Source organism: Oryx dammah, unplaced genomic scaffold, assembly GCF_014754425.2.
Source record: "Oryx dammah isolate SB20612 unplaced genomic scaffold, SCBI_Odam_1.1 HiC_scaffold_9, whole genome shotgun sequence".
Lineage (NCBI taxonomy): Eukaryota > Metazoa > Chordata > Mammalia > Artiodactyla > Bovidae > Oryx > Oryx dammah.
In genome coordinates, this window is record NW_024070193.1 from 25,593,161 (window position 1) to 25,665,249 (window position 72,089).

The following is a 72,089-nucleotide window of genomic DNA, read 5'->3' on the forward strand; positions in this document are numbered from 1 at the left end:
CCATCCTGTTTGCATCACATTGTGTTGTTGATATATTCTTGAGGAAATGGGTATCTTTGTGTTCTTACTTTTGCAGTCTAGTGGCAGTTAACCATTATATCTCTATAGATATATCTCTGTACCTCTAAGATAGATTCTAAGGAGTATTCAATTACTCACTTTAGTTGTTGTTCAATTTAAATCATTCTGGGAAAAAAGTTTTACAATTTTCCCATGCACAAAAATCACCTAATAAGCTTATTAACCTGGGGACTGTGGATCCCTCTGCCATAAAATCTGATTCTTCACTTCTTAGCTGGGCTCCAGGAATCTGCATTTTTAGCTAGTAGCCTAATGATTTCTGATGCATATGGTCAATGTAAAATTCTGGTTTATAAATATTTCTGAATTGGAGTCCTGGATGCCGAGTCCTGGTCTGGTGGGCTGCTACTGCCCTGCTCATTGCACCAGTCTCTATGTCCTCTAAATACCAAAATCATGGACCAAATACATCAGTGAGGGAGCCACTCAAGTTCATTTGGACTATGTTTCTGTAAGGATGCCTGTATAGAGAAATAAAAATGTGCTCAATTTCAGGCCAGATCAGTCTGAGTCAATACTGATGAGCAACTCCACCAGCAAGAAGATCTCCCCGGGACTTCCCTGGTCGTCCAGTGGCTGAGACTCTGCATTCCCAATGTAGAGGGCCTGAGTTTGATCCCAGGTCATGGAGCTGGATTCCACATGCTACAATTAAGAGCCGCCACAGATCTAGCACAGCCAAATAAATATATATATTTTTTTTTTTAGAAAGGATCTCCCTCTTGAAATTGATCCACTGACTCTTTGGATCCATTCCAGTATTTTGGAAACACATGATGTTATCCACATGCACAGCTCTGATTGTGTGAATCCTGCTATGGGCAGGCAAGAGATAATATTCCATTTGATTCACACAATGCTAGAAGGCAAAGGACACTATCACCTTTTAATGATAAGGTCATTGAGCCTCAGTGACATTTTGTGACTTTCTTAGTCACAGAATTAGGAAAGGGCTGAGCCAGGAGTCAAAGTCTGATTTGTCTGCTTCCAAAGCTATTGCTTACTTCCTGTTTGTCAGACTGTCTGTTTCTTTAGCTACACTTTTCACACAATAATCCCCCAGGGGCTGGCACAGCTAGGGATGCTGAGAGCCCTTCAAAACATCCATTCACTGCACTCCTGTTCCAAGTGGTGCATATAACCATTTATATAACCATTTATCTCCAGCTGTAGAGTACATCCATACCAACAGAATGCCTGGAAACCCAAGGAAGTGATCTGGCTCTCTCCCTAAAGGAACTTTTAACTAGCTTGACTTTTCCCTTAACTGGTGCTCTGGAGTCAATGCATACCTCCATGGAGTAAGAGAATCATGGACACATAGTTTCAAGTTGTTACAATAACTTAATCGAATCATAACAGAGTATTTTTGCAGTTGTTTGGGAAGACAAGAAATTGAATGGATGGCACTTATTTAGTTAACAGTCTAAAGCTCTCAGAGCACAAAGCAGTTTTTTTTCCTTCAGAAGGGTTATTATTTTAGCGGTAGCAGGAAAGAATAGGTTAACTAAGTTAAGATATATCCATAAAAGAAGACATTTATGCTGAATATTTTCAGTCTACTTACTACAGCTAGGGCAAAAAATGATCACAGCACATATACTGCCTGCCTCTCAGAACTGATTGTATACTTGATGAAGCAGAATGATCTAGATCTATACATTCTATCAGTGATTCAAAAAATGTTGTAAAAATGCAATATGTGATTTTCAGAGAGTATATAAAAAATTAAAATGCTAAATAAAGTATGTGTGTATATCAGTGATTTTGTCAGAGGGTTGTACACAGTGTTATTCATAGCAGTTATCTTTGCAGACTAGGAATGAGTTTGGGTTGGGATGGAGGAATGGATGGGAATGGTGGACTTAATAATACATTTTTTGTGGCAGGGAGACAACTGCCTACCCTCAAATCCCTTCTTCAGTCAAAAAAAAAAAAAAAAAAAAAAACCCAGAATCTTTCCTAGACTCCTAGTGGCTCAGCGTAGGCATGTGACCAAGTTTTGGGCAAGCTGTTGACTAGAAGTAGTTGTGTAGGACACCTACGAAGCCTTGTTAAAAGGGAGGGAACTAGCCCTTTTGTCTATATTCCTCCCTGCTGCCTGGAATGTGGATTCATGGTATGGCTCCAACAGCCATCTTGGACCATGAGGACACCTTGAGCGTAGAAGCCACAAGCAGGAGGATACCAGGATGAAAGAACATGAGTCTGCTCCATTCAAACCCACTACTCCTCTGCTGTCTACTATGGGAGCCATGAGCCATGTGTGAATGTCTTAGTAGATTAATCAAAATTACATACAATTTAAAAAAATTCAGTTCCTCAGCCCAAGTAGCTACACTTCAAACACTCAATAATGGCCCAGTGCTGGCCAGTGGCTATCACATTGGGCAACACGGATTTTCATCACAGCAGAAAGTTTTGTTGGCTAGTGCTGCTCTACTGCTTGTTTCCAGACTCTAGAGAATAAATCCCCCCAAATTTATGTCTTTTTTACCTGTATTTCAACATACCCTATTCATGTTTTTTACAAGAACATGTATCAATTTTATGATATAAAATGAATGGAATTTTAAATATACAATTGGACATCAACATGGATTAAAACAGACAAAGATATACTATAAATAATCTGGTTTGATTATTTAAAAATAGAAAAACATTGTATCAAAAATAGATTTTAAAAAACACTAGGTACACGAGAGGTCTGGAAAACTATAAACTTTTAGATTTGTTTCTTTGTTCTGAACTAAAAGGCTGGGCACCCAAAGTTTACACAACCTTCACTTTGAGTTGACAAAGACCACACACCAGGTAGGCACACACATTTCTACAGAGTTGTTGTCTACACACCGAGCCATGAAGCATATTAAGAATTTTCTGAGAGATAACAGTTAACATTCATGGGAGACACTTTTATAAGGATAAGATATGGTCTGGTGCCCTTTAGCTATTCATCAAACTCTCTGCTGTTTGCATTTTGAAAATATACACTGCCATTACATTTTAAATACACTGCCTTATATTGTGCTCTCTTTGAACCTGCAGCAAAATTATGATTCCATTGTGTATTTTTAAAGATTAAATATTTCTCATATTTTTGCACTACAGCAAGCAAACTGAAGGCTTTTAGCATTCCAGGTCATGTAGATGATTTCAACAAGGTTGTTTATTCTTCGCTCAACATGTGCGGGATTCAGGAGAATCATTTGCATTCTTACAAGAAGGTGCCACCCAGGTAATCTTTGGCAAATGATTGTCAGTGCATATTCTGATCTGCCTGGAAAATATGGTATATAACACCCAGGCCAAGGGAACAAAGGGCAGAGAAAGCAAGATTCTGTGGGGGATGTCTATCACAAAGCAGAATAACCTTAACCTTTCTATCAATGGGGTACCAAATGTACTAAGTCCCAAAGCCCCTCACCTGGTACTCTGCCAGCACAAACCAAGGACATGGATCTTCTCCCCACCCCCCTTCATGTGTGTGTGTTTACGTATGTGTTTTTTATCCTGTAGGTCATAATGATATGACATATATGCTGTTTGTGCACATTTTAATTTTCTAATTCCACTGAAAATCTCAGAGGCTTCTTCAGATGAGAACTGAAAGCCAGGCAAGTATATTCTTGGTGGGCAATTGGTGCTGTTACAGAATCCCTTTTTCACCTTACTAGGAAAGAAGTAGTTTCAAAGGTGGGCATTCTCTGATCGCCATGTCCTTTTTACCTTTGTCTGAGGGACGAAGGGATGAAGGGATGAAAGCAAAGAGTGAAGCTGGCTGAGGGGCATGACTGGGAGAGACGGTTCCAGACACCACTCCTCATACTGACAGCATTTCTGAGTGTTGTATATTTCCTTCTAGTTCCCTCAGCACAAGTGATTTTTAGCGTACACATTAGGATGATGGGCTACTGTTCATTCAACAGAAAACCAAGTGTGACATCCAAAGAATATTAATGAACCACTTAAATTTTTACTGAAGTCTCTTGAAATGTCACAAAAAGGGGATTACATTCCCAACCCACAAAAACTTTGGACAGTCCTCTTTCCCCTCTTTGTCCCACTGTCTCTGAAGTACTGCCAACTCTTGCAGCATCCCCCAGAACCCCACGCTTTACAAACTACCGTGAGCCTGGGTCTTCTCTGAGATCTGTCCCTCAGCTTTCATGAGGGTCTTAGTCTTTTTCTAACATAAATATTTCTAGATTTCCTGGCTATCTTTCAATTCTCCTTTTGCTATTATTAGCAATAACACAACCGAAGGCCTTAGAGGGTGAGCAGGCAAATAGAAAAGCTCCCTGGGAAGTGGTGGGAAGGGGAGAGCCTGAGGAACTCACCTGCTGATTTTGATATTTTTGGATCTTGATTACAAAAACTCTGAAGACCCTTCTAACCCATTCCCTTTTCTTCCAGCCTCCTTGTCCCCTTAACTTTAGCTGATCTTCAATTTCACTAGTTCTTTTACAACCCCACTTGGCACTTGTTCCCTCTTTCTCTCCCAGATCCCTCTACTATGTGACCTTGAGCTAGTCATTCCCATGCTAAATGCTTGGTCCCCTCTCCTACGCTGCTGGTGGGAATGTAAGTTGGTACAGCCACTAAAGAAAACAGTGTAGAGGTTCTTCAGAAAACTAAAAATAGAACTACCACATGATCCAGCAATATCCACTTCTGTGCATATACCTGGACAAAACTCTAATTCAAAGATACACACACTCCTAAGTTCATAGCAGCACTATTCACAATATCCAAGACATGGAAACTGTCCACTGACAAATGAGTGGAAAAAGAAGATGTCTCATACACACACAATGGAATACTACTCAGCCAGAAAAAGAATGGAATAATGCTATTTGCAGCTATGTGGATGCAACTGGAGATTATCATGCTAAGTAACTTCAGAATGTACTGGTTGGATCTCCTTGCAGTCCAAGGGACTCTCAAGAGTCTTCTCCAAGACCACAGTTCAAAAGCATCAATTCTTCAGCGCTCAGCCTTCTTCACAGTCCAGCTCTCACATCCATACATGACTACTGGAAAAACCATAGCCTTGACTAGACGGACCTTTGTTGGCTAAGTAATGTTTCTGCTTTTCAACATGCTATCTAGGTTGGTCATAACTTTTCTTCCAAGGAGTAAGCGTCTTTTAATTTCATGGCTGCAGTCACCATCTGCAGTGATTTTGGAGCCCCAAAAAATACTGCAAGGGGATCTAACCAGTCCATTCTGAAGGAGATCAGCCCTGGGATTTCTTTGGAAGGAATGATGCTAAAGCTGAAACTCCAGTACTTTGGCCACCTTATGCGAAGAGTTGACTCATTGGAGAAGACTCTGATGCTGGGAGGGATTGGGGGCAGGAGGAGAAGGGGACGACCGAGGATGAGATGGCTGGATGGCATCACTGACTCGATGGATGTGAGTCTGAGTGAACTCTGGGTGTTGGTGATGACAGGGAGGCCTGGCGTGCTGCGATTCATGGGGTTGCAAAGAGTTGGACACAACTGAGCGACTGAAGTCAGAAAGAGAAAGAAAAATACCATATAACTTTAATGTGGAATCAAAAATATGGCACAAAAGAACCTATCTACAAAACAGAAACAGACTCACAGACATAGACAGCAGATGTACAGGTGCCAAGGGGGAGTTGGTGGAGGTGGAAGAGTCCGGGAGCTTGCGATTAGCATGTAAAAAATTATATATAGGATGAATAAACAACAAGGTCTACTATGCAGCACAGTGAACTATATTCAATGTCCTGTGGTAAACCAGAATGGAAAAGAATATGTAAAAAAAGGAATATCTCTATGTGTATAACTGGGTCTTGTTCTGATGGGTGGGGCCATGCTAAGTAAACCTTTAATCTTTAAGTTTCCCCCTCAGTCAGTCTCTCCCATCAGGAAGCTTCTTATCAGAGGGCCGACAGACTGAAAATCACAGTCACAGAAAACTAACCAATCTAATTACATGGACCACAGCCTTGCCTAATTCATGCCATGTAGGGCCACCCAAGACGGACGGGTCACAGTGGAGAGTTCTGACAAAACGTGGTCCACAGGAGAAGGGAATGGCAAACTGCTTTAGTATTCCTGCCTTGAGAATCCCATGAACAGTATGAAAAGGCAAAAAGATAGGACACTGAAAGATGAACTCCCCAGGTCAGTAGGTGCCCAAAATGCTACTGGAGATCAGTGGAGAACTAACTCCAGAAATGAAGAGACGGAGCCAAAGCAAAACCAACACTCACTTGTGGATGTGACTGGTGATGGAAGTAAAGTCTGCTGTAAAGAGCAATATTGCATAGGAACCTGGAATGTTAGGTCCATGAATCAAGACAAATTGAAAGTGGTGAAACAGGAGATGCCAAGAGTGAACATTGACATTTTAGGAATCAGCGAACTAAAATGGACAGGAATGGGTGAATTTAACTCAGATGACAATATATCTACTAGTTTGGGCAAGAATCCCTTAGAAGAAATGGTGTAGCCATCACGGTCAACAAAAGAGTCTGAAATACAGTACTTGGATGCAATCTCAAAAATGACAGAATGATCTCTGTTCCTTTCCAAGGCAAACCATTCAATATCACGGTAATCCAAGTCTATGCCCTGAGCAGTAATGCTGAAGAAGTGTAAGTTGAATGGTTCTATGAAGACCTCAAGATATTCTAGAACTAACACCCAAAAAAGATGCCCTTTTCATTATAGGGGACTGGCATGCAAAAGTAGAAAGTCAAGAAATACTTAGAGTAACAGGCAAATTTGGCCTTGGAATACAGAATGAAGCAGGGCAAAGGCTAATAGAATTTTGCCAAGAGAATGCACTGGTCATAGAAAACACACTCTTCCAACAATACAAGAGAAGACTCTACACATGGACATCACCAGATGGTCAATACTGAAATCAGATTGATTATATTCTTTGCAGCCAAAGATGGAGAAGTTCTATATAGTCAGCAAAAACAAGACTGGGAGATGGCTGGCTCAGATCATGAACTCCTTATTGCCAAATTCAGACTTAAATTGCAGAAAATAGGGAAAACACTAGACCGTTTAGGTGTGACCTAAATCAAATCCCTAACGATCATCCAGTGGAAGTGACAAATAGATTCAAGGGATTAGATCTGATAGACAGAGTGCCTGAAGAACTATGGACAGAAGTTCGTGCCATTGTATAGGAGACAGGGATAAAGACCATCTCCAAGAAAAATAAATGCAAAAAGGCAAAATGGTTATCTGAGGAGGCCTTATAAATAGTTATGAAAAGAAAAGAAGTGAAAGGGAAAGGAGAAAAGGAAAGATATACCCACTTGAATGCAGAGTTCAAAAGAATAGCAAGGAGAGATAAGAAAGACTTCCTCAGCGATCAATGCAAAGAAATAGAGGGAAACAACAGAATGGGAAAGACTAGAGATCTCTCTTCAAGAAAATTAGAGATACCAAGGGAACATTTCATGCAAAGATGGGCACAATAAAGGACAGAAATGCTATGGACCTAACAGAAGCAGAATATATTAAGAAGAGGTGGCAAGAATACACAGAACAACTGTACAAAAAAAACATCTTCATGACCCAGATAATCACAATGGTGTGATCACTGACCTAGGGCCAGACATCCTGGAAGGTGAAGTCAAGTGGGCCTTAGGAAGCATCACTTCGAACAAAGCTAGTGGAGGTGATAGAATTCTAGTTGAGCTATTTCAAATCCTAAAAGATGATGCTGTGAAAGTGCTGCACTCAATATGCCAGCAAATTTGGAAAACTCAGCAGTGGCCACAGGACTGGAAAAGGTCAGTTTTCATTCCAATCCCAAAGAAAGGCAATGCCAAAGAATGCTCAAACTATCGCACAATTGTACTCATCTCATATGCTAGTAAAGTAATACTCAAAATTCTCCAAGCCAGGCTTCAACAGTACATAAACCATGAACATCCATATGTTCAAGCTGGTTTTAGAAAAGGCAGAGGAACCAAAGATCAAATTGCCAACAACTGCTGGATCATCAGAAAAGCAAGAGAATTCCAGAAAAACATCTACTTCTGCCTTATTGACCATGCCAACGCCTTTGACTGTAGATCATAACAAACTGTGGAAATTCTGAAAGAGATGGGAATACCAGACCACCTGACCTGCCTCCTGAGAAATCCGTATGCAGGTCTGTAAGCAACAGTTAGAATTGGACATGGAACAACAGACTGGTTCCAAATCAGGAAAGGAGTACATCAAGGCTGTATTTTGTCATCCTGCTTATTTAACTTATATGCAGAATACATCATGAGAAATGCCAGATTGGATGAAGCACAAGCTGGAATCAAGATTTCCAGGAGAAATATCAATAACCTCAGATATGCAGATGACACCACCCTTACGGCAGAAAGCGAAGAACTAAAGAGCCTCTTAATGAAAGTGAAAGAAGAGAGTGAAAAAGGTGGCTTAAAGTTCAACATTCAGAAAACTAAGATCATGGCATCTGGTCCCATCACTTCATGGCAAATAGATGGGGAAACAGTGGAAACATGAGAGACTATTTTTGAGGCGCCAAAATCACTGCAGATGGTGACCGCAGCCATGCAATTAAAAGATGCTTGCACCTTCGAAGAAAAGCTATGACCAACCTAGACAGAGACTTTACTTTGCCATCAAAGGTCCATCTAGTCAAAGCTATGGTTTTTCCAGTAGTCATGTATGGATGTGAGAGTTGGACTATAAAGAAAGCTGAGTACTGAAGAACTGATGCTTTTGAACTGTGGATTGGAGAAAACTCTTGAGAGTCCCTTGGACTTCAAGGAGATCCAACCAGTCAATCCTAAAGGAAATAAGTCCTGAATATTCACTTGAAGGACTGAGGCTGAAACTCCAATACTTTGGCCACCTGATTCAAAGAACTGACTCATTTGAAAAAACCATCATGCTGGGAAAGATTGATGGCGGGAAGAGAATGGGATAACAGAGGATGAGATGGTTGGATGGTATCACTGACTCAATGGACATGAGTTTGAGTAAACTCGGGAGCTGGTGATGGACAGGGAGGCCTGGAGTGCTGTTGTCCATGGGGTCACAAAGATTCGGACATGACTGAGCGACTGAACTGAACTGAATTGAACTGATGTGTATACCTGAGTCACTATGCTATACAGCAGAGACTGGCACAACATTGTGAATCAACTACACTTCAGTAAAAAAACACGAAAACTAAACCATTGGTTCCCTCAGCTGAGACAAGGGACCTGTTCTGGAAGCTCTCTCACAGCGTGTATATTCTGAGGTTGAAGATTCAGGTCGTGCTGCTTAAGAAAAACACATCTGACTTGATTAAAAGTGAGCACGTGAGCACAGGTTACCCTTTTACCTTTAAGCTATTTTTTAATCACACAAATGACAGATGAGTATTTATTCCTGTACAAAATCAAAACAGAATTAAGACTCAAATGGTTCCTACCTCTACCCAAACCCTATCACCTCCATGCTCTAGGATAAAAGAAACACAAACAGACACACAAACACACACACAACCCCAAATTTTATTCACTTCATTTCTTTAGTGGTTTGATCTGTCCTTTTCCTGGTGGTTTCCTGCTTTTATACACATACAAATATCCAAAGAAACTGTATAGTATTGTTTTGTGAGGTTTTAAAAAATGAACACATGCTGTTTCTGTACATTTTAATTTTCATACTCTATTGAATGTCAGAAGCTCATCAAAATGATAGTTGAAAGCTGGGCAACTGTATTCTTGGTAAGCACTTTGGTGCTGCTATGAATTTAATTATAAAAGTTTAAATGGAATACTGTGTTTAGTGCCTTTCACTTGTTTTTGTCCTTAATATCAGCTGCCACAGAAAAACCATAGATCATTCTTTGTAACAGCTGTATAGTATTCCCTGTAATAATAATAATTACAATTTATTGACTGTTGACAGTTTGCCAAGAACTGTTCTTACTTAATCCTTAAGAAACTTCATGAAATAAGCAGCCAAGACTGTTCCCACTTCATAAACAAGAAATCTTGGAACCAACATAAAAATGTCATGCTTTATTTCAGCTGCTGCTAGATGTTTATGATGTTTCCAATTCCCTACTATAACAAACATGCTACCAAATCTCCTTGTCCAGGTGTAGGTAGGATGAATAGGAGCAGGCAAGAGCTGAGGGGGAAGGTATGTGCATTTTTAGGTTTAAGACATACTCCAACCTGTGATGGGATATGAAATGGGGAGTGTGCTGGCAGGGTGGCCAGAAAGGGGGTGGCTGCAGGGACAACCCAGATTCCAAATTCATCCACTTTTCAATTGTTCCTAAGAACAATCCTGGGTAGAAGAAGGTATTTGTCACTATTTCTCCTAAGTCCCCTAAGCCCCAGGGCATCATCTCACTTCTCTTCTTTCTCTCCAGCCCTGAGGACCTTCCACCCACCCAGCCGGTGCATCTGGGCACCAGCTGTGCCAGCTTTGTTAGGCTTAGGAGAGATGTCAAGCCCTTCAGTATTTACTTTATCCCAAGAACATTAAGGAAGGTAGACAGGCCTCCATCCCTGTGTACCATTTATACAGATGTCAGGCTGGGGATGTGGGTTCATTTTTCATTCTTTAATCCACAGGTATGAATTAAACCATAACTTGCCTCGCTGACACCATGGCATCAATATTTTCTCAGACTGGAACATGGTCTCCCTGTTCTTGCCCACTCTTTAAAAATAAACTTAACATATGGCGTTTGTCTTACGGCAAAGGAATGCAATGTGTTTTTCTTGACGTGACTCAATTCAAACACTCAGGAAAACTGATATTTCAGAGGAGGTTTGCAGTTGGAGGGAATATGCTTGCTACCTTCCCCATTAAACAGGGTAATTCCTGGAACACAAGATGTCCCAAGTTTCTCAGATAACTGAGTACCTTAAATCATCATACATGTCATGTAGACCCTAAAGTAGTGCTGTAGACTCCATGTGACGTCTTAAAATAGTCAGAAACTAACAGGTAAAATGCATCCAGTTTGAGAACAACCCTGATGATGTTTATACAATTTTCTCAATGACCATACAATGCCTAACCAATCATCAGACTCACCCCAAAGTCACAACACACAGCACACAGTAAAAGCTGGCAGGCAGAGACGACATTAAAATACAACAGAACAATGATTTTTAAAAGTGACTGAACAATCATATTGGGCACAATGCTTAATTGCTACTAGAGCCTTTCTGGGTCTTTGAATCAGTTTCTCTGAGCTCCCTGCTCCTTTCTCCTCACTGAAAAGCATATGTGCTATATACGGTATATGCATGTGATACTGATTGAAGGCTTACATAAAGAAAAAGCAAAATTATTTTGATAATTTAAAATGCTTTTTATCATCTTCAGAAAGGGTAACACCATAATGTAAGCCAGTACTTCATGGGCCCTGTCTTGAGCAGTATCACACTGAAAGAAACTAGAAGTTTAAATCAACCTAATGTTAACTCACATCTCTTGAGAAACCTTAAAGAAGATTTACTTCCTAAGTGAAAGCAGCATTTCCTCACAGATGCTAACTCTCTCACAACTTCAAGCTGGCTCATAATTTCCTTCTTCCTAACACACACTCTCTACTTTCTCCCCAGACTCTTCTTTGATATTCTCAAGTGGTAGCTCAGTCTTTTCTGCCCTCACTCTTTGCTCTTCCAAGTGAGTTTTTCTTTGTTTGTTTTCCCCTCTCTAGAAGTGGCTCTCAGAGCTCTCAAAGACAAATCCTCAGTGAGTCTTTCTTCCTGTTGATTAGCTTATGGTTTCTTCACTTTCATACTAATGACACTTGGGTCCATACAATTCTTCGTTGCGGGGCTGTCTTGTGCATTGAAGGATGTTTGTCAGCATCCCTGGCCTCCACCCACTCGACGCCAGTAGCACTGCCCCTTAGCTGTGAAACCAAAAATGTCTTCAGACACTGCTCAATATCTCCTGGGTGGTAAAAAGCAATCTCAGTTAAGAAAGAGTGGATTACTCCAATCTATGTATTAAAAGCCCTGGGAGATTGGGGAGGAGTGGCTTTGCCAGAGCACTGGCTAATGCCAGAGCTTTTCATGGTGGGAGGGGAAGGGAAATAAAACAAAAATATATTTAATAATGTGTGTATTATAGTACATGATCTGACACTGTGGCCAGGAAATGAAAATGACTCAAATATGAGTTAAAATCACAAGTTCTCAGTCATCAAGACAGTATGGTACTGGCACAAAGACAGAAATACAGGTCAATGGAACAAAACAGAAAGCCCAGAGATAAATCCACTCACCTATGGTCACCTTATCTTCGACAGAGGAGGCAAGAATATACAATGGAGAAAAGACAATCTCTTTAACAAGTGGTGCTGGGAAAACTGGTCAACACTTGTAAAAAAATGAAACTAGAACACTTTCTAACACCATACACAAAAATAAACTCAAAATGGATTAAAGATCTAAACATAAGGCCAGAAACTATAAAACTCCTAGAGGAAGACACAGGCAAAACACTCTCTGACATAAATCACAGCAGGATCCTCTATGACCCACCTCCCAGAATATTGGAAATAAAAGCAAAAATAAACAAATGGGACCTAATTAAAATTAAAAGCTTTTGCACAACAAAGGAAACTATAAGCAAGGTGAAAAGATAGCCTTCAGAATGGGAGAAAATAATAGCAAATGAAGCAACTGACAAACAACTAATCTCAAAAATATACAAACAACTCCTGCAGCTTAATTCCAGAAAAATAAATGACCCAATCAAAAAATGGGCCAAAGAACTAAATAGACATTTCTCCAAAGAAGACATACAGATGGCTAACAAACACATGAAAAGATGCTCAACATCACTCATTATCAGAGAAATGCAAATCAAAACCACAATGAGGTACCATTTCATGCCAGTCAGAATGGCTGCTATCCAAAAGTCTACAAGCAATAAATGCTGGAGAGGGTGTGGAGAAAAGGGAACCCTCTTACACTGTTGGTGGGAATGCAAACTAGTACAGCCACTATGGAGACCAATGTGGAGATTCCTTAAAAAACTGGAAATAGAACTGCCTTATGACCCAGCAATCCCACTGCTGGGCATATACACCGAGGAAACCAGAACTTAAAGAGACACGTGTACCCCAATGTTCATCGCAGCACTGTTTATAATAGCTAGGACATGGAAGCAACCTAGATGTCCATCAGCAGATGAATGGATAAGAAAGCTGTGGTACATATACACAATGGAGTATTACTCAGCCATTAGAAAGAATATATTTGAATCAGTTCTAATGAGGTGGATGAAACCGGAGCCTATTATACAGAGTGAGGTAAGCCAGAAAGAAAAACACCAATACAGTACTGCTGCTGCTGCTAAGTCACTTCAGTTGTGTCCTACTCTGTGTGACCCCATAGACGGCAGCCCACCAGGCTCCCCCGTCCCTGGTACACTAATGCATATATATGGAATTTAGAAAGATGGTAACGATAACCCTGTATGCGAGACAGCAAAAGAGACACAGATGTATAGAAATCTTTTGGACTCTGTGGGAGAGAGTGAGGGTGGAATGGTTTGGGAGAATGGCATTGAAACATGTATATTATCCTATGTGAAAAGGATCGCCAGTCCAGGTTCGATGTATGAGACAGGGTGCTCAGGGCTGGTGCACTGGGATGACCCAGAGGGATGGGATGGGGAGGGAGGTGGGAGAGGGGTTCAGGATGGGGAACACATGTACACCCATGGCATATTCATGTCAATGTATGGCAAAACCAATACAATATTGTAAAGTAATTAGCATCCAAAAAGTAAATAAATAAATTTAAAAAAAAAAACAGCCCTGGAAGGACAGATTACCTGGTCAGTCACGCCCAGTGTGTTAAAGCATCAGCTATAGCACCGTCTTTTCAAACTATGGCATGCAAGTCAAATCCAGTCAGCCATTTGTTTTTGTAAGGTCTGCAGGCTTAGAATGCTCTTTATATCTTTTGTGATTTTTTTTTAAACCAAAAGAGTATTTAGTAACATGTGAAAATTATATGAAATTCAAATGTAAACATTCATAAATAAAGTTTTATTGGAGTAAAAAAAAAAATCAAGTGTTCTGAGCTCCGTGTGAGAAAAGCATGTGAAGCTAACCTAGGGTTATCACCTGGTCCTATAAAACAACCAGGGACCTTGGGTTCAGGTCTGAGAGCTGCCAATGAGTAGGTGTGGGCTGGTCTTGGGCATGAGTACTTGAAAAGGCACATTAGGTGTTTCTGATGTGCACCTCTGTTTAAGAACTTCACTTCTAAGGACTCAATAAATGGAGGCAGCTACGGTGCAAAGCATGTTAGAATGCAGGATCTCTATCAGGTGGATCACTAAATGACCTTGACAAAGGCACCTCACCCTCTGGGACTCATTCTTCTCATCATCTAAACAAGGGTGTTGGACCAAATCAGTGTTTCTTCAAGTGTGGTTCAGGATCACCTTGGCTGTTGGTCAAAATGAAGGTACTAAACTTCAATGAACATTGAAACTGGAACTGCTCAAGGTGAGGACCTAGAGATCTATATTTTTAAAATGCACCCTAAATTGTTCCTATAAGGCACTTAGAGATCACTTATAGGTATCAGATCGTATAAGCTTTGTTGTCATTATACTTACCTATGATGTAAAGTGTTATGTCCACGAGACAGATGCAGGAACTAAGAGTCACAGTGATTAAATGATTCTTTCAAGGCATAGTAACTGTGGGGAGCCAAGTACCAATCCAAGCAGAACTCCAGCTGCTGCAATGGATACTCTGTCTCTCTTGAACACTGATGTTTCACAACCTCTGGATCCTAACAATTTCTAAGGATCCTGATACCTTGCAAATTTAGACTAATTAAAATTCTTTCCAATGACCTGTCTCTACTGTAAGCACTGATAGATTAATGAAAAGGCAATTGGTGGGGGGTGGGGGGAGGATGAAGAGGATTCACTAACATAAACATGAGAAGAATGTGGATTCTAAATATGCACAGTTTTTCTTATTAACCACCTTTCTCCAGGCCATCATGGCTAATTCATTGCCATATTTCATTATAGAAACTAACTGAAAAGTTATGAGCAAATACTTTTCAGTCAGAGGTTGCAGTTATTTTCAACTTCAATACTTATTAATGTTTCTGACTTAATGCTGATGGATGGTGAAATTCCAAGAAGTCACATGGAGACTGGTTCACAGTTTTATACTCACGCCCATCCTCTCTCCCAGATAGACCATTTCAAACAGCTTTATTGGAGAGTCCAGCAGAGGCATTTGTTTTGATTTCCCTCATTAATGTTTTCTCCTTTTAGGATAAATCACAGAGAATGCATACCAGGCTGAACATTTGCAAGCAGAATCCACAAAATAAAGTCAAACTCAGGAATAATTTGGTTATATCTATTCATCATGTCTAGTATTACTGACAATATTCAGACAATGTAATTCCTATTACACCTGCTTTCAGAAAAAAACCTAGTCAGTAACCCTAAATTAAATTAACATTTTTAGTGTATATAATTTGTAGTTCAGAATGAGCTATAATTATCATTTAGGGAAACCATATGGAAAACATTACCAGCCTTTACTAAGTCTTGGGTTTTAACAGTGATCCATGACTCAGAATGCTTTATCCAAACAGGTTGTAAATTCTAAGACAAGCAAGATGCATTTCAGTCATTTTTATATTAATTCCAAATGAAGAATTCATTGTCTTTTCAAATTATAATAAACTGGAGAGCAATTTCCCGCTAAGCAAATCAAGGAAATTGAAAAATTACTTCTCTGGGAGCTGTTTTCTATATCCTTTTTCTTTTTTAAAGGCTCTTTAAAAGACCTACTTTTATTATTCTTGATGTGTATAGTAATAGGCATTTGCATTGCCACAACAATTTTCTTCCCCTTCTTTAAACTGGAATGTACACTCTGAATAATGTTTAATGTTCAATGTAATTTCATTCTGGGGGGAGTCTGGAGCCTGCAATGAGAGCTCACATTTAAGAACCTCAATTAATATGTAGAAAATGAGCTTCCCAAGCTACTGCCCTTCTCTCTCAATGATGCACTTTACTTCTTGGGGAACCACAGAACTGGTAGTGTCACAGCGAGGCCAAGGATTCACCAAAGCTGTGCCTTGTGGGCACTCAGGTGTCCTTGAAATTCTTGGGATTGTTAAAAATGAATCTGAGATTTAGAATCTTGTACATAATAATCCCTCAAAATAGAAAGGAAATGGTAACAAACAAAGGACACTACTGAAAATCAAAACGGAGAGAAGAAAGAAAATACAAGAAACAGTGTTGTTGCATAGAAGACAACCGAAAGCAAATAAAACAACTCTTAAAAATGAGGTTTGCTTTGCCTTTTGAAAATCTATTCCTGCCCCTGCTCTCCTCCACCCTCTGTACCTGCTCTGTATAGAAACATGGGAAGATTCTCTGATGAGAAGAGAAGGGGGCGTGTCTACAGCCTGATAGTTTTTGCTCACCCAGCAGAACATTTTGATTTACTCAAGATAGATGTGATCTCTGTTTAGGTTATCTGGACCCAGAACTCTCTGTGCAAGGCCTATTTTAGATGAACACTGACACGGATTCTTCTGACTTTGTTTCATAGGGTTTTGAAAATGAGTCAGGAGCTTTCCATCCTACAGCCTGCAGTTTCTGCACAGAGACTGGTTGGTGAGTCAGGACCAACCAGAGCGCTCTTACTCTAAAGAAGAGTTTGTTCAGGAGCTGGTGGGGGTGGTGTCTCATGTGGTAGGAGGAACTTATCAAATTTTAAAGATCTCTTCTGAAGGTTTCGTGTGGCTTCTCTGAAGGCTGGCCTGTTGGCAGGATTTGGGCTTGGGTTAGTCACTGAATACTGGGATTTTTTTAAAACTTGTTGGTTCCCAACTCAGCACAAATCAAGAACAGGATATCAAACTACTGAATGACTCTTGTCCTGTTTCTGTAGTATAAAATACTCTTATTTCATTTTGTTTTTATACCGTGGAGTCGGATAAAGAAGGGAGAAAACTAAGAATAATTTTTATACAGTAAAGAAGTGATAGTCACCATGTGAAAAAATTTCCTCATTGTTTCATCATTCACATCAATTCTCCCAATACTTGTGCCAATACATACAGAGACACAGACTTTGTAGGTGTAATGGTCAAAGTCACCTCAATCCTCTCCATTTGTGCCAATACAAATACAGACACAAACTTTGTAGATGTAATGGTCAAAGTCACCAACATATCAAGGGCACCTAAGTCCAAAGCCAAGTCACAAACTGTCTTAAAGATCAGTTGAAGAACAATATTGTCTCCCAAACTCAATTCCAGAAGGAAGCCAAAGAGAGTTGGCCTCAGCTAAGCACAAATATGGCCTCATGCTAGCAGAGGCTCCCCGGTAGGATTCTATGCAGTTTGGAGAAAGATCATGAAAAAGTTCATTGTAGATCTTTATCAAGCACAAAGAAGAAGATATCGTTTCCTAATCTTTTTCTTTTCCTTTCTTGCCTCCTTTCCTTCCTCCCTTTCTCTTTTTCTATTCTTCCACATATTAAGCACAGTTTATTTATAGTACAAATTTAGAATCACTGGAAAAATGTTTAACATTTTCCTCTTGATGATTCTCAGAATAGAGATTCATCCAAAGATTCCACCCTATTTCTTCTCTGTCTATATATAAAGTAGATCGGTGCCTGTTACATAGCAAGTATTAGAAATATATTTATTATTTTAATGATTACTGTGAAAAATAAATGAGATGATGTATGCAAATCCTTTGGCTAAATGCCAGCCATATAGAATGTGTTCAGTAAAGGGTAATGGATACAGATACACACAGTTTCAAATTATATAATAAAAATATAAACATATTATTATTATTGTTTTCGCTTGGCAAGCTTCAACTTACCCCTAAAACCCCAACCTAAGTTCAACCTTCTCATCACTTCAAAATAGACCTGATTATTCTATCTTCTACAGCACTCAGGTGCTTACATATTAGGAACTTACTCTATTGTATTATAGTGAGTTGTCACTGGTGTGTCCCCTTTGCTAGATCATGTGGTCCTTGAAGACAAGGATTCCACCATTCTCAGCATCAGACTTCTACAGCTCACAGCGCAGTGTCTGGCCACGTGGCAGGTGCTCACTGACATCTGTTAAACTCAACAACAGTACTGGCTAGAGACAAAGGGAATGTTCCCCTCTTCATGCCCAAATGAAGATGGGAATGTAGAGAATGTTTTTCTTCGCAAAAAGAAATCTCAGGGGCTTACATGAAAATAGGTTCAGTGCTTACAGAAACGAGTGCCAAAAGCAATGCATAAGCAACTCAGCCTGGTGCAGCCCCAGTGCTAGAAACTATCCCAGCCTCTTTCTTTGCCTCGGCAGCTGCAACACAGATGGGGATGAGTGTGTCTCAGTCACGTTGCCACTGGGCTGGGGAGAAGGGGCCAGATTCCAAAAGGAAAAGAATATTTTTTCCCATATGTTCATTTGAAAATACAACTTTCTTTAAAGATCACGGTGCCTGTATCAACATGATTCCATGTGAGTTTGGTGCTCATGGGGTGGAGGCAGAAGGAAGAGTCTCCTGAATGCTGAGATGATCTCCACATCCCCTCACGGCAGCTGTGAGGCTGCCATGGAAGCCATCTTGCCTAAAGATGTCCTTTCATCTTCCCCAAGGTCTTACATTTTCTTCAACCCACAGAGTGACGTGATGGGGACAACTGTAGTCAGAGTGGCGGGAAGCATCTGAGCAGAGAGCTGTGAGCCAGAAATGTCCATTTATGGGGCTGAGTCTGCAAAAGTGCAATAGCTTGGCCCCACATGACTGCTACACAGGCAAAATTCTGAGCAGCTGTGTGTGGTACCCCCTACGCCTACTGCCTCCCAGGCTGAGAGAATGGTCTTCATCTCTACTGCCTGCTTGGCTGCAAGAAAATTCTCCAAGTCAGCTGGCTGATGTTACCCACATCTTCATGAGTTCCATCCCTAGTCCACAAAACAAAGGGCAGCTTTTCTTCTTTCTCTGAGTAATGAACTAGGTGATGCATTCACTCAACATCAACAGGGGTGACCATCAGGCCAATAGGTTCAAATAATTATTGACAGGGCACAGGAAGAGGAATTCTGTCTATTCTCCTGCTGAATTGGTTAAGATGAGGGTCTCTGGTCCACTGGCAGCCTCTGAAGGTGATTAATACCAAGTATGGATTTTAGAAGAAGAATTTAGTACCAGTGGAAACCATTTTTTTACAAACTGTTCAAACAGCCAACAATGATCTGACACGTCTCAGGGAAATAACTTGTTTACACTGAGTTTTTCCTTATAAAAATGGGTGGGTTGTTTACTAGATTTTAATGGTATTTGTCTAATATCACCATAGCCTTAATTGCCTCCAGGTATTGGGCGTCTACACACATGGTTCCAGTCAAGAAAAAATTCTGTATGATAACCATGTTCTTATGCCTCCCATTCCCTGAATAGTTCAGCAAAAAGCATCTAAGCTTGGCAGTCCATCTCCACGCTTTCTGGATGGCCATTTACTCTAGCACTGTGAAGATGTTTCAGGCACTGTGAAAAATGTCTATGTTTCCCTTGGGAAGCTGATAGTGAGGGCAGAGGAAATTCAAGATAGTTGGTAAGAAGAATGTGTTGTCTTGACCTCTAAACACAAACTCTGCTAATATCACAAGGGGAAAGAGGAAGATAGAAAATGGTCCATGGATAGAGGAGTTTGGGAACCTACTCTAACCTCTCGGTTGGCCTCAAACTATAATGGGTTTGTGACCACTGCAGATTACTGTGTCCCTGAGAAGTTCTGATTTGTGTCCTTTGCAGTCTTTATATTGAAGCATCTTTTAGGACAAATATATTCATGGGCAGTAAGAATCATCTTTTATAGAAACTGCAATGATAAAATAGGATGTTACCATGCCTTTGTTTTGTTTCTGTGTCTTATCAAAAAGCCTTTTTCAGATGCTCTGCATCAACAATCATCAGGAAAATGCAAATCAAAACCACTGTGAGCTATCATCTCACACTTGTCAGAATGGTTATCATCAGAAAGAAAACAAACAACAAATGTTGGTGAGGATGCAGAGAAAAGGGAACCCTGGTACACTGTTGGTGGGAACGTAAATTGGTGTAGACACTGTAGAAAACAGTATGGAGATTTCACAAAAAGCTAACAATAGAGTTACCATATGATCCAGCAATTCCACTCCTGGCTATATATCCAGAAACCCCCCAAAACACTAATTTGAAAAGATACGTGCAACCCAGTGTTCACAACAGCATTAGATAGGGAAGTAACCTAAATGCCCATTAACAGGCAAATGTACAAAGAGAGGTGGTGTACATATATAAAATGGAATATGACTGAGCCATAAAAAAGAATGGAATTTTTGTCAGCTGCATCAACATGGATGGACTTGAAGGGTATTATGTTGAAGTGAAAAAAGTCAGAAAGAGAAAGACAAATACTGTATGGTATCACTTAGATGTGGAATCTAAAAAAATGCAATCAACTAGTGAATATAACAAAAAGGAATCAGACTCACAGGTAAAGAGAACAAACTGGTACCAGTCACCAGTGGGGAGCAAGTGGGGAGGCAAGAAAGGGGTAGAAGGTATAAACTACTGAGTGTTAAGATAGGCTCAAGGGTGTATTGTACAACATGGGGAATAGAGCTAATAGTTTTTACCAACTGTAAATGGAAAGTAATCTTTGAAAATTGTACATATTAAAACTCTCTTTACCAAGGATATAGAGGTGGGTAGGAAGGAGTAAGACAGCTGGAAAGAGAGAGAGGAGAGAGGGACAATAAAAAGGAGAGGGAAACTGGAGGTGGTGAGAAGGAACAAAAATGCCACATTTACTCAAATGTATTACACGGTAATCTTGCCAGAGCAAAATACTGTAGCCACAAGGATGGTCCTTTTCCAAAAACACAGCCAAGAACCTAGGGGAATTAGATATAATTTTCCCAGCGGACACATGGTCTAGTTTCTGTCCCTGTAAGAATAGCTCATAATGTGGCTTCTCATTCTCTCACTAGAAATTTTAACCTTCAAAGACTACTTCACTTGAATTATATATTTATGCCAATGTGTGTCCTTAAGCTCAGTGAAATTTTGCATCAGTCTCCAATTACAGAACCTAGTTTGCTAATGGAGAAAATATAGGGTGGGAAAGTTGAGAGAATGTTTCTTTTAGGGGATTCCAGAAAAACAGTGTCCTGAGCATATTGTAAACCATCCCTAGCACTGTCTCTCTGACCTTTGCTTTTCCTTCAGCAGAGATGTTAAATTAGAGTGACCTCTATGTCCGATATAACCTATCTGAATTTAACTAATTCAAATTACTATGTTCCAGAGATAATCCATAAAGAGCAAAAAAATATTTCCAAGCTTCAGCCATTGGTCTGTTCACTTAAAACAATATTACATAAAATAAAATTCTTGCACAAGAAAGGGATTCTCACAAGAACATCTGAGGTAATTTCAATAGGATTTCTGGGCCCTGGCAAGTTTGAATGGTCCGTGTATATCAAGAGAGACATTTCAAAGAAGAATTTTGTTTTAGTCACAGCAGTGACTCATTGTGAGAACAAGCAGGGACAATGGTAACCCAAGAACCTAGCAGTTATCACAGCAAGGAAGGGACATTTTGACACACAAAATCCTTTCATGATAATCTCAACAATGTAATCTATACATGTGTGTGGTACTCCAACTCAGAGACAGTGTGCCAAGTTTAGGGGCTGCCCAGAGGATGTGCTGGCTCCAGAACTCTTTTATTTTTTCACCAAATTTCTGCCTCTAAAGATGAACAAGGAAATTTCTCATCCAGATGACATTTTGTAAAACCTTCCTTAAACTTCAGAAATAGCAACAAATATTGGAAAAGAAAGCTTACTGTTGGAAAATACTGCAATATTGTACGGACCCTTCTAGCAGCCCTATCAGTGGTTGAAATTTCTTTTCTATTCTCAGTTCAGTCGCTCAGTTGTGCCCAACTCTTTGCGACCCCATGAATCGCAGCACGCCAGTCCTCCGGTCTATCACCAACTCCCGGAGTTCACTCAAACTCATGTCCATCGAGTCGGTAATGCCATTCAGCCATCTCATCCTCTGTCGTCCCCTTCTCCTCCTGCCTTCAATCTTTCCCAATATCAGGGTCTTTTCAAATGAGTCAGCTCTTTGCATCAGGTGGCCAAAATACTGGAGTTTCAGCTTCAACATCAGTCCTTCCAAACAACACCCAGGACTGATTTCCTTTAGAATGGACTGATTGGATCTCCTTGCAGTCCAAGGGACTCTCAAGAGTCTTCTCCAACACCACAGTTCAAAAGCATCAATTCTTCGGCGCTCAGCTTTCTTTATAGTCCAACTCTCACATCTATACATGACCACTGGAAAAACCATAGCCTTGACTAGATGGACCTTTGTTGACAAAGTAATGTCTCTGCTTTTTAATGCTCTGTCTAGGTTGGTCATAACTTTCCTTCCAAAGAGTAAATGTCTTTTAATTTCACGGCTGCAATCACTATCTGCAGTGATTGTGGCCCTGTTAATTATTTTCCAAGCAAACTTTATATATACGGGAGACCTGTGCAAAACATAATTGCTTGGCTCAAATTTTTAGCAAAGTGAAAACACAAAATTAGCTGGTATCAAGATAAAAAAGCATTACTATCACCCTAGAAATTGCCCTTTGGGCCACTCCCTGCTACCCCCCACTCTTCTAACATTGTGGATTGCTTTGTATAGGATGCTCAACTCAGGGTGACCTTCCCCCCCAGGGTATTTGGCAATGTCTGGACACACTATTGGCTATCAAAACTGGGAAATGGGTGCCACTGGCATCAGCAAGCACAGAGATGTTGCTACACATCCTACAATGCACAGCACAGCCCCCAACAACAAAGAAACACCTGACTTCAAATGTCAAATGTCAGTATCGTCAAGGTTGAGAAACCCTGGTTTACAAATAGAATCATACCATATGCTTTCTTTTGTATCTGGTTTCTTTTGTTCACCATGATTTCTGTGAAACTCACCCCAATGGTCGTGTGGATCATGAGCACATTTATTTTCATGCTTCCAGGTAGTCCCTCACTCACTCTTTACATGGTCCCTCCACCTCCACATTTTCACTTGAAGATATTCTTCAAAATATGCCAGTCTTTTTAAAAATTGCAAATCTTCATTTTATGCTTTGCTTTCAGTTCAGTTCAGTTGCTCAGTCGTGTCCGACTTTGCGACCCCATGAATTGCAGCACGCCAGGCAATGGCACCCCACTCCAGTGCTCTTGCCTGGAGAATCCCATGGACGGAGGAGCCTGGGGGGCTGCGGTCCACGGGGTCACTGGGAGTCGGACACGACTGAGCGGCTTCACTTTCACTTTTCACTTTAATGCACTGGAGATGGAAATGGCACCCCACTCCAGTCCTCTTGCCTGGAGAATCCCATGGACGGAGGAGCCTGGTAGGCTGCAGTCCACGGGGTCACTGGGAGTCGGACACGACTGAGCGGCTTCACTTTCACTTTTCACTTTAATGCACTGGAGATGGAAATGGCACCCCACTCCAGTCCTCTTGCCTGGAGAATCCCATGGACGGAGGAGCCTGGGGGGCTGCGGTCCACGGGGTCACTGGGAGTCGGACACGACTGAGCGGCTTCACTTTCACTTTTCACTTTAATGCACTGGAGATGGAAATGGCAACCCACTCCAATGTTCTTGCCTGGAGAATCCCAGGGACGGGGGAGCCTGGTTGGCTGCCGTCTATGGGGTCACACAGAGTCGGACACAACTGAAGTGACTTAGCAGCAGCAGCAGGCCTCTCTGTCCATCACCAACTCCTGGAGTTCACTCAGACTCACGTCCATCGAGTCAGTGATGCCATCCAGCCATCTCATCCTCTGTCGTCCCCTTCTCCTCCTGCCCCCAATCCCTCCCAGCATCAGTCTTTTCCAATGAATCAACTATTCGCATAATGTGGCCAAAGTACTGGAGTTTCAGCTTTAGCATCATTCCTTCCAAAGAAATCCCAGGGCTGATCTCCTTTAGAAGGGACTGGTTGGATCTCCTTGCAGTCCAAGGGACTCTCAAGAGTCTTCTCCAACACCACAGTTCAAAAGCATCAATTCTTCGGTGCTCAACCTTCTTCACAGTCCAAATCTGACATCCATACATGACCACAGGAAAAACCATAGCCTTGACTAGACGGACCTTAGTCGGCAAAGTAATGTCTCTGCTTTTGAATATGCTATCTAGGTTGGTCATAACTTTTCTTCCAAGGAGTAAGCATCTTTTAATTTCATGGCTGCAAGTCACCATCTGCAGTGATTCTGGAGCCCAGAAAAATAAAGTCTGACACTGTTTCCACTGTTAGGCACCTTAAAAAAATGAAGTGCTAGTATATTTTGCCATAATACACTGCTTGACTGCTTGTTTGGCTGAGTGACTGATTCACTTGTTCTTTTGTTCTTTCCATTTAATCAAAAACCAATAAAAAGCCATTCTATGTCAGGCTGGAGGAAATAGAGATGACTAAAGAAGTTACATCTTTAGGCCAACAGCAGTACTCTCAAGTGCTAGGATCAGGGAAATCATGCTTGGGAGAAGAGCAGGGTGGTGTTGGTGGCTGGTAAGCATGTAAAAAGGATGCCACCCTTGGTTACCTTCTCAAGATAACATGAGTTTATTTTCACATGGTTTCCTCTTACATCTTCATTATTATCTTACACACCACCTTAAAACTATTGAAAAGACAACACTGCTGGAGTATATACTGAGGGAAAAGCATCACTTCCCAGAAGATACTTTCTACTTCCTGGCCACATGCTTTTGAATCTATACAATGGATTTTACCTGATAGGCAAAATAATGAAGTTCATTGGGTCCTTCAGTCTCTAGATGACCAGAGGGGATGCCAAATTAACTGTCTGTGTGTAAGTTTTATGTGAATTCTTAAAGCAAACTGCATTGCTGTGATGTTCTAGACCTGGGTTTCTCGACCTCAGCACTACTGACACTTTGGGCCACTGAATCATCCACTGTGGGGAGCTGTTCTGCACAATGTGGGATAGTAGCATTCTCCCTGGCCTCTACCCACTAAATGCCAGTAAGATCGCCTCCTGTACCTACTTGTGACAACCAGAAATGTCTCCAGACACTGCCCAATAACCCCTGGGTAGGTGGGGCAAAATCAAGCCCCATTGAGAACTACTGCCCTAGCAGACGGATCACATTTCTTTGCCAAACAAAAATTCCCATTATTATTCTACTAGTAAATAGTCAGCTTAATAAAATTTTGGGGCTTCAAATGCCAGCAGAGGGAGTATCTTTAGTATTCATTCTCTTTAAGACACAAAGCAGATTTAGGAACTGGAATAAACACACTAATCAATGAAATTATCATCTGGAGATCAGAGCTGGAACAGCTATGGCCTGGCTCCATGGTTGTTTTCTTCCATGGGCCTTTGGAATGTTTAAAGGTCAGCTTTGGCAGATAAACCTTTCAATTCTTAGCCTCTGTTTTGGCTTGGACTCAGGTTGAGTCTGGGATGGCTGGAAGCTTGATATCTGGGGACACTTCCCTTTCACTTAACATTTTGGCAGAGAGCATTCCTATTATGCTTGAATATTGCATCCTAGGGACATGGTTTTCAATGTGCAGGCTAGTGACCTTCATAACACTGGGGGAAATCATCTCTTGGTAGATAGGGAAGAAAAGAGCTAAAGTTTATTGAATAGTTACTATCTTCCTGACACTGTGCTCATCACTTCATATGCTTAACTGATTTAATCCTCACAGCAGTCTAAAGGAGTAAATATTATTATATGTGCATTATTCTTAACAAGGGAACTGAGGTTAAACAATTTGTTTAAGGAGAAAGAGCTAGCATATGGTAGAGCTAGAGGCTGAACCTAAGTGTGGAGGATTCAAGGAGACTGCATAAAACAGAAACACTCACAGACTCACAGAACAAAGTTACTTGGGAGTGGGATGGGGAGGGGAAAAAAGCCTAAGCTCACCTGACACCTCCCCACACCACACACAGCCAAACAGGTGGTTCATAACAGAGTGGGGCAAGAATCCTCCTTCACTAATTCTTGCTCCTGCAGAACTTGTAACTTGGCACCACAGACACTTCACCTTGTGGATTAGGAGTATCCAACACTGGTTGTATTCTGAAATGGACCCCATGCAGGAGACTCCTTCGCCCACTACTGCAATCTGTCCACCAGTCACACACAGCTACAAGTAAAACAGCCCCTCTCCTTCCATGCAGAACCTGATCCCTGATGGTTATCTGTGCAATGTCTACCAGGTCATACTGGATTTTGCAACACGTTGGCCAGTCATGCCCTTAGTCCTCCAGCAAAACTAGCTGCTTTAGGGAAAAAAATGAATATACAGACAAATTTTGTGTTTTATACATGTATACACACATATATAATTTTTTCAGTTGATTTGCCTATGAAGTACATGAAGTAGAGAAATCACAGTCTTTCAGTGTAAAGGCTTCTAAAGAACTTATTTCCTAATGGTACCACACCTTCTTAGGAAAGCACTGTCCTTTGGTATCCAGGGGCCAGCCCCTCAACAAAGAATTGTCCAGCCCCAAATGTCAACAGTACTGTGGTTGAGAAACCGTGATATAGATCAACTATTTTGAAATATATATTCCACATATATTTATACATTTCATAAGTATATAGATAGATAAGTTCTACTATATAAAATAGAATTTATAATTCATTTCCAATAAAGATCCCTGAATACACATGGGATAGAAGTAGAGCTTCTATCATGTAAAAACTGCTTAATGAATATGATTACGAAGTTGAAAAGATTTCTTAAAACAAAAGATACTAAAATTATTAATTCAGATAACATGACAGAAGATATGTACAGCTGCAAACAATAATGACAGACTGCTATATAGTAGTAGCCATGCTGTATGTGAACAATGTTTTTATGTTATTGTGCTGAATTTCCCAATAATCTGATCACAAGGAAAACGAGAACCACATATTTAGATAACCAAAGACCTACTGGTTGCATAACATTGGAACACCACCATTGCATATTCTGGGGAGCTGAAATTATGAAGTCCAATTTCTGTAAAATCAAGGAATCTTTGTAGGTAAAATTGATAACTCAGTAAGACAGTGGCATAGCTGATTCTACTGTTTTCTTTTTCAAGTAAAGATAGAAAGTGGAACTGAGGTTATCATCCTGGTCCTTGCAACTATGACCCTGTGGACCATCTGGTTACCAAGGATGGGGTTGTTAACCAGGTCTCGGTGCAACAGCTTTCTCAGGCCAGGACCCTTAAGAACTGGCTGGCTCAGCTGAATTTTTCTTTTTCACTGTAACATGCCAAGTTTTTTTCTTAATTACAAATTTTGAGATGTTCATGAACTCCCATGGAAACAATGAGCAGGAAATTAAATAATAAGGAATCAGCAGCTGGGAATAAATTTTAACTTATTTACATTCAGAAACATGCATGACTGTAGATAAGTTATTTCCTCTCTTTGGCCCTTAATCTCCTCATACATAAAATGAGAGAGGTGGATTAGATGCCTTACATGTGCATGCTAAGTCCTATGCATCACATGCTGACAGAATAAATTATATTTATTGTGATTTAGAAGTGATCAGGATGATCCCTCTTCCTCCTCACACTCTTCCTCTGCTTGATTTTAAAGAATTTGTTTAAAAACCAAGTAACTTTTATTTTTATGTTTTTATTGAAGTATAGTTGATGTATCAATGCTGTGTTAGTTTTAGGTGTAGAGCAAAGTGAATCGATTCAGTGATACATATACATGTTTACAGTAGATACATGGATATCTACTCTTTTTCAGATGTTTTTCCATTAGAGGTTACTGCAAGATATTGAGTAGAGTTCCTTGTGCTATATACTATGTCTTTGTTATTTATCTCTTATATACATAGTAGTGTGTATCTGTTAATCCCACATTCCCTAATTTATCCTCTTCCCTCCTTCCCCTTTGGGAACCACATTTGTTTTATATCTGTGAGTCTATTTCTATTTTGTAAATAGACTAGAGAGTTCCAGAAAAACATCTATTTCTGCTTTATTGACTATGCCAAAGTCTTTGACTGTGTGGATCACAATAAACTGTGGAAAATTCTGAAAGAGATGGGAATACCAGACCACTTTACCTGCCTCCTTAAAAATCTGTATGCAGGTCAAGAAGCAACAGTTAGAACTGGACATGGAACAACAGACGGGTTTCAAATAGGAAAAGGAGTATGTCAAGGCTGTATATTGTCACCCTGCTTATTTAACTTATATGCAGAGTATATGATGAGAAGCGCTGGGCTGGAAGAAGCACAAGCTGGAATCAAGATTGCCGGGAGAAATATCAATAACCTCAATATGCAGATGACACCACCCTTATGGTAGAAAGTGAAGAGTAACTAAAAAGCTTCTTGATGAAAGTGAAAGAGGAGAGTGAAAAAGTTGGCTTAATGCTCAACATTCAGAAAACAAAGATCATGGCATCTGGTCCCATCACTTCATGGGAAATAGATGGGGAAACAGTAGAAACAGTGTCAGACTTGATTTTTTTGGGCTCCAAAATCACTGCAGATGGTGACTGCAGCCATGAAATTAAAAGACTCTTACTCCTTGGAAGGATAGTTATGATCAACCTAAGATGGCATATTCAAAAGCAGAGACATTACTTTGTCAACAAAGGTCTGTCTAGTCAAGGCTATGGTTTTTCCAGTGGTCATGTATGTGAGAGTTGGACTGTGAAGAAAGCTAAGCGCCGAAGAATTGATGCTTTTGAACTGTGGTCTTGGAGAAGACTCTTGAGAGTCCCGTGGACTGCAAGGAGATCCAACCAGTCCCTTCTAAAGGAGATCAGTCCTGGGTGTTCTTTGGAAGGAATGATGCTAAAGCTGAAACTCCAGTACTTTGGCCACCTCATGCGAAGAGCTGACTCACTGGAAAAGACTCTGACTGGGGGAGGGATTGGGGACAGGAGGAGAAGGGGATGACAGAGGATTAGATGGCTGGATAGCATCACCGACTCAATGGACGTGAGTTTGAGTGAACTCGGGATGGACAGGAAGGCCTGGCATGCTGCAGTTCATGGGGTCGCAAAGAGTCGGACATGACTGAGCGACTGCACTGAACTGAAATAGACTCTATTTTGTAAATTTATTTATACAAATAAATTCATTTGTATCATTTTTTAGATTCCATATATAAGTGACACCATATTTGTCTTTGTCTGACTTACTCCACTTAGTATGATCGTCTTAAGATAAGGTTTTTAATAAAATGAACAATTTCTTTGGAAAAAGCAGGCTGACAACACTAGGTTAGAGGAGCTCTTATCTTTGGGTCAAGTGCTAAAATCAAAATCAACAAAAATATATAAAGAAAAAAAGCTGAGAGTTCATAAAACAAGGCCAGAGGTTGTGCCCCTATCTTATTTTACTCTGTTTATAGTCAATGTTGCTTTTTCACAAGTGAGGGTTAAGAAAATTGCACTGAGGGTGCTGTTTAATCCCTTTACCATGACTTGAGAATCACTTGAAGATCCTCTAAGTGGAGCCATGTTCATCACCCATCAGTGGAAGAGGCTGTGGGTCAGCAGAGAGGCACATTCAAGTTCTACCTGGAAGAGTTCTCTTCTCTTAGGTGTTTGTGTTTTTGCTTATAGCTGGGTTGATGTTGTTGCTTTATGAAGGTGTGTGTGTTTGGCATGGGCCTCAAATCCAAATCAGTAACTTCTGTTCATGGAATTCCAATCTGTATGTTTTTTTCCTGGGGACATTTTCTCCAACTCAACTGAAGTTCTAAGGAGATTTCAAAAAATGACCACCAAGTTCAAGAGGAAAGATGCTGTCACTGTGTCTGCTGGAGGTGGCAGGGGTTCCTCCTTGCATGTAAGGAAGTGTCCTGGCCAGTAATGGCCTCCCCTAGTTGCACCAGTGTGAGTACAGGAAGTGGGACATCCTTTGGGACATTCTTCGTGTTCAGGGCCCTGGGTTTGTTGCCCCACAGCTGAATTCCAGAGCCTTGGTTCTCACATCCTCATTGAGGTCTGGAGAGTTTCCTGGAGGAGTTCTAGCAGAACAAAGGTTATTGCTTGTCCAGATGGTGTTTCTATCAGTCTCCAGACCAAATCAGTAAGGAAGCAACTCTCACTTCAAGAATTAATGAGGAAAATAAAGTTTGCCTTTCCTGGGAAAGGAATATAATAGGCAATTTATCATCCAACAATAAGGCCCAGGTAAATAAATGCCAGTCATGAGCCTATGACTCTTAAAGAACCAGGTCATGTGAACTCCATGCTCCAAGTAACCCCCAAACCAGGTGATTCTAGCTTTTTAGGCTCCTTTCCCAAAATCTGGTACATCAGCTTCCTGGAGGTGGCTGGAAGGAGCTGAGACTGTTGGAATTTGGCCTGGGTTTGTAAATCTTTAGCTAATTGGGGCCTATTTTCATATTTCTTTAAAAATTTGGAAAGATAATGAGTATTATTTTAAATTACCATGGCAACGTTTTTGACTTCTCACTTTCCCTGTAGAAGACCTTGGTTTTCTGCACCATCTGTGGCACCTCTGTAGGTGAGCTGTGGAAGGTGGCCATGCCTTTAAAATAAGGTCTTATTGTTTGAGTCTCTCATCCTTGTCTTTCAACAGGCTAATGTGCTCTGGCTATACTTTTGGAAACTGGCAGCCTTAGGGAGGAATTTGTGACCTGTATTATGATTTTTGCTGTGTTTGCCAGTCCTCCCCTGATTCCAGTCGAGTCAGTCCTGTTGGGTCTTGACGCTTATTCTTTTTTTGTTTACTCCACAGGGGATTTCATCACAGGGCCTCAGGGCATGGACTGCATATGATTTCTGTATATATGATGAGACTCAGCCTCAAAGTGGATTCCAAGTATTGGGCAATCTCTCTTCAACCGTTCAATGGTAGGTTTCACTTTCTTGCATATAAAAGAACTTTATGGTGATTTTTTTAGCCCTGAATTGAGAATGATGGTGTAGAGGGCTGGAAAGTGACTTTCTGGGGAGGTTTTTTTTTTTTTTTTTTTCCTTTTTTCAGGTCATTCTTTGAGTTGCTTTCATCATGAAGAATCTAGTGTTATGACCAACTTGAGAAGTAACTGCTGTAATTTAATGGTTGGGCTCAAGCACTATAGATTTGGTAGAATAAGGACTGTAGGCTGACTCTTGGGTTAGATCCATCTAAACTGGTTATCACAAAAGCTGGTACCTTTTTCTACTGTGACCTTCTCCTTCATGACAAACTACAACCAATCCACAGATCATAGCACCTGAAGATGAGGGATTTTCCTTTTACTCATAGGAACAGAATAGAGAGACCTTTTTATCATTTATCAACATCAAGTGTACTTTGGGAAGTCCCAGTTGGTATTTCTGGGCTCACAAAAACCAAGACTGGGCTAACTCCAAACCCCAAAGGATCTTGCAACAAGAATGCTTCAGCCTATTTGAAATACTTTCCAGGAATCTGAAGTGTGCCCTCAATTCAGTTCGGTCTTCATTTCCTGAGTATGATGAAGGCATTAAGATTGATATTGTGGACTTAGCTCTCTGTCTTATTTTTCCTCTTCTATTCCTACTATTCCTTTTAGAGAGATTTAAGTCTTCTTATATGGCTTTGGAAACAATCATGAGCTCAGGTTACTTCTTCCTTTTAGCTCCAAAATGTAATACATAAAAGTGAATTCACAGGGTGAAAATTCCTAAAACATGTCAACAGTCGCTGTTCTGTTATTCTGCTGCTCCAAATTCCTCAGTGCTTCCCTGCTTCACTCAGGGTAAAAGCTACAGTCCTTACAGGGGCGTCAATGCTCAAGGCTTCTGATCATGTTATGCCTTCTGACCTCAATTTCTTTTCTGGTTCATTCCTTGCTCTTTCTTGAACATCCTAGGCAGGTGCCTGCCTTACAGCCTGTGCCTTAGCTCTTCCCTCTGCCCCACTCACACAGTTCACTTCATGTCTCCTCCAAGGCTTTGCTAACATCTCACTGTCTCAAGGAGCCCCCTCCACCTGACCAACCTATTTAATTCTGCATTATGTCTCCCTAACCTTCCTCAGGACTCCTGATTGCTCTACTCTGCTTTATTTTTTCCAAAGCATTTAGAAATACTGTGTAACATTTTTAAAAATGCTGTTCTCTCACCCACTCAAGTATTAGCTCCATAACGGCAGCAATTTTTGTCTACTTTGTTCAAGATAAATACAACATGCCTAGAATAGTGTCCTAGTACTGGGTACACAGAAGGTACTAAATATATTTTAATTTTTATTTTACATTAAAAATTTTCCTAAAGTGAGATCATGTAGTATTTATTTTTCTCTGACTTATTTCACTTAGCATAACGCCCTCAAGGTCAATCAACGTGATGGCAAATGGCAAAACTTCCTTCTTTTTTTTTTAGTGGTTAAATAGCTTTCTATTGTGTAGGCACAGATACAGATATATGCACATTTTCTTTATCCATCCATCTGTGGATGGACACTTAGGTTGCTTTCATACCTTAGCTATAAATAATGCTGCAATGAACATGAGTGTGCAGGTATTTCTTCTGCATAGTGATTTCACTTCTTTTGGCTATACAGACAGAATTGGAATGTTGGACCATATGGTAGCTCTATTTTTAATTTTTTTAGGAACAGCCATACTGTTTTCCATAGTGGCTATATCAGCCTTTTTTTAAAAAAAAAAAAAAAGAGATTCAGTTTCTTTAAGCTATAGGTCTTTTACTTCAAAACAACCTCTCTGCTCCTCTAAGCTTTAGGGAAATTCAGAATTTCAGAGTTTTGTGCAGACACAGTCGCTTCAGACTTGGGTTACCCTTGTTAAAATAAAAAAGAAACAAGAAAAACCTTCTTGCATTTCTCAAATGAATGCAAAACACATAGTAAATAGTGTTCTTAGTAGTGTGCCAAATAGAAATATTTTTATAACTTTGAACACACATGTCTCTACGCAAAACCATCCGGTGGCTTCCCATCTTGCCCTTACAAGCTACAACTCTGACACTGACAGGATCTGGGAGTCTGCATCTTGGCAACTTGATTAAGCCAGAATTAATGTTCACAGAATCCTCTTCCCTAACTGGTTCTCGGTCAGAGCTGGCCAGAGAGGAATCTCAGCAAGATCTGGAAGGCAGAACAAAAGTGGCCACTACTCTTTGGAGGTCTTTCCAGTCAAATACGGAGAAGGACAAATATAGATGAGTCTAGAAGACTCCAGGTGTTTCTCACTCTCCTCTGTCATACACCTAGCTTTTCTTGGCTACTGACTGACAGCCGCCCCAGGTCCAACTCCACATTCTCGTTTGTGGACACTCAGAGGTAGGGGATATGCATGGGCTATAGCCTCCTGTGGACTTCTTTGCTAGCTCTTCTCTGTAGTCCCATCCCAGCATCTGGACACACACCTGGATCCTAGCTCAGATCCCCTTGGCAGCTCCAACTTATTCCCTACACCAAGCTGGTTAGTGACTCTGCCCTAACAGACAATAGTCCTTGCCAGACTTTTACTTTACCCAGCTGCTCCCACAAGTGTGAAAAGTCTAATTCCTATAATAAAGCCCTTATTTCAAAGTATTCATAGGGGTTCTGCTTTTCTGACTGAACTTTCACTAATACAATCAACAATACCCTAAGAGGTAGGATCACATTTCGGGCTTCCTCTACCTAGAACATTTTTTCTACACATGGTCACAGGGCCAGATCACTGTTCGAATGTCATCCTAGAATGTCAGTCCTAAAGTAAGAGTGGCTCATCCCCCTCCACACGCTTGGCTCTCTCTTTCTCCCTTACTTTGAGCTATTTTCCTCCATAATATTTATCATCAGTTGGCATGTTATTATTTACTTATTACCTGCCTTCCCACAAAGGATTCTTTCCTAGAGTCAAACTGTGAGTCTAGGAGTCCTTAGACAACAAAATAATCATATCCTTATTTTTACTGCCCTCTAACTGTGAAGAAAGCTGAGAGCCGAAGAATTGATGCTTTTGAACTGTGGTGGTGGAAAAAACTCTTGAGAGTCCCTTGGACTGCAAGGAGATCCAACCAGTCCATTCTGAAGGAAATCAGCCCTGGGATTTCTTTGGAGGGAATGATGCTAAAGCTGAAACTCCAGTACTTTGGCCACCTCATGTGAAGAGTTGACTCATTAGAAAAGACTCTGATGCTGGGAGGGATTGGGGGAAGGAGGAGAAGGGGACTTCAGAGGATGAGATGGCTGAATGGCATCACTGACTCGATGGACGTGAGTTTGAGTGAACTCCGGGAGTTGGTGATGGACAGGGAGGCCTGGCGTGCTGTGATTCATGGGGTCGCAAAGAGTTGGACACGACTGAGCAACTGAACTGAACTGAAACTTAAGATTTCTTTCAATTATAAGTACAGACAGCAAACTGAATGTGTAGCAGTGCCTGTGACTTGTTAGCAGCGAGAAATTGCAGGTATGTTTCCCATGACATTACAGTTGTTGACAATATCTTAAAATAGCATTTATGCCCACTGCTTAGAAATTATGGTCGTCAATGGGCTTGCAGCTAGGTGGCATGTGATAGAGTCTTCCTGGATACAGATGCTCACAAAATGGCTGATTATAGAACAACTCTATGCTTGGCTGTCATTCAGCTACCAGTGAAACCATGGTTTCTTATGCTGGTGACTCAGACAGCTTCTTGCATTCTGGTATTTCTCACTTACAGTGTTAATCAATATGTAGAAAGACTGACAAGCAAGACTAGCAAGCAAGAGTATTGCTTGTTAAAAGAGTCTGAGAATACATAGTTCACACAAGAATTCTTAACTCTCTATAAGGTTGCATGGCCTTCTGTAATAAGGACAGGCATGCAGTCTAGGAATAAAGACCAGATAACTTCAAATACATGTGATGGTGGAATTAATTATCTCAGTTATTTAAAGTAGCCTACAGCTAAGAGAGTGTGCAGTAATAGGGGTCAAGTACAGCGCAAGTTACTGACTTTCAATATAATTGCTTTTCTTTGAATTCTGTGTATTTTTATTTTCTACATTTAAAAGGGCTTTCCTCGTAGCTCAGTTGGTAAAGAGTCTGCCTGCAATGCAGGAGACCCGGGTTCGATTCCTGGTTGGGAAGATCACCTGGAGAAGGAAATGGCAACCCACTCCAGTATTCTTGCCTGGAGAACCCCATGGACAGAGGAGCCTCGCAGGTTACAGTCTATGGGGTTGCAAGAGTAAGGCATGACTGTGCAACTACGCACACATTCTGAGAAAGGACCTCTAGACTTTACCAAACCACCACAGAATTTGTGGTGCAGGAAGAGATTAAAATCCTGAACTAGAATGTGTTACAAGAGGGTAGAGACTTTTTCTAACTGTTCGTTTCCTTTGCTCAGGAATCTACCATTTGGCAGGACGTGATTAATTTCAAGAATAAGCGAGGGCCAGACAGGACTCTATTATTTATATTCTTTTCTCACCTTGGCATCCAGCCTTTCGCTTTTTCCCAGGGCCACCCTTCCCCGTACTCACTGCTGCTGCTGCTACTGCTGCTAAGTCGCTTCAGTCGTGTCCGACTCTGTGCGACCCCATAGACGGCAGCCCACCAAGCTCCCCCGTCCCTGGGATTCTCCAGGCAAGAACACTGGAGTGGGTTGCCACTTCATGGCATATTCATGAAAGGAAGGCATCTCTTGGAAGTGATAGGAGACAACGTTCCTGAAGAGTCTACTGACAGGTAAGGGCTTTCAGGACACAAAGCCAAACCTTTTTTTTAAAAAAAAAAAAAGCTTAAAATATCCTAACAACAAGAAAGAAATCCCGTAATAGCTCATACTTTGGGGATTTCCATGTCCATGTTGCTCTTTTTCTCCATGAAAGATACAGGACATTGTACTCAGAACTGGCACTTGCACTGTTTTAAGAACACTGACTCACTACCTCCTCTCATAAAGGTCTCAGGAATTCTGAGATGATGGATTTTTCTCTACTAAAAACCACTGGCCCTTGTGAGGCCCCCAATGCTCTACTATTTGGGTAAGAAACTTGTGAACATTTTGCATATTAAAAGAAAAAGCCATAGGAAAAAAGTAGTTTTAAAGTATTGTAGTTCATGTCAATGAATGCAGCCAAGATGCACAGATCAGTTCACACAGCCACAGTGGGATATAAGTGGAAACCCCACTTCACTCCATCTGTGTGAAGACTTCCTAACGCACTTCCAAACCTGCCACCTCACATGATCTTCCCAAAGTCCAGAAAAGAGGGGCTGAACAGTTCCAAACATACAAAAAGGACCCAGTTTCTTAGGATGGGACAAAATTATAAAAAAGGGAATTTTCTAAAGAAAGCTATACTAGATTTGATTAACATCTGATTGGCAGGGTTCTATAACCTAATTAATAGCTTTCTAAAGGCCTATTAAAAGATTTCTTATTTACTTATACATATTTCAAGGGGAGAGAACCAACATTTATTGATTTTTTTTTATTACTTCTAGGCAGAGTGCTTGTTGCTTGACAAACATTTCATTTGAATTTCCCAGCTACTTTAAGAGGTCAATATCAGGGGAACCAAAGCTCAGAGGGGTTAGGTGATCTATGCACGGTCACAGTCTTTCCATCCATCAAAACAGGCTGCTCCAGAGCTCACAGAATTTCCTAGACTTGAGCCATTTCATACCATCTTTACAGTTCTATTGTTTGCTTCCTGTTGTTCTTTACATTGGCTTTGAAGATTAAATACATGCATTTAAAAAGGAAACTTTACATTGTTGCGGATAAATAGTACCACTTGTCACAGATTGAAGGTAATCGTAAAAAATAAATCAATGAGAACAGGACAATGCTGGCACATTTTATCCAATTGCAGTCATTAGTAAAGGTTCTGAGCCCAAGGCTGACGCTCCTCAACCCGAAGCTAGCAACTGCTGGAGATGGATTAAAGCCATCATGACTGCATTACTTTGCTGGGTTGCCATAACAAAGTATCAAAGCCTGGAGGGATTAAACAACAGAAATTTATTTTCTCACAATTCTGGAGGCTGCGGGTCCAAGGTCAAGGTGCTGGCAGGTTGATTTCTTCTGACACCTGTCTTGGCTCCTACATGGTCTCCCCTCTGTACTTGTGTCTGTGTGCAAATCCCCTTCTTTTATAAGGACACCAGTCATATTGAATCAGGGCCCACCCTAAGGATCTCATTTAACTTATGTCTTTAATGACCCTATTTCCAAATTTAGTCACACTCTAAGATTACTGCGGGTTAGGACTTCAAATTATAAATCTTGGGAGGGACTCAATTCAGTCCATGTGTGCTGTGCTTAGTCGCTCAGTCGTGTCTGATTCTGCAACCCCATGGACTGTAGTTCACCAGGCTCCTCTGTCCATGGGGGTTCTCTAGGCAAGAATAATGGAGTGGGTTGCTGTGACTTCCTCCAGGTGAGGCTTCCCAACCCAGGGATTAAACCCAGGTCTCCCGCATTGTAGGCAGATTCTTTACCATCTGAGCCACCAGGGAAGCCCAAGGATACTGGAGTGGATAGCCTATTCCTTCTCCACGGAATCTTCCCGACTCAGGAACTGAACCGGGATCTCCTGCATTGCAGGCAGATGCTTTACCAGCTGAGCTACCAGGGAAGCCCAAGTCAGTCCATAACAGCAGCAAAATGAGACATTCTCCTTGGAATAATAAGAAAAGTTGAACCAAAAGTGAAAGGGAAGAACTCCCTCATCACTTGATAAATATTATTTAATGCCATGACCCCAAAACATCTAAAGTTGTCTCTTAAACCACTGGTGATACTCATCCTATGTTTTGGAAAACACAAATCATGGCTCTGTGATAGATATCTTTGTCACATGCTGTCAGCAGATCCCTTGGCTCCGTCAGGGTAGATGTCACTTGAAATTTTCTTAAGTTCCCCTACATGCTGCTGGCTTCTGAACTCAGCCTGGGGCTTTCTGTGGCTTATAAGAGTCTGCTTGATAAGCTCACAGGGGTGGCAGGCCAAGGTACAAGGAGTTAATTTTCCCAAGGAATAATCCTTAAATAGTTGATGAAAAAGTACTCCTGCTTCCTTATGATTTGCCAAGCCAATTTCAAGGGTTTTCTATACAGACCCTCAGAGTCTCCAGCAAAATGTAGCCCCAGTTGCCCAGGGCATCAACCCACTCATTAACCCACCTCTGATGACCTTCTCCCCCTTCTTGGTCTCAGCCCTACTCCCTCACTGTGCTGTCCCCAGTAAAATAACTTCATCTAAATCCTTTTCTTAGGGTCTACTTTTAGGGAATACCATCAAAGAGTACATCTATGATTTTCATCTAAAAATGAATAAATAAGATGAAACTTTATTTCCAGCTAATCCAACTAGAAATCCAGCTAATTCCAACTGTTACTCCAGCTAATCAAGCCCAGTCCTGTATTACTCTTGCTCCTAGAACAATGAGGTGAATGCAGATGTAGAAACCAACATGGAAATACTGTAAGATGTCCTCTTAGATCCTTTTCAATGACCACAGATTTCTGCAGTGCTAGCTCAAGTCTTGATCATCCCCTCTGATGACTCAATCTCCCTCCTCATGCTGGAAAACTGAAGGCTTTTAACTTGGCCTTACTAATGACCGCAGGCATACAATGTATTGCTTTTCTTTTTGGCCTTCAGGCAATTTGGGGGATAATCTGTTGACATCTTATCTTTCTTCTGCAGACTGGACTCCTTGGAAGTAGATTTTCTGATGATGAATTTAAAAGAAAACCCTATCCCTAGAAGGGGAGAATAACCTAATTGCTCATTTTACTTAAAAATGAAAAAGTTTGCTGATGATGTGTAGATGTGACTTTGGAGAACCGTAAGAAAAGAATTCCATGCACACCTTTAGAACATTATCAGCAAAAGTTGTGTACCAAATGTATAGCTAGATCCACAAATAAGGCAATAAACCATATGGACACACTGAGGCTTCTGATTCTTATTAAGCTTTAAAAAAATATATGTCAACAGAAAAGCATAGAGAATGATGTATTGGGCGCCCACTTACCCACAGCAAAACTTAAAGAAACCTTAATTTGAAATAGCGCTCTTTCTCTTTTTAAAGAAATGAAACATCACAAATATGCTTGAGACTCCCTAGTACCCCTATTTCTATCTCCCTCCTTCCCCAGATGGATTTTGTTTTTATCATTCCTAAGTCTGTTTTAATATTTTTATTATACATGCAATATTATAAACAACAGTATTATTTTACATATTTTAAAACTTTCCATAAGTGGATCATTCTGTGTGGATCATTTTACAACACGATTTTTTTTACTCATATTTTAGAAATTTATCCATGTTTACATGTCTAATTTAACTCATTCATTTTAGCTGCTATAAAATATTCCACTGTATGAACAAACCACATTTTGTTTTTCCATCTTCCAGCTGATAAACATTTAGATAGTTTCTAATGCTTTCATATAGCAAACAACACCTCTACAAATATTCCTGGATATGGTTCTCTGTGTATATGTGCCTAGAAATGGAAATGCTGCTTATTTACAATGGGTGGTTCAACTTTATTATACTCTCACTAGCATGTATGAACTTTTTCTTTTCCCCACATTCTCACCCATATTTGATATTAACAGATTAAATTTTTGCCAATTTGTGGTCTGTGAACGATATTTCATTTTAATTTGCATTTTGCTAATTATTAGTGATCGGAAGGAGTTATTTATGTAGTTTGGATGCTAATCCTTTGTGGGTTTATATACACTGTAAATATTTTCTCTTAGTGGGTAAGTTTCTTTGCATCTTGCTTTTGGTGTCCTTAGATGAGAAGTTATAAATTTTAATACAATCAATTTTATCCATTTTTTTCTTCATAGTTAGTGATTTTTGTGTATTGTTTAGAAAATCCTTCTTTTGATTTCTCGTCTCAGGAAATTCCTGAGGTCATTCAGACATCCTCCTATCCTGAAAATTTTAGTTTCACCTACACAATTAGGTCTAAAATCCACCTGAAACTGGAATGGAGAATTCTGATGTAATTTTTCCTTTATAGATAACCGAATGTATCAGGGCCGCATACTGAAAGCACTTCATTTCCCCACTGCTCTATCTGGCTACCGTATCATAAGTCAAGCAGCCTATGTACATGAGTATGTATCTCTTTATTCTCTAGTCTGTTTTGTTGGTATCCAACTATCCATGTACCAATTCCACAATATTTAACTGCCATAGTTTTATAATGTTAATACCATTATAAATATTTCCCTCTAAATCTTACTCTATTCTTATTCATAATTTCCTTAGTTTTTTGTGGTCATTTCCTCCCATGTATGAATTTTAGAAGCAGCTTGGCCAGTTCTATGAAAAGTGCCACATATTAAAATGGTAATTACAATTTTTTGAATGCATAGATTAATTTACACATAATTAATACTTTTTATGACATGGAGTCTTCCTATCCATAAACATATCCCCTTTTATTTTCATTCCTTTTCAATGTTTTAACAACTCTCTGATTTCTATTATAGGGATGCTACATTTCTCAGATTATACCCAAACAAAGGATAACAGACCTCACCTCTTAATGGGAAGTGATAAAGTTATGAATGAGTATGTGGGACCATAAATATTGCCAAGGCCATTTTTGAAACTGCCCACAATCTTCCCTCTGGCTGCAGTAATTCAAATTCTTCTCATTAGACAGACAAAAAGAGGCTACCCTCTCCTTCCAGGTTTAATTCCATTATAGCTTTAAGTTCTAGCTTATAGTCTAGCACCTTGCCATATAGATTATGACCACAGGCAATTGAGATTCCTCAAATAGAGCTTCTAGAAGAAGTTTCACTGATCTTAAGACTAGTGAATTGGAGAAACAATTTGGCTCACACACACATACACACACACAACATACAATGGTGGAAAAGGTACACAAAAAGTGCACAGACTCTTTTCTTAAAAAATGTAGCTGAGTTCCAAAGTCAAATGTCTAGGAACAGAGAGCACCCAAAGAAATGTATTACCTTTTATGAACTAGCCTTGGAAATTCATAGAATTACTTCCACTGCAATCGATTTGTTGAGGCACTCACAAGTCCGACCCAAGGAGAGGGAAAACAGACTCCACCCATTGGCGGATGAGCAGTGGCAAGTTTCTGGAAGATCATGTGGGACAGGAACCATTGGTATGGCTCTTTCTGGAAAACACATTTTGCTTTAATTACTACTTTATATAGAACTGCCAGGTAGGCTTCTTTAAAGGTGATATTTGAACATATAAAGGTACAGGAATGAGTCATGCGTATATTTGGAAAACAGTAGTGAAAACAAGTGCAAAGGCCCTGGGGCAGATTATGATTGATAGATCAGAAATAGTGTGCCTGAAGTCAGGTGAGCAAGAGGAAGTAGTAGTAAGTTCAGAGAATAGCCAGCGGCCCATTACCCAAGGTCTTATAGGCCATTATAAAGAATCTAATTCTTAATCCAAGACATAGAGAAGGTGGTGGTTGACAGAGGGGAGGCATTATCACACTCATGTTTTAAAAGGATCACTCATCGAGGCTCAGTACCCAAGAGTCTGACTGGGAAGGCCAGTCACCTAAAGATAAATAGGAATGGAGTTTATTGCTGCACACTCAAGAGTACTCAATTACATTTGAGCCAAGAAGATGAGTGATAAATCTTAGGCTCTTGTAAATGTCTTTCTGAAATCTTTATTTGGTTTAACATTGAATTTGTACATTTTAGGCATTACTAATAATACTTAGCGGGCTTCCCCGGTGGCTCAGGGTAAAGAATCTGCCTGCAATGCAGGAGACAATGATTAGATCCCTGGATCTGGATGATACTCTGTAGTAGGAAATGGCAATCCACCCCAATATTCTTGCCTGGGAAATGCCATGGACAGAGAAGCCCGGTAGGCTATAGTCCATGGGGTAGCAAAAGAGTCGGTATTACTTAGCAACTAAATACAACAATAATACTTAGCAGTTCAAGCAAGCATTTTCTCAAATTTGAAAACTTTTACATGTGTAGGGTGGCAAGTGTGCTGGAGACCTCTCTTTTGCTCTCCAGACCCACTACTCTCTTTACTCTGCTGTCTGCTCAGGAGCTGACCTATGTGGACTTGTGTAATAGCCTCTGATAACTCTGGGGTCCAGGGAGGTAGAGCCAGTGGCAATTTCCAGCAGGTGGAAAGGAAGGAGTGAGATTTGGCTGTTAATTTCTCCGGCCCCCTTTGAAAGTTCCTCAACTGTGTTTCAACAGAAAGTCCCTCAACTGTGTCTCAAGAGAAAGTCACAGTGCTCTCAAGGTAGCTGTTCTATGTGACTGTCTCTTTTTTTCAGTTCCAGCAACCTCACCCTCCCTTTTAGGCCATGATAGTGACAACTTCACTCCAGATATGCCCTAGTTTCTGCACCATCCCCTGTGGTGCCCTCCACCCACACCACCATAAGTAGACCCTTTGTAAATAAAAACTTACCAAATGATTTTATTTAGCATGTGTCATCTGTTCTGATTAGGACTCTGAGCTAACTCGGCAATATTTAATCTCTTAGAATTCAAACCTGAGTATCCATATATTTAATTTTATCCATTTTTCTCCTCTATTTTTGCTTTCTTTTTTTCTCCTAGCCCTATGGCCTGTAAGTATGGAAATATGAAAAAAAACATATATAGAGTTTTAGGAGGTAGTTTGGTGTAACATTTAAGTTACACAATGTAACAAAAATAGATGTCCCCCTAAAAGGACCAGTTTGGGCACATACATTTTCCTTATACAAATGGGAGAGTTGTTCTTATGTCTTCTCCCCATTCCCCACACCAAACTAAAGTATATCACCACCTTATGGACCTTTTATAAGGATGCTTGAGCAGAGGGCTAAAAGAAATGAGCCAGGTTCATATCTGAGAAAAAAATGTCAAAAAACAGGTACAAAAGCACTGGTGTCAGAGACTACCTTGGCACCCTAGGTTCACAAATTTTAAACATCCTGAATCTCTCATCAGACAACATGAGCCTATTTTTTCACCTAGTATTTAAGCCATTATATCTTTCTCTTGGTTTGTTGGTCTTCCCACCTCCCTTTCTTTTTCTGGAGAAGAGCATTCATTACAGAGAGGCTCAAAGGATCTCAACTTCAAGCACAGGGGGCATTTCTTTTTTTTCTTTTCCTTGTTTTTCTTTTTAAGAAAACTTTCATACAGCATCTTTTCACTTAGTAAACTCACTTGGACAAAGCCCAGTATTGGTTTGAGTAATTTCTTAGTCAATAACTGTTGAAGGACTGGCTAGATCTTTCCTCAAAGAGGCCAATTTAACATCTGGCTTAAAATAGCATTTGGCTTGCAGTCTCTGAGGCAGCCTCTTAATTCCCAACAAAAGACCTGGGACAACTGAGTAAAATGCAAAAAGTTAAAGAATAGAAAGACTGATGGGAAAAGTTCTCCTGACAGAATTGGATAAAGAAAAACCTATGCAAGAAACATCAAGCTTGGTGATATACCAGAGTGGATCAGAATAAATGTGGGGATGGAGAAGGAAATGGCACCCTACTCCAGTACTCTTGCCTGGAAAATCCCATGGGCGGAGGAGGCTGGTAGGCTGCAGTCCATGGGGCCACAAACAGTCAGACACGACTGAGCAACTTCACTTAGAGAGTCTCAGGAGATCTTATTCCAGTCTTGCTATAAGAGTTAGAGCAATATTCCAGTTACTCTGGCTACATAGCACATTTCCTAAAACTCAGTGGCATCAAAGAATGGTCATCATTTTTTGTTGCTCACAATGTGTGGCTCAGGAATTCAGACAAGGCAGACTGAGAATAGTTCATCTCTGCTCTGCGTGGTCTACAATCACAGGAGGAGGTCTGGGGCTGCCCTAATCTACAGTCCCATGCACCCATGTGTCTGGGGGTCGATGCTGGCTCTTGACTGAGGCCTCACTGCCCCATTAACGAGAACATCATACAAGGCCTCTCCATGCAGCAGGGGTTTTGTTTTCATGAAATGGTGACTTGATTCTAAAAGGAAATGTCCCCAGAGAGAAAAAGAGCAGGGAAAAATTGTATTTCCTTTTATAACCTGGCCTTGAAAATCAGACAATGTCACTTCAATGCATTCTATTATCAAGACAGTTATAATGGTTCACTCAGTTCCAGGAGAGGAACACAGATTCCCCACTGCTTGATGGAAGAGTATCCATCCAATGGTTGTACTTGTACATGGTCTACATTACGGACATAGAGAAATTGCCTAATTGTCTACTTTTCTAGCCAGAGGAAAAGGCACCAAAATATTAACATTGGTTTTACTGGGTGATGAGTTAAAAGTGATTCTTGTTTTATTTTTTAAAAACCTTTTGGCAAATCTTCCATCATTTCATAATTTGAGTAGGTTTTAGGGGAAAATATGACCTTTGGACACACAACAGCTGTGTTTCCCTGTCACTAAATGCTTCTGAATATCAATTACCAACATACTCTCACCAGCATTTCAACAGGAAAAAATGGGCTGAACCAACCTCTGGAGCTTTCTTTCTTCAAGAGAGGGAAGAGCTTGCTGATCTTCACTTGAATCCAAATCTACAGAATAACCATGATGGAGTGACTTAAAGAAGGATGAAGAGGTCAGCTTCATGGCCTAGAGTGGGGTGACCCTAGTGACTGACCCCCAGAAAGACCCAAAGACCCTCTGGGTTTGCCTGACATTTGCTGAAGAGCCCAACGGATTTCCCAGTGACCCAGATCCCTGTGGTATGAACACGACTTCTGAAATTTCAACAGAAACCTCTGTAGCCTATAAAAAAAATACAGGACTGTGGGGGCGGGGAGGTGTATGAAAGATCGCAGAGCAAAGCCTGGCTGCACCCCCACCCCGCCTCTTTATTTCGAACAGCACACCCAGAGGTCCTCAGGGAGGGCAAAGCACAATAAGAAAACACCTGTGAATTCCTTGCAGAACTCCCCCAATGGCTACATTCCACACTTTCCTCTTTTATAAAAGATTCCAGTTGCTCCATCTCTGACCCCAGGGCTTGGAGAAATGGATGGAGATCTGGTGTGGTTTCTCTGCTCTTGGCTGTGTTCCCTGTACCAATTAATCACTGGACCCCACTCTGACAGGCCCAGCTCTTTGCTTCTACTCATCCTCTGGCTGTTCTGGTGATTATTCCAAAGCCTACCCCAGATGCAAGAATTCCTCAAAGTTTTTTTTTCTTTCCCACTGCTCCATCTCACATGCTGGCTCCTGCACAGAGAGGGGCCAGTGTTCCCTCCCACACTGATGACTGTGGTCGGTTAGGAACCCTGAGCATCCCATAGGAGCTCAGGCTCTGTTACCCACTACTGCCATCTTGGGCATGTCACTTGACTTCCCTAAGCTTCCTCATCCTTTGAAAGAGGACAATAGTAACTACACCTTGCCATCTTCTAGGAGTCATTGTGATAATGATAATCTCACCAGGTATTAACCTTTTTTTTTTTTTTTTTCCACAGATCCCATCTGCAGTCCAGGAAACCTACAAGTCCCTTGTCTGGATTTTATTTTTTATTTTAAATATAGTTTAAAATTTATAGTTAAGTTACAGTTAAGTTTCAGGGCTACAATATAGTGAGTGATTCACAATTTTGAAAGCTCATACTCCATTTATATTTATTATAAAATATCTGATATATTTCCCGAGCTGTACAACATATCCTGTGGCTTACTTTATACATGGTAGTCTGTACCTCTGAAACCCTTACTCCTATCTAGCCACCCCCTTCTTTCCTCTCCCCACTCATAATCACTAGTTTGTTCTCTGTATCTGTGAGTATGCTTATTTTTTGTTATATTCACTGGTTTATTTTTTCTACATATAAGTGATATCATACACTATTTATTTTTCTCTGTCTGACTTATTTCATTAAGCACAATATCTCCCAAGTCCAACCATGTTGGTCCAAACAGCAAATTTCCATTCCTTTTTATAGCTGAGTAGTATTCCACTGTATATAAATACCACATCTTCTTTATCCATTCATCTTCCGATGGACACTTAAGTTGCTTCCATGTCCTGGCTATTATAAACAATGCTGCTATGAACTTGGAGTGCATGTATCTTTTCAAATTAGTGTTTTTGTTTTCTTCAGATATATACCCAGGAGTGGAATCGGAATTGTATTTTTACAGAATCGTGGATATAGAGATTAGACTGGTGGTTGCAAAGTGGAAAGAATGGATTGAGGGAAGGATGGAGTGGGAGATTGGCATTAGCAGATGTAAACTTTTATATACAGAATGGATAAATAACAAGGTCCTATTGCATAGCACAGAGAACTATCTTCAATAGCCTATGGTAAATCATAATGGAAAATAACATTAAAAAAGAATGCATGTATATGTATAATGGAATTACTTTGCTGTATAGCGGAAATTAATAAAACTCTGTAAATCAACTAAACCTCAATTGAAAAAGAATTGCATTTTTAAATGCATAAGACACCTAGCATTATAAACAAAACCAATCATGTTGAAGTAAAATTATCAATGTGCTAAATTGTATTAAATGCATTTAAATGTATTAAAATCAGTCGATCTAGAAATAAGTGTGGGACTCCCCTGGTGACCCTGCAGGCATCAGGCAGCTCAGCCTGTGTGCTGCAACTACTGAGCCTGGGAGGCACAGCTGCTGAAGCCCAAGTGCCCTGGCGCCCATGCGCCAAAGCAAGAGAAGCTGCCACAGTGAGAAGCCCACGCATCCCGACTGGAGAACAGCCACCAACTGCTGCAACTAGAGAAAGTTCGGGCACAGCAACAAAGACGCAGCACAGCCAAAGATTAATAAATAAGTAAACAAAAGAAAGAAATGTGTTTCTACAACACATTAAATGAGAAGACTAAGCAGTGGGTCTAAAGACTATTGTGATTTCAGACTAGTGATAAGACCAGGCATGTTCAGATATGTGCAACAGTGTTCTTGCCTGGAGAATCCCAGGGATGGCGGAGCCTGATGGGCTGCCATCTATGGGGTCTCACAGAGTTGGACACGACTGAAGTGACTTAGCAGCAGCAGCAGTGATGCAATATAAACATATCTGTCATTTCCTCTGGTGATCAAGTCACAAGTACCTTTGAGATAACAGTTTGTTACCTGGATTCAAAACTGAAGAAAATACTGAATTTTAGTAAGAGGTTAGTAAAACAACAACAAAAAACCTTTTCCCAAAGTTCATAGTCCCACCCAAAATCTATCTATATATTCTGTGAGTCCATGGGCTTCAGATCAGAAAAATAAGATAAATATAAATGAGATATGTATGTGAAAATGCACACCAGATTCAAGTCTCCTTGAATCTTTAGATTTCTTCCCTTTTGGTTGAAGAATTTCAACCAAATTTCACCTTGAAGAATTTTTCAGTAGTTGGTTGGGGGAGAATGATCCTTAAGACACAGCTCGTTAATATCCACCTAAGGACTGAGGAATCATGTCTCAGAGTTAGTCCATTATAAACTTTATGCTCGGGTTAAGTAAGTATGTCTCCAGCTACAGTTTCTAGCTCATTCACACTGCCTGAGTGGTGGAGAGGGTACGCAGTGTACATGGTAAAGATGGAGCCTCCGAGGACCTGTCTGAGCCCTATTAAATTAGAGGTGGGCCCAAGTGACTTTCCTTTTCTCTTTTTTTTTTCTTTTCAAACACCTTCTGGATGATTCTAAGGCACACCCAAGTCTCAAAACCTCCCGATTAAGGGGAACTGCATCTATTATTATCAATCTTGGGGCTTCCCTTGTGGCTCAGCTGGTAAAGAATTTGCCTGCAATGTGGGAGACCTAGGTTTGATCCCTGGGTTGGGAAGATCCCCTGGAGAAGGGAAAGGCTACCTATTCCAGTATTCTGGCCTGGAGAATTCCATGGACTGTACAGTCCATGCAGTCACAAAGAGTCAGACACAACTGAAGGACTTTTATCTATCTATCGATCTATTATCAATCCTGTTTGAAGAAGCAGAGCTGTTATCTGCACAGAGGATGGGCAGATGATTTTCTGAAAATTTCTCAGCTTGATTATCACCTAAAAGTTGCTCAGTCGTGTCTGAGTCTTTGCGAACCCATGGACTATACAATCCATGGAATTCTTCAGGCCAGAATATTGGAGTGGGTAGCCTTCCCCTTCTCCAGGGGATCTTCCCAAGCCAGGGACTGAACCCAGGTCTCCCACATTGAAGGCAGATTCTTTACCAGCTGAGCCACCAAGGAAGCTCTGAACCCACATCAAATAAACCAGAATCCATGCTCTAATGTGTCCTTGTAATCTTCTCCTCAATATCTACCCCAGTTAGGATGGCAGGAAAAAGAAAACATCTCCACTTAAGATGGAATCCAAATTTCACTGTCAGCACGATACTGCACAGACCCTTCTAAGAGTCAAAAAAAAAAAAAAAATCCTCACATTTAAGTAAGCAAATCACCACCAGCTTATGTCTAGCATCCTACTATGGAGACATGTCACATGTTCAGTATTGGTTGGAGGAAAGCAAAGAGTGGAAGGAAGGCAGATCTCACCACAAGAAGCCTCCACCCAGTTTGGTGACCTTTTTCCCAGACACAAAGAGCCCAATTCAGGAACATTTTTACAAATCAGGCACTCAGAGCTTCCTGATGTTTTCCTGATCTCAGAAACAGGGCAGGTGGAGCAGAAAAGAGCATGAAAGGTAGTACCTTCCCTTAGAGGAAGCTGCCCCGGCTCACTCTGAGAAAGTATTTCTTTCTCTACTCAAGAGGTTGATAGGAGGAGAAGAGACTTTTCTCCTTCTAGAGAAAGATGGAGACAGAAGAGAGGCATGACTGATCTCCCTCAGTAGGAACTGATGATTTGAGAAGATACTTCCCCCTACAGAAGATGTGGAGGAAACTGAAAGTGTATGGCAGGCAGAGGGGACAAGCAAAAATGCTACAAAGTATTTTTTTCAGGTACTCCTTTCCTGATGATTTCAGCAAGCTTCTAGGAATATTTGAGACCTTTTCCATATGGCATAAACAACGATAGAACCATTTCAAAGCTTTCCTTGGTGCAGACATTTGCAGGCTCTGCGCCCCCTACCCCACCCCAGCTGCCAGGGATTTTGAGCACTGTGGGCAAACAGCCTGGAGGGGTGTGAGGGGAGCACTCTTGGGCATCAGATGCTGTGCCAAGCACTGTTTCCACCCCCTCCACCCAATACACACATAGCTGCATTGTGCCTTCTACTTTGAGACTGTCCTGTTGTACAAAGAGAAGCTAGCTAACTTTCTGCAGGGAGAAAGGACTTTATTTCTCCCATTTCCCTAATCCATGTAAGCCCAGGCTCCTTTCTCTGGTTCCTTCTGGAGCACACACGCTAAGCACTTGGCTCTCCCAGTGGCCTCTCCTGCCTGCTTTGTGCACCTTTGAAGGAGAAATAGAGCCTAAAGCAGGGGCAGCAACTTTGGCCTGAGGGCCGCATCCTGCTGCTGCCTATTTTTTTTGAGTCAAGTTTTACTGGTGCACAGCCGCACCCATTTACTTCTGTATCCTCTATGGCTGCTTTCTAGTGACAAAGGTAGACGTGAGTAATGGTGATGGAGAATTTACAGTCTACTAAGGATTCTAACACTTGGCTGACGTAATGGAGATGCGGGTCAGAACAGCTGAAAAACGGGATTCAAAGAGTTGAAGGAGGACATCTACATTTCTGATCATGAGAGCAGAAAAGCAAGAGAAATAACTCATTCTTTGTAATACAATAAGTAATATGTGCCGGACACTTTCCGTGTGCCTAAACAGCGTGGCAAGTACTTTACACACGTTTTCTCTTCACAGCTCTGTGAGGGAGGTACTTTATTACAGAACAGAAAGCTGAGGCCTGGAGATGCTGCGTCACTTGCTGTGGATATCCAGCCAGTAAGTGATAGAGTGGGAATTGGAACCCAAGGTGATTCAGAGCCCACAGTTTTGACAATATGGTTGTCCTACTGTCTGGGTCCACGTCATAGAGAGCACTGGAATGGTTGCATCATTTGCCCAAGTCTATGGTGCCCAATGGCAAGAAATCTAAGTTGACTTCACAAGCAGTTACTCTTCACTATAATGTTCCTCTCTCAGGAACTAAAACACAATGAGACTGCTTTGAGACTCTTTGAGTCCCTTCACAGTTGTCTAATTTTTTCCCAGATGTTTCCGGTTAAAGCAAGACTTCAATATTTGAAAAAAAATGCTGTGCACTGATTTCTCTCTTTGTACAGATGGACATTTACCTAAGGAAGTATTTCAGGCAGATCCTGGATTCCAAAGACTGTTGTTTTATGGTACTGGGCATGAAAAGTTAAAAGAAAGGAAAAGTAATCTTCAAGAGTCAAGTGAAAGCAAAATAGTGCTTAATTCACAATCTGCTTGCATGGATGGAGGACTTTAGATACACAAGACATTTAGCTCAGGGTTGGCTACAGGCATGGTGGTTCTGTGTTCAGCTTTTCTTTAACAAAGAAGTTAGACATCTTCATATCCCAGCATCAATAATGACATGTAAGAGTTAGTTGTGAGCCCTGACCAGGTGCCAATTCTGTATAAGAAGCTGCCTCAGTGGCCCCTGGAGTGAAGGGTGGAGAGTAAAACTTCTGATTCATATTTATTTTGAATCTCATTCTGTTAAATTATTCTTGGTTCATGCTTTTTAATGCTGATTCAGTAAATCATGGACATAATTAATAAGCAGATGTCTAATAATTTGTAAATGAAGGGGCCTGTGGACAAAACATTATTTTACATTCCACATCTCAGTAGGTGAAAAGCAATAGACTCTCAGGAGTTGTAGACTGGGATATCATGGGGCCATGGACTGAGCAGAGAGCTCACACCCCATCTAAAGTAGGCAGCTGCTGCACAGCTCTGCCCACCCAATTTCCCACCAAGTGTTACCACGCGGAAATGACCCAGCTTGGCCCTTTATACTTTTCAAGAGAAGCCAAAAAGTCAAATTTTATGTGTAATCTTGCCATCTGTATGTGAAATCTTGCTATACTGAGTAGAGGAAACTTTTAAAAGCAACAATGCACTGGCCAAAATATCTCTGCATCTGTTAGCCAGATCTGACCCATGGACTGCCAGTTGGTAACCTCTACCCTGAATGTTAGATCCAAAAATTGCTGTGGTTGAATAAATTTGCAAAATGCAATAGAAAATGGTTCTTCTTAGATATTCTTAATGCAAGTCAGTATATTAAATGCCCTGAAAAGCAGTTCAAGAATAGAAGCTGTTTTTAGCTTTGTTGAAACCACTGCTCCTCCAGATCATCTGCCTCTTTACTCCTATGTCACAATAGCCTGCAGGAGTGTGGTTGCAGTGTGTGCAGGCCAGCGGAGCACAGTCTCACTTACTCTTGACAGGAACTGCAAGGCAGGTCTTGCTTTTACTCCTAGACTGTACATGAAAGCAAGTGAAGCTCTGGAAGGTTAAGAAAATTATTTAGGGTCGTTACTGAGAGATTCTGTCTGTGATTTTAGAGCTGAAACTGTGTCTACTACATTTCATAACCAAAGTCCCCCTGACACTCCCACCCCCACCCTCCTCACCTCCGCCAAGAGCCTGTGGACTTGTTTTTCCCATGATCAGTGTAATAACAATTCCAGAATTCAGGGTCTATTCTTTGGTAAGATTAAGAAGAAAGTCCATATTCTACAGAAATATTTCAAATGGCCCCAGCTCCGTAAGCCACACAGGCCCAGAGGTGTCATGTTATGGCCAGGTGCTCTGAGCAACATCACCTCCCCTGGGGAGACTTTGTGGATCCTGCCCTCCACACCCTGCCCTGCCCTGGGTGTTCTGAAATAGCTCCTCTGGCCTCCCCCCATCTCCTTCCCTCCCTCCCTGAACTTCATCACCTTTCTCCCCACCCAAAGCCAGCCCTGGTTTCGTTGGCCTCAGTCAGTTCCCTCTGCAGACACCCAAGTGAGAGCCAGAGGGAGGGGTCGGTCAAGGTCGGGGATGGACAAGGAGGAGGTCTGGGAGGTCCAGCTCTGTGGCACAGGGGTCTGAATACAGCCTGGGGTAAGGTCAGGCTGAGAAGGGTGAGGAAGGCCTGGACTGTGGCCTGGCTCCTCTCACACCATTTGGACACCAGATGCAGAGTGAAGGCTGCCATTTGGACAGCCTTGAGCCAAATTCCATTCCCAGGAGTGAGACATCCCTCCCTACTATGTCTTAAAGATTCCCACAGAGGATCCTTCATGTCAAAAGGGGTATCCACCCCTCCCTTGGCAATCACTCCCAAGATTAACTAACCAGCCATGATGGAGAAAGTTCATCCTCAGCTTGCATAGAAACTCTTTCTGCTGTATTTCTTTTCAGTGTCTCTCCAGAGGCCCCGAGGGACACGAGTTCCACCTTCCACATATTAACTTTCGATAAACAGAGAAGAGCAGCTAAAAGCATCAGGCAGAACTCACTTTGAGTCTCAGAGCATTAACTAGCTGTGTGTCCTTGGGCAAGTTACTTAACATCTCTGTACTTCAGCTTCTTCATCTATGAAATGGGGTAAAAACACGGTACCCCCAAGATAAATGAAAGCATACATCCACACAAAAACACGCACATGACTATCCAGAGCAAAATTCTTCATAGCAGCCCCAAAGCAGAAACAGCCCCAATGTCTATCAACTGATGAATGGATAAACAAAACATGGTATATTAATCAATGGAATACTATTCAGACATAAAAGGAATATGGTAGCGATACATGCTCCAATGTGGACAAACTTTGAAAACATTATGCTCAATAAAAAAAGTCAGTCACAGAAGACCATATATGATGATTGTTAAGAAACGTCCAGAAAATGAAGATCTATGGAGACAAAAAGTAGATTGGTAGTTGCCAAGGGCTAGTGGAAGTGGGGAATGGGAAATGACTTCTAATGGGTATAGAGGTTTTTGGGGAATGATGAAGATATAATAACAATGACTGTGGTTATGGTTGCAAACTCTGAATATACTAAAATCCACTGAGTTATACTTTGAATGAGTGAATTGTATGGTATGTGAACTAAAACACTGCACATGCATGTATGCATGCTAAGTCCCTTCAGTTGTGTCCAACTCTTTGCAACCCCATGGACTCTGGCCCACCAGGCTCCTCTGTCCATGGGATTCTCCAAGCAAGAATACTGGAGTGGGTTGCCATTTCCTCGTACATTATATGGTTATTATAAAAATTACGTCCTATAATGCCTGTAAAGTGTTTAGCACACTGCAAGGTGGTGCAGGGGTAAAGAATCCACTTGCCAGTGCAGGAGATGCAAGAGACTTGGGTTTTGTCCCTGGGTCCACGAGGATCCCCTGGAAAAGGAAATGGCAACCCACTCCAGGATCCTTGCTTAGAAAATTCCATGGACAGAGAGGCCTGGTGGGCTACAGTCCATGGGGTCTCAAAGATTTGGACACAGCTCAGTGACTGAGGATGTAAGTACAATCAATAAATATTATTTTTAATTATAATAATAATGCCAACAATTATATACTTATATTTATATAATGTTATAGTATATACTATAATAACTATGATACAGAATGTATATGCAACTGTGTTAAATATAAATTATCATAAAATAATTACAAAATAATTATTATTTTACCCTGTCTCCTCTTCCTCTCAAACTTTTCTGATCTTGGAATGATTATCCAGTCTATAGCCATCCGGCACTGACCATGCCTGATCTCATTTGGATGGTCCTCCAATTTTATTTTTTTTATTCAGTTCAGTTCAGCTGCTCAGTTGTGTCCGACTCTTTGTGACCCCATGGACTGCAGCACACAGGCCTCCCTGTCCATCACCAACTCCCAGAGCTTGCTCAAACTCATGCCCATTGAGCCCATGATCCCATTCAACAATCTCATCCTCTTTCGTCCCCTTCTCGCCCTGCCCTCAAGCTTCCCCAGCATCAGGGTCTTTTCCAATGAATCAGTTCTTCGCATCAGTTGGCCAAAGTATTGGAGTTTCAGCTTCAACATCAGTCCTTCCAATGAATACTTAGGACTGATTTCCTTTAAGACTGACTGGTTTGATTTCCTTGCAGCCCAAGGGACTCTCAAGAGTCTTCTTCAATACCACAGTTCAAAAGCATCAATTCTTTGGCACTTAGCTTTCTTTAGAGTCCAACACATCTATACATGACTAGTGGAAAAACCATAGCTTTGACTAGACGGACCTTTGTTGGCAAAGTAATGTCTCTGCTTTTCAATATGCTATCTAGTTTGGTCATAGCTTTTCTTCCAAGGAGCCAGCATCTTTTAATTTCATGGCTGCAGTCACCATCTGCAGTGATTCTAGAGCCCAAGAAAATAAAGTCTGTTACTGTTGCCATTGTTTCCCCATCTATTTGCCATGAAGTGATGGGTTGGGATGCCATGATCTTTGTAATTTGAATGCTGAGTTTTAAAAGCCAGCTTTTTGACTCTTCTCTTTCACTTTCATCCAGAGGCTCTTTAGTTCTTCTTCACTTTTACATTACTAAAATTATTTTGAATATTGTCATGTTACATGTTAATGTATATATATGTGCCATAGCATACTATAATAACTACCACAACGTATAACATCTATAAGATTATTACTATATATTATACATATAAGAATACATATGTCATTGTATATGATGTATATATTACATTGTACATGAGATATAATTATTATGAAAGATTATGTTATTAGTAGTATTCACCCTGTGACTTTTCTTCCTCTTTAACCTTTCTGAATTTGGGCTGGTTTCCCTAGTTCTTTGAACGTTTCCTGGCTCCTCATATATTTGGAAAGAAAATAGCTCTGAGTTTGGAGAAGTTAAATTACAATCATGACTCTAATTCAACTGCTTTGTGTAGCTGTAGCCAGAAAACAGAAAAAAATGCCCTGGAGTTTGCACTCCCCGCTGGGGCCTGGGAGAGTTGAGGAGAGTGCGACGGAGCAAGGGAGACCCCTGGGCATCCTGCTGGTCCTGCAAGGCGGCCCAGAAAGGGCTCTTTCCTCCTAGCCCCTGTGCCCTTTGTCAAGGGATCTCAGAGTCCAGGCTGTGCTCTCCTGGCAGAGGAGATGGGCCCGAAGTGCTAGCACACAGGTGTCCTGCGCTCACAAAGATGCAAACCAGAGTTCCAGTCTGAGCTGATAACAAAGACATCGTTGAAGCTGGGGGTCTGCCTTCCAGGGCCAAGCAGGGGACCGGATATTTCTCCCCAGGAGGCATTCACTGCCCGCCTTCCCCACTGAGAGCTCAGCAACCACTGGGTCATGGGTGAACGCAGGACTTCTGACAAATCCCAGCTGGACCCAGTTGCTGCAACTTCAGAGCTGTTTCTTTAAGTCGGGGAGGAGGGAGCCAGCAACAGCACCTCCTCCCCCAGCCCCAGAGTGTGGTTTCCAGAAACAGAAGCACAATGGTATTCTCCTGGAGAACTGTTAGCTGGACCTGAAACTACCCTGTCCTCTCGATTTCCCTTGAGCTCTGCTCACTAGAAGCCTGAACAAGAACGGCTTTCCATACTAACTGGACAAACTTCCCTGTTCATTTATCATATCAACTAATTTGGGCAAAAAAAATTTTGCAGCTATTTTTGGGGTCCTTGGAAGTTCTGCCTGACTTCATAACAACTTTCTTCTTATCAAATCAATCTGTCTATATACACATATATTTAAAAGTGCTTTTGAAGGGAAAGGAAAAATAGTTATGAAAACTTTTTTCCTCAGAAAGACTGCTAGAAGCAAAATCCTTTACAGCAGGGGTCACCAACCTCTGGGATCTAATGCCTGATGACCTGAAGTGGAACTGATGTAATAATAACAGAAATAAAGTACATAATAAATGTCATGCACTTAAATCATTCTGAAACCATCCCCTGTCCCAGGTCAGTGGAAAAATTATCTTCCGTGAAACCGGTTTCTGGTGCCAAAAAGGTTGGGGACCATTGCTTTAGAGGAAAAGGCCTGGCAAATTGGAATCACAGAGTATCCAAGCTGGATTATGCACTACAATGAGTGCCAGGGGTAACTCATGTGGCTTCCCTATGTGGGTGAGGAAAAGGCAGACATGACCAGGTCCTGCAGTACTGGGCACAGGGCTGATGAGCAGATGGCAGGGCTGCACTCGTGGAAGGCACAGTCTGCCCAGTCATTCATGGGAGATCTGATACGATTCATTCTTCCTTTTTCTACTACCCCCACTTAATTCTATGAACAGAGGGCCAGAGACAAACTGATTGTCACATAGCCAGACAGTCACAAAGCTCTTCTTGAGGAATTAACAGCCCTCTCTGATGGTGCCTCTTCAACCCAACAAGGAGTCATGGTGTCCAAATGCCTCCCAGACAGTAGCATCTATAGGTACCTCGCAGTGTTTTGTAAACACTTGAGAGGAAGGCCCTGGAGGCAATCATTTTAACATTCTTCATGTAACATGTATAGTTTTAAAAAGAAGAGAAGTAAAAGGACTGGACAAAACTAAGGAGAAATTTAATAAAGATTTAGAAAGAAAGAAAGACTGCAAATATTGTGATCTAGACATATAGTGTCCTCCCTCATAGCTCAGTCGTAGTGCCTTCCCTTGTAGCTTAGTTGGTAAAGAATCTGGCTGCAATGCAGAAGACCCACGTTCAGTTCCTGAGTCAGGAAGATCTCCTGGAAAAGGAAATGGCAACTCACTCCAGTATTCCCCCAGGGAGAATTCCATGGACAGAGGAACCTGGCAGGTTACAGTCTATGGGGTTGCAAGAGTCGGACATGACTGAGGGACTAAGCACACACACAGACATATAGTGAATGTGAATTCAGTCCTTATATTTGGTGTTTCTGAAACATCACATTTCTTTATATAACTAAGCCAATTTATTTTTGATTTTGAGCCTTATCCTGCCATGCTGGTGGGAATCTTAATCTCAGTCATTGTGGAGATTCCTCATTCTTGATTTCTAGTGTCTAACTCTGTGCCAGAAGTGGTGTAATGGGGGTGGCCATCTGGTTGTCAGACCAAGGAGGTGGTCTGGGGGATACCACTGCTACCATCCACACAGGTTCTAAAGCTTCTGGCTGCTTCAGCATGAGGCTTGGGAAATAAAGCTGATTTGCTGGACTGCCTGAGATGCTGCATTGAGTCATTTTTCTCTGGGATTCTGCCATTTCTTCAGGGCACTTCCAGGAAGGTGGACCCTGGTCTCTGTTCCTGCTGCCCATGGCATTCTTCCCTCCATGCCTCTCCAAGCCCATCCTCAACCCCTGCCCTCTTTGCCTCTGCCCTCATGAAGACAGGCTCTCTCTGCTTTCTGCCTTCCCACAAAACTCTGTTGTATGCTCAGAGGCCCAGAACCTGCTACTTGCTTAAATGAGGGAAAGAGTAAAGGAAAAATGTATATTTATAGAACAAAATGAATATGTTAAACTACTCTCCAGTCCCATAAATGGAGGATCTTGCTCCCAGATGAAACTCTGAAATTATTCACCCTAAACCCTTATTCTGTAAAGCAAGACACAATGCTTTCCAGGTGGCACAGTGGTTAAAAAATTCGCCTGCCAGTGCAAGAGACACAGGAGACTCAGGCTCAGTCCCTGGGCTGGAAAGATCCTCTGTAGGAGGAAATGACAACCCACACCAATATTCCTGCCTGAAAAATTCCATGGACAGAAGAGTCTGGCAGGCTACATACAGTCCATGGGGTCACAAAGAGTAGGACACAACTGAGTGGCTAGGCACACAGGGAAGCCTCTTATTTTGCAAAGCAGGGCACAGCGCTGAGAGAGAAAGATGACTGAGCTGGCCACATACAACACAGGACGTAAAAGGGGAAATTTCACGTGAATCAGGTAACATTTTAACTGTGTTTCAGTACCTGATACTTTAACAAATTCTAGGAAAAAGTTCGCTTTGAAGCTAAAAATTCCTTTTGTCAAGTGAATTAACATCCTTAATTTTCACTTTAAGGGCTTGTATTTAGATACAGAGGGTTTTCTTAAGTTTACCTGTGTTGTAAAGATTTATTTTTGTTGGCTGTTGCACACTCTTTGAAATAATTTTCTTCAATAATGTAGCCATAAAGAAGAATTTATGTCCCACTAATTTGTACATGCAAAATACTGATACAGGTCTCCTTGAGAAGTTTTATTTAGTGGTTTCACCAGCCAGATGCCAGCATCTCTCAGTAATAAGACAAAATACCCTGTATACTTCATTCCCTGTCCTTGTTTGGCATTTAGTATCTGAATATTCTTTGATGAGGCCCATTTGATTCACTTACACACTGGTGAACTGAATGGGAAACGTGAACTTGACTGATGCTTGCAGTGGCAATCAGCTTAGGAATTCTTGAGTGTGCTCTTGCTTTGAAGCCAAGATGGAATCTAAGCTGGGGCCACAAGAGGACTGAGAGATGGTGTGAAGATCATTAAATAACTTCAGATGGACCCCTGTCCATTTGTCTTAAGAAATGGGAATGATTCCTTAGTAGGGCTTCTGAAGACAAGAGAAGGGGGAGAGTGGTAAGAACAAGCTCACAGATCTTTCTTCATGCCCACAGTTGGACTTGTGAGAACCAAGGCAAATTCCAGGCAAGGAACTTATTTTGTAGCTATGGATACTTCTAGTGGGCCTAGAAGTATAGAAAGCTATGACTAGCTTTTTCCTGAGAATTAGATATAATGGATTCCAATTTTTTATTTGGCATTTGATTCAGTCAGGTACTGGTAAAAGTATTTCCTGCTCATCATTCACAATCATCCTATGAAATAGGCACCGGTACTATCCCCATTACACAGATGAGGAAGCTAAGCACAAAGATTTTCAGGTCCCAGAGCCAAGCCATCATCTGAGTGCATGTCTCTCTGATTACCCAGACAGCAGCAGCTTTAACCACCATGCTAGATTACCTCCCACTGGATGTACTGAGTCCCTCAGGATGAGAGGATAACTGCATATTATACCCTGCAGGTTAGAACATACCTGGAGGAAAAATTCAGTAGATGATAGACAGGATGTGAATTTGATACAATGTGGCCTTCTTGGAGGTCAGACTTAACCACCTGTGCCCCTGCTAGGGGCATTGGAAAAGTGTTTCTCAACCCTACTTAGTAACAGCTTAAATCTTAAAAAACACCTCCCAGCAATTCTTTTAATGATGTCCAACATCAACTTAATGAGATGATATCCAGAAAAAGAATGGAGGAAAATTAAAATTTGTGTGGAGAATGGAAAAAAGCATACAGATAATGTCTACCTGGCAGACATAAGGACATCACAGCTACTTGGTATAAAAATCAACATAAGACATGGAAACCCATCCTTTCATTTCCTCATTCATTCATTGATTTGATAATTCTTTACTGAGCACCTCTGCTGTGCTCAATACCAGAAGAGATAGTAGAGGGTGGCAACTAGCAGGATGGACTCAAGCCAGGGTGCATGGTTAGAAACAGCTCTGCAACTATTATCTCCATGATCTTCAGCATAATACCAAACCTTCAGTACCTTAGGGACAACTTTCCCTCTCTCAAGTGCCTAAGTCATACTGAAGATTAAATGAGTAATTCAATGAGTCTGTACATGTAAAGTGCTTAGAAGGGAGCACGGCCCACTGTCAACACTATTTAAAACTTTCTTATTATGAGATAGTAGAAAATTTTCCCAGTGGCTGAGGTCAAAATGTTAGGAATATCCTTCATGCTCCTCTTCCCCTTTATCCCTCTCTCCCATAATCTATAAACAAGTCCATAGATTTCTCTCTCCTCAATCCACCTACTCTTCTTAGTCTCTAACACTAACTAGACTAGGCCACCATCCTTTCTTTCTTGGACCACTGCAATGGCCATGCCTTTGCCTCTGTATAATCCATTCTCCACAGTAATCAGAATGATCTTAGTAAAACATGCCACTGTGTCTCTTTAAGCCCTACCATTGGTTTCTCACTGTAGCCAGAAGAGAATCCAAAATTCTCACCGAGTTTTAGGTGAAGAGTTGCCAGATGAAAAGCAAGACTCTCAATTAAATTTGAATTTCAGGAAATAGTATTTTTTAGTATAAGTATATCCCAAATATTGCATGATATACTAAAAATGACTTATTGTTTATGCCAAATTCCAATTTATCTGAGTGTCTATTTATTTAGCAGAAACTGGTAGCCCTCCCAAACAGGGCCACTGAGATGAAGCTCTTTTCACCATGTATCACTCTATTCTTCCAATCCATAGACCTTTCACCCACATTTCTTGCTTTCTCTGTCTTCAGAATTTGTCCTTGCTATTCTCTCTGCATAGAGGTTCTCTAGAACCTCTTCTAAAAGGGTATTAACCCCACTTGTGAGGTCTCTACCCTCACAACCCAATCACCTCCCCAAAGTCTTACCTCCAAATACCATCCCCTTGGGGGATTAGGTTTTGACATATAAATTTTGGGGGTAGGGATACAAACATTCAGTCTATGGCACTGCTGTATAGCAAAATCCAACCATTACAGTGTACGATTCCATGAGTTTTGACAAATGTGTAAGTCATGTAACCATCAACATAGTCAAGATATAGAACAGTTCTTTCACCCCCACAAAATTCCCTTGACTTCCCTGCCCCTTTGGAGTCAACAATTGACCCCGTTCTCAAACCCTGCAACCACTGACCCCTTGTTTGTCGCTCTGGCCTTGCCTTTTCTGAAATGTCACCATAATGAAATCATGCAGAATATAGCCTTTGTCCATTTTCATAGTGTCTTTGAAATTCATCCATGTTGTTGCAGATATAGTACTTAGTTCCTTTTGTTGCTGAATAATATTCCACTGAATGGATATACCACAGCTTATTTATCTATGCACCAGTTGAAGAAAATTTGGGATTAATTCCAATTTTATGAATGCAGTGACTATGAATAAAGCAAATGGATATAACAAATGTTTAGTTGTATATAGGTTTTTGTGTAAATCTCTGCTTTTTTCTCTAAACACCTAGGAGTGCGTTTGCTGGGTTACAAGGTTAGTTTATGTTTAACTTCATAAACTGCCAAAGTACTTTTACTTGTGCCATTTTGCATTCCCATCAGCAATATATGAGAGTTCCAGTTAGTCTATATCCTCCTCAGCAGTACCGTCAGTTTTTTAAAAACATAGTATATTTCACTATGTTTTTAATTTTCATTTCACTAATAACTAATGGTCTTTCCAACTTTCACACTTTTTCGTGTACTTATTTTCCATTTATGTATCTTCTATGGCATACTGTCCAAATCTGTCATCCATTTTTTAAAAATGGATTACTTGTTTCCTTATGGTTAGGTTTTGAGAGTTCTTTCTATATTCCGGGTATAAATTCTTTATCAGATACAAGTGTAAACACTTTCTCCCTGACTGCAGCTTATTTTTTCATTTCCTTAGCCACTGATCATTGAATCTTAGTTATCTTCCTCCCTATTACTCTCAACTGCAGGAATGTCTTATTATCTCTAAATCACAAATAAATTTCTGAAATGATCTAATTTATTTCAGGCCACTGCTCAGTGGAATGCAAATGCTACAGGCACAGGGGGCTTGTCTATCTTCAGTTCAGTTCAGTTGCTCAGTTGTGTCCGACTCTTTGCAACCCCATGAATCGCAGCAAGCCAGGCCTCCCTGTCCAACACCAACTCCCGGAGTTCACTCAAACTCATGTCCATCGAGTCGGTAATGCCATCCAGCCATCTCATCCTCTGTCGTCCCCTTCTACTGCCCCCAATCCCTCCCAGCATCAGAGTCTTTTCCAACGAGTCAACTCTTTGCATGAGGTGGCCAAAGTATTGGAGTTTCAGCCTCAGCATCAGTCCTTCCAGTGAACACCCAGGACTGATCTTTAGAATGGACTGGTTGGATCTCCTTGTAGTCCAAGGGACTCTCAAAAGTCTTCTCCAACATCACAGTTCAAAAGCATCAATTATTCAGCGCTCAGCTTTCTTCATAGTCCAACTCTCACATCCATACATGACCACAGGAAAAACCATAGCCTTGACTAGATGGACCTTTGTTGGCAAAGTAATGTCTCTGCTTTTGAATATGCTATCTAGGTTGGTCATAACTTTCCTTCCAAGGAGTAAGCGTCTTTTAATTTCATGGCTGCAGTCATCATCTACAGTGATTTTAGAGCCCAAATAAAGTCAGACACTGTTTCCACTGTTTCCCCATCTATTTGCCATGAAGTGATGGGACCAGATGCCATGATCTTCGTTTTCTGAATGTTGAGCTTTAAGCCAACTTTTTCACTCTCCTCTTTCACTTTCATCAAGAGGCTTTTTAGTTCCTCTTCACTTTCTGCCATAAGGGTGGTGTCATCTGCATATCTGAGGTTTATCTTAGTCATCACTATATTTTCAGACCTTAGATTGGTGTCTGGCACATAACAAGTACACAATAAAGACTTGTTTAATAAGAAGTAATAATGTTCACTAATACTTCTTAAGTGCCTATATAGCTCTGGGCACCCTGCTAACCACTTTTCATGACTTGCCTCATTTAAACCTAAAAATAGTAATAAGAAGTAGGTTCTTATTATCTTTGGTTCTAAAACAATGTGCTGTTTTAGCTCCAAATCTTCTACATTCTTCTACGTGATGCTGGGGTTGGAACTCTGTAAGCCCCACATCTGTTTTGATGCAGCTTTCTGTTAGGCTCCCCAACAGGGACACTAAAAGGAGCTGCGAGGAATGGAGGTGGGAGAAGGGACTTGCTCCTGCTGGATTTCCTTGCCTTTGTCCTCAGCACTTCTCCAGCAAGGGGTTTTGAACTTGGCAGAGTCTGTTGATTCCAATAAGAGGAGTAGAAGCTGGTCTGAAGCTGCACATTTTTCCCTTCAGCACAACCAGGTGCATCAAACTCTCTCTGAGACCAGCATCAACAAGTACCTCGACTGCTTTGTTCTCCACACTTGGGGTTGTAGCAAGCTTCCTTCAGTAACTACCTCCATGAAATGGTAATGCCTTTTTTTGCCCTGTTGGTTTTCTTATACATGGTTAATAATGCCTCCTGTTAAATTCTTTCTGATAAAATAATTGGGAACTTGACTGATGCTGGAAACTGAGCACAGGGAATTAAACGACCATCAGATTAATTGCCAACCAGTAGTACTCTTCCTACACAGTTAGATTCAATAAAGGAAGAAAATTAGAAATGCTCCTTGAGGGGAACAAACAAAACAGACCAATTTGGTAGTATCTATGACAACTATTACAATGGATGTCAGGGATGGGAACATACTGTATGATTCTGGTAACTCCCATGTGAAGCTGAGGACTGACAATTTTCAGAAAAGTAATATTAGAAGATAGACAATCTAACAAATGTCTTTATCCTTGTTTCAGATCCAACCCAAGTACTGCTTCCTCCATGAAATCTGCTGTGGCCAGTATTCTCAGATGCTCCTCAATATCATAAGGCTTTTTATTTCTAGCCATAGTTCCCAAAGAAAGGCAATGCCAAAGAATGCTGAAACTACCACACAACTGCACTCATCTCACAAGCTAGCAAAGTAATGCTCAAAATTCTCCAAGCTAGGCTTCAACAGTATATGAACTATGAACTTCCAGATGTTCCAGAGTTAGAAAAGGCAGAGGAACCAGAGATCAAATTGCCAATATCTGTTGGATCATCAAAAAAGCAAGAGAGTTCTAGAAAAACATTTACTTCTGCTTTATTGACTATGCCAAAGCCTTTGACTGTGTGGACCACAACAAACTGCGGAAAATTCTTCAAGAGATGGGAATACCAGACCACCTTACTTGCCTTCTGAAAAATCTGTATGCAGGTCAAAAGCAAAAGTTAGAACGGGACATAGAACAACAGACTGGTTCCAAAAAGGGAAAGAAGTAGGTCAAGAATGTATATTGTCACCCTGCTTATTTAACTTATATGCAGAGTACATCCTGAGAAACGCTGGGCTGGAAGAAGCACAAGCTGGAATCAAGATTGCTGGGAGAAATATCAATAACCTCAGATATGCAGAGGATACTACCCTTATGGCACAAAGTGAAGAACTAAACAGCCTCTTGATTAAAGTGAAAGAGGAGAGTGAAAAAGTTGGCTTAAAACTCAACATTCAGAAAACTAAGATCATGGCATCTGGTCCCATCACTTCATGGCAAATAGATGGGGAAACAGTGAGAGACTTTATTTTGGGGACTCCAAAGTCACTGCAGATGGTGACTGTAGCCATGAAATTAAAAGACGCTTACTCCTTGGAAGAAAAGTTATGACCAACCTAGATAGCATGTTAAAAAGCAGAGACACTACTTTGCCAACAAAGGTCCATCTAGTCAAAGCTATGGTTTTTCCAGTAGTCGTGTACGGATGTGAGAGTTGGACTATAAAGAAAGCTGAGCGCCAAAGAATTGATGCTTTTGAACTGTGGTGTTGGAGAAGACTCTCGAGAGTCCCTTGGACAGCAAGGAGATCCAACCAGTCCATCCTAAAGGAAATCAGTCCTGAATATCCATTGGAAGGACTGATGCTGAGGCTGAAACTCCAATACTTCAGCCACCTCATGTGAAGAGTTGACTCATTGGAAAAGACCCTGATGTTGGGAAAGATTGAAGGCGGAAGGAGAAGGGGATGACAGAGGATGAGATGGTTGGATGGCATCACTGAACAATGGACATGAGTTTGAGTAATCTCCAGGAATTGGTAATGGACAGGGAGGCCTGGCGTGGTGCAGTCCATGGGGTCGCAAAGAGTCAGACATGACTGAGCGATTGAATTGAACTGATAGTTCTGTGAGAGAAGAGTGGAAATGCTAGAATCATACTCTCACAGCATCCCTTGGGTCAAGGCAGTGGGAGACTTATGATCTAATTCTGGCCAATTAGAAAAAGAAATCTCTTAGAAGGCGTCTGGGGGAAAGTTTGTTCAGAGATGCAAGGAGACTATACTCATTAAAGGTCCTTCTCTTTCTTTGTTGCCTTAGCTACATGGTGCTTCCTACCCTTGAATGTGGTTGAGATGCTTGCAGTTGTAGCTGCCATATTGGATAATAAATGTGACAAGTCCAAAGATGTAGGATTACTAAAGAGGACATAAGGAAGCTAGTCCTTGATGATATTATTGAAATATTGCAGAAACGTAGGAACAGCCCGCTTCAGACTTCTTGCTAAGAAATAAAGCCTCATGATTTAGTCACTGTCACTTCCGTTTTCTACTTCTTATACATGAACATATTTTTACCTGGTACATCTTCCAGCCTTCACAACTGCAAATATCTTTCTCTCCTCTCGGCTCATGAATCCTTCTGAATTTCTCTGTAGTTTTGTTTTAGGGTTTGGTTAACTTTCATATATTTAAAAAGTTTATAAATACATCTTATTTCCCTTACCAGACCTCAAGTTATTATGGCCAGGAATTCTAATTCATCAGGATATTCCATACACCCTCTTGTAAGGTACCTGACACAAGGTAAATACTTAATGAAAGCATATGCATATTCTCTAACTCTGTACGTGAGTTTTACCTAAATCTTATACCTGATGCTTATAATTTATATTGTGAGAGGAATCTTATTTAAAAGCAGCAGCACTGGACTCAGATAGAACTGGGTATGTGTTGGCTCAACTCACTTGTTTAGCTAGGTTGTTCTGGATAAACCCCTACATCTCTAAATTTTACCGTGCCCCAAGTTTCAACTCTAGTATCACGTCCACATAAAGTAATCTGTGTTTGTTTTCTCCAAAACTTGGAAATATTATTTTCCTCTTTAAAGTCCTCACCTTTTTCTGAAGTACAGAATTTTACTTAATTTTTAAAATGTATGTGATCATTCTACATCATGTTCCTGCTACTTGATTTTTTTTTTTGTTCACTTATTGTGTCCTGAAGATCTTTTTAGTTCTACATGTATAGATCTACTTCATTGGCATAGCATTTACTAGTATAGATTTGACAGAATTTAATCATTCCATTATCAGTGAAAATTTGTGTTATTCCAAATTTCTGCACACTACATAAAATTCTACAATTAATGAACATGTTTTTTTCTACCCATATCAGGTATTCCTCTAGGGTAGATACCAAGATGTAGGCTGGCTGAGTAGATGGACACATTTTGAAATTTAAGAGTCTGTACTGAACACCTCTAATTAGGTAGGAACAACTAATAGAGGATTAAAATCACTCAACTGCTCTTCCTTGATTCTACTCATCTTCTCAGATTCTGGAACAATGGCAATAACGTGCCTTATGATTACTGAAAACAGCATGTTGTCCTGACTTGGCACCCATCACCCTCTACTCCCTGTTTGTGGGGCAGTGTAGTTGATGAGGGTAAAAGCACAGGTCTCCCAGACCAGCAAATGGCTCAGGTACATTCTGGCTGTATTACCATGGAAGTGGTGGCAGGCTTCTTTGAGCTCTTGTTTCCTTATTCATGAAATTGGATGAAAAGCACTCTAGGACAGTGAGGTAACAACAGGTAATGCTTAACCAACCTTTCCCCCTCACAACCTTCTTACTCATTTCCTCCATCTTTTCTGTCATTCTTTGCCCTCAGAGGTCAACGGGAAACTCACTGTATCTGTACCGCCAAATAAGGACAGGTGTGCAGTGAGTGTGAACTGAAGACAGGCATTGAGCCTCTCCAGAGAATTTCATCTTCTTAAACTGTTTCCTTCTATAACGTGAGTGGATGTGCCAAATTCATCTCCAAATCAGCTCAGCATTCTGAGCAAATTCTACCCACTTTAAGTCCCCAATTAATGATTGCTAAACAGATAAATCCACCTACAATGCAGAACATCTTGGTTTGATTCCTGGGTTGGGAAGATCTGCTGGAGAAGGGATAGGCTATCCATTCCAGTATTCTTGGGCTTCCCTTGTGGCTCAGCTGGTAAAGAATCCGCCTGCAATGCGGCAGACATGGGTTTGATCCCTGGGTTAGGAAGAGCCCTTGGAGAAGGGAAAGGCAACCCACTCCAGTATTCTGGCCTGGAGAATTCCATGGACTGCATAGTTTATGGGGTCACAAAGAGTCAGACACAACTGAGCGACTTTCATTTCACTTCAAACAGATGAACTGATCCTACTTTACTGACAGCAGATTCACAAGGAGACTGTTTTGGGGACCAGGAGTTCCCAAAATAATAAAAACAAAACTGATCCCTGCTTGCCATTTTGATGATGTTATAACTGAGGTATTAGCAAAGCGATCCAAGAAGGCAAACTTCTCAACAAAAGAACATTTCTGATGTCAGCATTAAGAACCGGCAGAGTGAAATTCGAAAGGATCCTATGCAACACCAACAAAGTTGAGAGAGACCAAACTGACTGACGGGCCTGCTGAAGGAAAGCAGACAGTCCTTCAGAAATGCAAGAAGAGTGCCGCAAACTGTGTCAAGTGCCACACTAAGATTAAGTAAAAGGGGTCACAAGGAAGAGACGGCTTCTCAGGTCTTACAACCTCATGGAAAATGCAGCTGGTCCAGGAAAACATTACATTCAGGTAGATGAAATGAACAGATCCTTCATGAAAAACATCATGACATTAAGAAAAGAATCAAGCAACATTTCAGTCAGGTGAAGACTACTTGGGTAGAGGTTGAGAAATTTAGCGTATTATGAAACAGTCCCTGCTGGTACTTTAATTACTTGCACATTAAAATTTATTACTTCCTCTAAAGGGAAGCTTTTTAGCATAGATGTTTAAAAACCAAGGGTAGGAAGAAAACTTTTCTTACAAACAAATAACCTCATAGTGTCCACTGGAAGTGAGCTTACAGTTTGAGAAACCACCAAAATCAATTAAAAACACTTATTTTCTTGAACACTTTTTAATAATAATAATTACTTTATATTACAATGATAATATTATATAGAATGCATTTAATGAAGTGTTATATAATTCCTATATTATATATATAACATATAATAAAGCTTATATCATATATACAATATAAAAATAACATGAAGTAATAAGAAACAAGATAATAAAATGTACTACTGTTACACTGAGAATAGCTAATATTATGAAATGCTTTCTATGTGCCAGGTTCTGTTTTAACCATTAGAACAAGTAGGTGCTTACAAGCTTACACAAGGAAACCAAAACCTAGAAAGGTTGTTAGCTTCCCTAAGGTCATGGAGTTCATAAAGAAAGAAGCTAGAATTTTAATCATGGTGATGTGGCTCCAAAATCCACACGTTTAACTGTCCTAGTATGTGAGATTCTATGATGGGCATTATTATTGTACTGGATTATTATACAAATGCCAAAGATGAACTCTTCTTGCAAGATATTAGAGTCTCCTTAGGAAGATATACACAAACACAAACAACTCCAATACTAGGCAAAATGGATAAAACACCAACTAGAAGTTCTGGTGGTAAGCAACAGAAATTAACCATCTGATTTAAGCCAAAAAAGGAAGTTCCTGAAAAATGTTAGTGGCATCACAGTCACTGGAAAGACAAATAAATGGTCAGAGACAAAGTGAGACTCTCTAAAAGCAAGACATTCATCACTGAATCTTCCTTTAACCAGATAATAACTGTGAACAATAATGAAAGAAAAAAGCTGAAAATGTAGAAAATGTACTGAAAGTATTTCTTAGTTTGTTAAACACAGTATATAGTGTTAACCTCCTTGAATATGGTTTTAAAGTTAACTTTAAACTTTAAACTGACTTTAACTGTCAAGTTTGACTGATAATAAAAATGAATTGTGAGGGTCTGGTTAATTTTCACTTGATAGTGTTATGAAGTTATATTTGAGATGTCTTATTCTCATGAAGCTGTAAGAGTTTCCTGGACTTTGGAAAGAGGCAAAGCATAGGTGAAAGGGATCATCAGAGCATTTCAAAGAACTGAAGTACAGAAGGTTTTTCTGACTTTACTAAACATCTAACAAACACCTCCCAATGTTGATAAGATATAAACAAATCTGTGCTCTCCGTAAGAATATAATTTTTTTTTTCTTCTCAGAGATGATTTTGGCACTGGGCCTGATGCTTATGAAAGTTTAAAAGATGATCCAGGAAGGATGATGACACTGTGTAGACGATTCTCTCCCTGACTTAGAGTTTCTGCCACTCTGACCATCACACAAATTTTATGGGCCTGCCAAGAGAACCTTCCTCCTTTTTCAAAGAGTATAAAATTAAATTCACTTCTCTTTCGTTGAGCACACACAGATGGCTTATCTGCTCCAGGGTTTTGATTGTGTTTTCAAGTCCCTACTTGCAACCTCTCTGAACTTATTGAAAAATAATCACTGAAGTTGCAAATCCAGATTTTCAGATCAGGAAATATTCTCTGATTTATGAACTGCACATGTTGGTTGTAACTGACAAAGCCTCATCACTCATCACAGGCTGTTTTTCCGAGCTCACCTCTCTCCCTTTCTCTCTGTGCATGGCTCAGAATCCTGCTTGAGATGAGATTACAACAAGATAGCCTCATCAACACTGGCACCCAGGTAGCTAGAACTGGCTTTGGTCCCTCAGATTGGCCAGTGAGCCCAAAGCCCAGCTGTATTGATCGACATGGTGATCTTCTAAATTCTTTTGGTTAAATTCCATTCCAGGCAAACATCTGGGGTTCACTCCACTGATTGGACCTGTGCAGATATTTGCTTATCTTCTGAGAATTATTCTTTAAATCCTGGAAAAGATCCACATCCAAAATAGGAAATGAGAAGGGGTTCACATGCTACAAATTGAAAATGCCTTACCTACTTCTCATACTAATCAGAATAATTCAGTTTCTTCCTTCCCTTTCTCTTCTGCTTGACTTCACCATTATGCTTCAATGTTTCTGAGTCAAAAGTATCACCAACTCAATTTAGAACAATCCCGGCTCCTGACAGGAAGCAAAAAGCATCCCTTTGCTCCTCTAGTGGTAGGAGGAGATGAGCCTCCCAGGGAAAGAAAATCTTCTGCCTGTAATTCTCCAGCTTGAGAAAGAACAAAACTAGAACACAGGTCTTCTGACTTTGCATTTATGGCATATGCTCGAACTGTAAGTTTAACTGTCTACTGTAGCCAGACAACTAATACAAAAAGCGAAGTTGGCCATATCTGTCTTACAAGGGCACCTGGGGCCAAGATACCACACTGTGTGAGCTGAACATGTGTGAGTGCTAAGTTGCTTCAGTCGCGTCCGACTCTGTGTGACCCCATGGACTGTAGCCAGCCAGTCTTCTCTATCCATGGAATTTTCCAGGCAAGAACAGTGGAATGGGTTGCCATTTCCTTCTCCAACTTGCAAATTATATATATATATAATTTATATAAATTTACATGCACATATATAGGGTAAGGGGATAATATCTGAAAAAAATCTGAAATTTAAAAAGAACTCACATAACACCATAACAACAACAAACATTTCACATGATCTGATTAATAAATGGGCAGAGAAATAAAATAGACGTGTATCGAAAGAAGACATACAAAAGGCCAACAGGTATATGAAATAATTATCACAGACATATAAATCGAAAGTACAATAAGATACTACTTCACACCTGTAAATTGCTATTATCAAAAAGATGAGTAATAACAAGTGTTGACAAAGTTGGAGAAAAGGAAACCCTTGTACATTATGGGGAATATAAATTGGTTCAACCATTACAGAAACAGTATGGCGGTTTCTCAAAAAATTAGAACTTCCATATGATCTAGCAGATCTACATCTGGGTTCACAGAGCAGGGAAATGAAAACAGGATATTGAAGAGATATTTGCACCCCCATATTTACTGCAGCATCATTCACATTAGCAAAGATATGGAAACAATGTAAGTGTATCAATTTACGTGGTTAAAAAAAATAGATGTGGTATGTATACACAGTGGAATATTATTCAGCCACAAAAAGACAGAAATCCTGCCATTTGTAAGAGCATGGATGGACCTTGAAGACATGTTAGATAAGTCAGAAAGTGAAAGATAAATATTGTGTGATCTCAAGCATATATGGACTCTAAATAAGTTGAACTCCCCCAAATAAAGCATAATCGTGGCTTTGGGGGGTTGGGAGTGGGAAATTGGGGACATGTTATTTAAGGGCACAACTTGCAATACATACATTTTGTGTTTGCCATATGGAAATCTAGGCTTCTATTAAAAGAAAGCAGAAAGCCAGTTTTTTTTTGTTTTTTTTTTTGGTGAAATTTTCCCATTTTAAGAAGCTGGTGACTCAACCTAATATTAACCCTGCCTGGGGCCACATAATTCAAGTCAAAAAGAACAACAGTATAGATAGACTGGAGTTAATTATTACTGCATTTGTCTTTTGGTTGCAGGGATGGCTCATCTTCCACTCAGCTTTCTTCCTATGGAGAAGCTAGCTTTAGGGTTACAGTCCAAAACTTGAAGTCATTATTAGGTGTATATTTAATTTAAGACAGTGACTAGTCATGAGCCTCTGCTGGGACAAGGCATTGTGTTAAGCAGGCTGGGCTGTAGACATGAGCAAGTCATAATGCCCATCTTTCCTCCTGTCTTACAAGTGATAACAAGGCAAATAAAAGGAACAGCAGGGCAGATAGACGGGTAGGCTGTTAAGAGAGGGACAGAGCTAGCATAAAATGTACTGAACAGAAGAAAGGCCTCAGGCTATTCACTCTGGGAAGATTTCATTAAGAAGGTGACACTTTTGAAAGACGGTGCATAGGCATGGTTTCAGTAAACTTAAAGTAAGAGAATTTAAGAAAAAGGGAATACCATAAATAGAGTGTAGATTTGAGAAAGTTTTTGGTTTGGCTGGAGAAGAACATGCTTTCAGAGCTGGAGCTATCAGTTCAGTACACTCAGTCGTGTCTGACTCTTTGCGACCCCATGGACTGCAGTACACCAGGCCTCCCTGTCCATCACCAACTCCTGAAGTTTACTCAAACTTATGTCCACTGAGTTGGTGATGCCATCCAACCATTTCATCCTCTGTCATCCCCTTCTCCTCCCACCTTCAATCTTCCCAGCATCAGGGCCTTTTAAACTGAGTCAGTTCTTCACATCAGGTGGCCAAAGTAT

General features: G+C 40.8%; 1 long non-coding RNA gene across 1 annotated transcript; it reads left to right on the forward strand.

The window, feature by feature from the left end:
- The first annotated feature begins 30,565 nt into the window (after positions 1–30,565).
- Positions 30,566–45,949, forward strand: LOC120868031. The gene is made up of 4 exons (XR_005722124.1): positions 30,566–31,057; positions 31,191–31,256; positions 35,635–35,861; positions 45,611–45,949. It is a non-coding gene; the product is annotated as an uncharacterized LOC120868031 (long non-coding RNA).
- The last annotated feature ends 26,140 nt before the right edge of the window (positions 45,950–72,089 follow it).